The sequence below is a fragment of the Hippopotamus amphibius genome, chromosome 6, assembly GCF_030028045.1.
Source record: "Hippopotamus amphibius kiboko isolate mHipAmp2 chromosome 6, mHipAmp2.hap2, whole genome shotgun sequence".
NCBI lineage: Eukaryota > Metazoa > Chordata > Mammalia > Artiodactyla > Hippopotamidae > Hippopotamus > Hippopotamus amphibius.
Window position 1 is genome coordinate 139368358 of NC_080191.1, and position 72089 is coordinate 139440446.

Consider the following 72089-nt stretch of genomic DNA (forward strand, 5'->3'; position numbering starts at 1 on the left):
ATTAATTTATTTATTTTATTGGCTGTGTTGGGTCTTTTTTCCTGTGTGTGGGCTTTCTTTTAGTTGTGGTGAGTGGGGCCTACTCTTTGTTGTGGTGCGCGGGCTCCTCATTGCCGTGGTTTCTCTTGTTGCGGAGCACAGGCTCTAGGCGTGTGGGCTGCAGTAGTTGCAACACATGGGCTCAATAGTTGTGGCTCACGGGCTCTAAAGCGCAGGCTCAGTAGTTGTGGCACATGGGCTTAGTTGCTCCGTGGCATGTGGGATCTTCCTGGAGCAGGGATCGAACCCGTGTCCCTTGCATTGGCAGGGGGATTCTTAACCACTGCGCCACCTAGGAAGCCCCTTCCACAGACTCTTAAACAGAAAATGGAAATAAGGTCGATGGAAAATAAAGTTTCTTTAAAAAAAAAAAAAAAGCCCACGAATAAGAATAGCCGACCTGAGCTTCAGAAGGGTTGGCAGCCTGGTATGGTGGTGTGTGGACACAGAGTTAGACAAGCTGTTGTTCACGTCCTGGTTCTGCTACTTACTTGCTACAGAACTCCCAGCAAATTACCTAGTTTTTTGGAATATCAGCCTCATCTGTAAACAAGAGCTTCATGAGGGCAGGGGCCATGTCTGTGTTGATTCAGTGCCTAACAAGCCTGGCACTGTGGCACTTGGTGCTAAATCAAACAGGGTATGGAAGGAGTGTATTGAGAAAGAAAAAAGGAACAGCCCCTGACATTCAGAAGCTGGGCTGTACTCACAGGTAGGCCAGCAAAGGAAGGTTAGTTCCTGCAGGAACTGCCAGTGGTTTGCATGGCTGTGTGCTTAGGAATGTGGCAGGTTATGTTGGGGTCAGATCCTGAAGGGTCTTTTTTCTATGCAGAGACATTGTAAATAATCCAGTGCAGAGACCACTGCAGGATTAAAAGCAGGGGAGTGTAACAAATCAAATTTACATTTTGGAAGAATGGATTGGAGTGTGGAAATAAGGAGAAGCAACGGGAGACTACTTAAGTACCCTATGCAAGATATGGAAGGCCTTTTTTGATCACCTTCTGTAAAACTTTTCTTATTCCTTGAAATTTAGGGTGAGAAGACTGAAAAAAAAATATGTTGTGCTTTTCAAATATTTGAAATTCTGTCATAGAAAAAGTGATGAGATTCTTTCTGAGCTGCTCTAGGATCAAGGTATAAACTCATAAGGAAATATTAAGTGCACTACGGGGAAGCATATTACAATAATTAGAGTGGTCTGAAAATAACACAGACTTCTTCACAAATGATTATTTCTTACATTTCTTTCTCTCATCTATTCGACAAATATTAATTGGAGTAGTTAGGGTATGTCAGGTTTTAGGCACATAACCGTGAACAAAATAGACAAAGGCACTGCCCTTGATGGAGGCTGCTCTAATTTCTTTGTGTAATGTGGTACCGTTTATAGATAACTTTTATATAATCATTTAACCAAGAAACAAGCTGCCAATAGGGATATCTGAAAAAAGGATACCTGAAAAGTGAGCTCCGGCCAAGGGAGAACGGGAAGGATTATAAACCAACAGAAGAGCTGTAGAGTCTGTGTGAGTCTCGTGAGCCATAAAAGGAGAGAGCCGGGGAACCCCGAGCCTTCTTGCCCAGATCCTTCCCATGGGTCTGGCCGCCCCGCCCCCCGCCGCTAGCCGGCGCCCTCCCCTTCCTCCGCCCCGACCCGCCGCTGTGACTTGCTTCTCCAGGCCCGCGGGATTTCGAGCTCGTCTCTCGCGAGATCTTCTCCGCACCGGAGTCAGCTGTAGTGGCCGCCGACTAGGCGACTGGAAGTGGTTCTGCTGCGGTTTTTCGGCACTTCTGGGTTTGGTCCAGAGGCGCTACGTAGGTTCTGGGGCCTGAGACCCGGGCTGAAATCGCGCGGGGTCCCTAAGGAGAGAGGGGGACGGGCTCCCTGGGCTCGGGGCGACCTCGGGCCGCGTGCGCGCCGCGTGCGCGCCGCCGGCGGGAGCCCGCGTGAGGTCTCACCCCCGGGGCGCCGGGTCGGGGTTGGGGGGCGGCCTGCTGGCGCGGTGACACCGCCCGCGGACTCCTGCAGTGCGCGTTCGAGGCACGCCCGCGGCAGGGGTGAGGGCGTGGGGTGTCCCGGGCGGCCCCGGCCCTCTCTGGCCCCTCCTCGGGTTCACTGGGGTTGGCGCCCGGGTGACGCCTGAGGTCGGCGCGCAGTGTAGTGTGGCTCGAGGGTCTTGCAGATGGGAACCGCCGGAATTCGCTTCGTTCTGTTATTGAAGAAATTACTTTTTCCAGAGGTTCCAAGCGGAATTGGTTTTTCTCATGTGCTGCTCTATGAGGTTTGGCTGCCTTATTTAGAGAGGCAGAAGAAAGATGAGTAACAGACAAATGTCGTGAATCTCACTATTCGCTCTCTTTTTAAAATCAGGTTATAACAGAAAAATGGAGTACATGACAGAACCCGTCAAGCACACACCTGGACACATGTGAGTTGTGTCCCTTTTCTCCCATCCCCCTTACATTATTTAAAAATGTTAAAGTGAATCTTTGAAACTTACTGTAGGGAAAGCTTTTCTTTTGACGGGGACGGAGATGGGGGGAATTCTTTTGTTTTAAGTGGGAAAAATGAAAGCCTTATTTCCTGAGAAAAACGAGTTCATTTTTCGCTGGAAAGTTTGCTGTAGTAAATTCTGCTTCAAGAGTGTTAAAATATTCACTGTACATTCTTCTAGATTGGCATCAGCCCCTGGCCATATGTGGCTTTTTAAAATTAATTACAGTGTAATAAAATTAAGTATTCATTTCTACTATGCGCATTTCAAGTCCTCCATAGTCACATGTGCCTGGTGGTTACCTTAGTGGATATCAGAGATTCTAGAACTTTTGTTTTGGGTAACAACAATGCTTCTTAAACATTTTGTGTTCTCAGTACACCTAGGGTTATGACACTCCCATCATACTGAATCACTAGACTCTTTACATCCTTTAAAAATTTTTTTCCTCTGGGTAAATGTTTACATTTTGGCAGTCCCTGTGATATATTGAGCTTTAAAAAAACATTTGCCTTTGGTCGCTAAAACTGTTAATGATTACTGTTAGCAGTTATTTAGATTCTCTAAACCAGGGATCCCTGGGCCCCGCCACCGCGCCAGTCGTGGAAAAATTGTCTTCCACAAAACTAGTCCCTGGTGCCAAAAAGGTTGGGGACCACTGCTCTAGACCCTTTGTACATCAGCCATATTTTGAGGCTTTTGGAATTGTGCCCATCCTTTTCTTTTTTCTTTTTTTGCCTCAATAATCCAAGGTTTTTTAATCTACTGCATCTTTGAAGATTGCTCTAAGTCACTTTTTTAAAAAGGGCAGAGATACTATGGTCTAATGAAGGCTTTGGTTTGTTAGTTTTTTTATTTTTTAATTATTTTTTGCTGAAGTATAGTTAATTGTTCAATGCTGTGTTAGTTTCTGGTGTGCAGCAGTGTGACTCAGTTTTATATATATGTATATATATTTTCATATTCTTTTCCATTATGGTTTATTATAGGATATTGAGTATAGTTCCCTGTGCTATACAGTGGGACCTTGTTTATTTTATATGTAGTAGTTTGTATCTGTTAATTCCTGTTTGATAGTTTTTTAATATAACTAGTGCACTAATGAAATCTAATTTGAAAAATATATGCTTTGTTTAAGCTTGTGCTGCGATTGTGGTGTCCCAATTACTCCAAATCCTGCCAATATTTGCGTGGCTTGTCTGCGAAGTAAAGTAGATATCAGCCAAGGCATTCCGAAACAAGTCTCTATATCTTTCTGCAAACAATGCCAAAGGTACGGTGTGGTACTATATTATCCTACTTAAAGTTGAAATTTATGTGTAAGCGAGCCACCAGGATATACAGAAATTACACATACATATAATAAAATGCATGTAATTGAGATTTAAGTTTTTTTTATGTTGGTGTAGCTAGAGATTTTAGAATTTGCAATTTTGTAGGGTACTTTTCTAGTTTTCCCTGCTAATTTGGTAAAGTTAGTGTAATCGTATTTGAATCTGTTCTTTTTCTGTTAAGGGATTAACAGGTTTGATGTATAGAATTAATAGATACAAGTTGATGTTTTTAAGGGTGAGAGCAGATTTTAAAGATATATTAATTACCATGAAGCTTTTATTTTTCCCTTCAATCACTAGAAACCATGTATGATGAAAAGCACCTTATTTTTTAAGTAATTTGGCAGTATGTTTTAAAAATCATATGTATTAATGTTCCCATGTAACTAAAATAACTATGGTTGATGGGAAAAAAGCTCAGCTCAGTATATCATGTCTAGGATGGTCACCATATGTTAGGCCCTGTCCTAAGTCTGATGCTGGCTGGGTTAAAAAACTTAAGGGATTTAAATTTTAATTTAGTCAAGTTTAGTGTAAGATTTTAAATTTTGCAATTTAAAATTAGACAAGGAACTCGAAGTAGATAAATAGTCTGAGCTATTATTGATACATATCTTTAATACTATCAATATTAGGTACTATACCTTTTTGGTGTGTGAGAAATAAGCAATTCTTAAGCATTTTAGATGTACATTATAAACCATTTTAATGCTGTTTTGAGGTGATTTTTTTACCTGTGTTTCAGAGCATAGCTTCAAGGAACTTTTGGGCATTTTGTCATCCTCACTGGAATTCTTATTGGTGCTTGATGTAATAAGACCTTAAATAAGTTATTTCAGATTGACTTTCTCAAACACTCAGAATTTTACCTTTTTAATTAAACTACTGGTCTAATTGAAAGTTTTCTGTAACTGTTAAAATATGTTTGGGTTAAGTGCCTCAGATCAACCTTGAGTATTATTATATCTGGTTAATAATCATTGTTATGTCTGAGTATTCAGATGGGATTTTGTTTTTCTAAGAGATGCTGAGTTTCAATATAGTATCTTTTCTTTCAGATATTTCCAGCCACCAGGAACTTGGGTACAATGTGCATTAGAATCCAGGGAACTTCTTGCTTTGTGTTTGAAAAAAATCAAAGCCCCTCTGAGTAAGGTAGGTCAAATAGCTAAAATCAGTTTTTGTAGGGTTGTGTGTGTTTAATCTCTCATTTTCAGATAATCCTTGTATGAGTAGATTTTCCAAAATAACTATTAAATGCTGTTATTGGTAAGCACACTACTACAAATGTTTTCATCTTTAAAGTTGCGTATGTTCTTTTTTAATGGAAATGAAAATCTTTTTGCTTTAAAAGATTTAGTATAGAATCAAATTTTTTCATTTATTATTTGAGAACTTCTTAATGTGCGGTAATCTTTTCTGAGAATATTTATATAAAATCATCGTTAAATATAATTTTGGAGGCTATAGTATTAGGCTATGGTATTTGGTTTAAAAAAAATTTCCATTACTGCTCTAAAAAGAAAATATTTGTGCCTATTACTTAAAGTCAGTGTATAAACATCTCCAAAAAACAAATAGGGTTTGTTAATCTAGTTAGCCTCTCTACATAACCTTTCAGTTTTCTTTATGCTAAACTTTGTGACATTTCCACCAGGTATGTTTTTAATTGAAATGGACTCTTTGGATTTGAAGGCCTTCAGATTTTCTTAAACTGTGATAAAATTTCATGTAATAGTTCTTTGAAATTCTCCCTTTATCTTCCTTGTTTTTTTCTCCCTGGGATTTGTATTAGTCAAATGTTGGACCTACTAGCTTAAAACTTTGCCTTTTTGCCCTTGTATTGTTTTTAACCTTTTTTTCCCCCAGTGTTCCTGGCAGTTTCCTTTATCTTCCAATTTTTGTATTAAATTTTTTTCAGTAGTAATATTTTAAGTTTAGAGTTTTAATGTTCTTGATGCAGTCTGTTGAATATTTCTGAAGGTTTAATAATATTATATTGTTATTGTTTTTTACTTTCCTTCTATTCCTTGATTTGTCTCAGTTTTCTTTTTTTTCTGGAGTCAGTTTTCTGTCTAATTTGGGCTTTTACTTTCATACTTCAGCCTTTTGTCAAATGTTCATTAATAATTCATTAGCATTCAATAGATGTTTATCAAGTGTCAACTCTGTGCCAGTCTGCTTTTGATGTTAGGGATATGGCAGTGAATGAGAGAGAGAAAAATCCCTGTCTCAGAGACTTTTATTTTAGTTGAAGGGGAGGGTGTGGAGTAGTCAATGAATAAAATAAATAGGTATATTAAAAGGTAGAAATTCTGTGGAGGAAAAAGCCAGGAAGGGGATAAGGACTGTGCAGGGAAGAGTTGCAATTTAAAATAGAGTGGTTATGAGGGAGGCTCAAGAGGAAGGGGCTATATGTATACATATAGCTGATTCACTTTGTTGTACAGCAGAAAGTAACACAACATTGTAAAGCAATTATAATCCAATAAAGATGTTAAAAAATTTTACGAAGAAGAGTGATTATTACTTAAGCTTTCTGAGCCTGTTTCCACATCTACAGGATAAGTCATAATATCTACCTCCTAGAGTTGCTGGAATCAGTAAATTAGTAGTATAACATTCTTAAAACACTGACTAAAATGTTAGCCATTGTTATTATAAATCTGTTTTTTTGTACTGGAATGTAAGCCCCTGAAAGGCATGACAAAATTGTATATCTAATCCTTAGCGTAATAGAATATTCAGTATTTATTGAATGTTACAGGTTAGTTTAGGTAGGTTTGGTTTTAGAGATATGATCCACATTTACTATTTATTCACTTAGTCGCTCAACAGATGTTTCTTGAACTGCTACTAGGTGTCAGGGATCTTGCTAAGTGCTGGGTGAACCAGAGGGAGAAGGTCTCTGCCCTTGGGGAGTTTCGTGGTGGAAACTCATAAAAGAATAAACACAAAAATAAATTTATATAAAAAAAGAAAAGTGGTTAGGGGAGGCCTCACTGATAAGGTGATACTTCAGTAAACATTAAAGGCAGTAAGGGCGGGAGACACTGTCTGGAAGAGAAGAGCATTATAGGTAGACAAAGTAAGGGTAGAAGCCAGAGGCAGGAGCATACCTGTGTGGTTAGAGTGGAGTGGGGAGGGAAAAGTAATTGGGGATGAAGCCTGGGAGGGCATGGAAAGTCAGTAGGTCAGGCCTTGTAGGCCCTTTTGAGGACTGGTTTTTACTCTGAGTATAATGGGTATAGAGGGTATAGGGCAGAACAGTAAGATGAATGGTTTACAGTTTATCAGGTTCGCACTGGCTGTGTTTAGAATAGATTGAGGGGGATGGGCACCTTTAGGAACCAGTTACAGTAATCATGAGAAATGATGATGTTTGGATCAGTAGTAGAGGTAGTGAGAAGTGGATAGATTCTGACTCTTATTTTGAAGGTAGTCAGTAGGATTTACTGATGAAGCTCAATGTAAGTTTATGAGTTGGAAGAGTTAGGGGTGACTTCCGTGGTTCTTGACTTCTGGTTCTTGAGTATGGAGGAGAGAGTTGCTGTTAGTGAAGTAGGAAAGGCTTCAAGAGGAGCAGATCAGGTGGGAGAGATCAAAGCCCATCTCAAAAAGTGGTACTTAGATGTCCATTAGACACAGAAGAAATAGTGGGGAGCTGGATAAATAAGTGAGGGAGTGGTCCATACTGGAAACAATGAGTTTAGGGTGTAGATACTATTTAAAGTTGTGAAATTGGTTGAGATTTCCTAGAGAGTTTAGAGAAAGGGAGACATTTGAGGACTGAATCCTGGGATCCTTTAATGATAAAAGTTTGAGAAGATGAGAAAAAAAATCAGTCATTACTTCCAGTTAGCCTCAGGGAGAGCAGTATATATAATCAGGAGATCTAGAAGGTGAAGGAAATATTCAGGAAAGAGATTGAGAATTTAGGAGGTTTTGTTGTTAGTGAATGTTGAATTCCAGAGGCCACAGTGAAAAGAATGGGGAGGATTTGGGGAGGAGTGTTAGATGGGACAGAAAGGGCATATGTGGAACCATGGGGAGATCAGAGTGGGAGAAGAGAAGGTGACTGAGGTAATGGTAAAGAAGGATAAAGGGCTCAATAAGGTGGATTAGTTCTGGTTGTCTGAGGACAGATAGTTTGGTGAGGCTAAGGAATGGGGAATGCAGATGGAGCCTGAGGGAATAAGAAGCACTTTGTCACCCTCTGTACCTGGTGTGGCTTGTTGACTACTAGGCTTTGCTTTAGGGGAGCCAGTCATAGGAGGGGGGTTTTACTCTGGACTGCTGTATCTACACTGACTTATCTAATTCTCACCAGACAGGCCTTGATAAAATTATTATCTGCCTGCTGATGTCTCCCAGATGTTATCTGCAGCTCAGATTTCTCCATAGAGCTCCTGACCAAATATCTATCTCACTATCCACTGAACAGCTTCACTTGGATATCTTAAGATAAATCCTCTTAAACTTAATTGTCTGAAACCAAATATAGCACATTCCTCCCCATTTAATCTGTTTTTTTTGTGTCAGAAAGATAGTGTTACCTAGATGCCCAAGACTTGACCGTCATTCCAGAATCTTATTTTCTTCCTTCCCATATCTAATTATTATTAAATCCTATAGATTTTATCTCCTAAATAGCTCTTGGCTTGGATCTTTCTGCTATTGTTTCCAGCCCCTCAGTTCAGGTCACCTAAAACTTCTGCCCAAATTATTGAAACAACCTCCATTTTTGTTCTCCCACCCCCTTCCTTTGAACCCCACTTTAGTCACATTGAGGTACATTTAGTTTGTCACATATGGCAAACGTTTTTGGCCTTTGCTGATCAAGCAGTGAGTTACCATTGTGGATTCAGTATTCACTGCATGAGATTCCCTCTAATGAATGTTCATTCTTTTTTTTAAGCCACACATTTATTATGGAGAGAATGATAAAAGTAGAAACCTTTGTTTATGAGATTTCTAGTAGATGTTGAGGTCATCAGGTCTTTGTTTTCTTCTAAAAAGTGTAATTTCCATTCAAAAAACTATACTGTTTTTAGGGGAAAGAGTTTTTTTTCTATGCAAGTATTTTAAGTTTTGCATGAATTACACCAGTTGCATTAATATAGTCATTAGCTTTTCCCTTTATTTGCTGTTTTTGTTGTCATACTGCTGATGATTTTTTTTTTTTTTTAAACTAATGATGTTGGGTAGATTAATCATGGATTCCTTAAGCATCTGTGAAATCTGTTTATTAATGAGTTATTCTTTCATCTTTTTTCTCCTCAGATGGGAACTTATGTTTCTCTTTGTGTTTTATTGAAGGTACGGCTTGTAGATGCAAGCTTTGTTTGGACTGAGCCCCATTCTAAGAGACTTAAAGTTAAACTAACTATTCAGAAAGAGGTAAGCTTTAATTTTCTCAGCATGGTTAAAGTGTAAGTAGTGAAGATGAGGGGCTATTGATAAGTTATATTATGACTTGAACAGCTTAGAAGGAAACAAATACACTCTTAATTTTAACCTTTTGTTTTCTTTTGGATCATCTGCACAAATTATCAGATCACTAGTAAGAGCAGCTATTGTTCAAGATTAGTGGGCTAAGTTAATCTCAGTCTTTTTTTTTTTAATAAACTTATTTGTTTATTTATTTATTGGCTATGTTGGGTCCTCGTTGCTGCACGAGGGCTTTCTCTAGTTGTGGTGAGCGGGGGCTACTCTTTGTTGTGGTGCGCAGGCTCCTCACTGCTATGGCTTCTCTTGTTGTGGAGTATGGGCTCTAGGTGTGTGGGCTTCAGTAGTTGCAGCACATGGGCTCAATAGTTGTGGCACATGGGCATAACTGCTCTGCAGCATGTGGGATCTTCCTGGAGCAGGGATCGAACCCGTGTCCCCTGCATCGGCAGGCGGATTCTTAAGCACTGCACCACCTAGGAAGCCCCTCAGAGTCATTTTTATTTGGAATAAGATTGAGGTGAAAACGTGAGCTGTTAAGGCAGTGCTTCTCAAACTTGGCTGATCATTATAACTCACAGTGACTGAATCAAACTAGATTCAACTTATGTAAGATCCAGGAATCTGTTAAAGCTTCTCAGGTGATTTCTGATGATTGCCTGTGTTTGGGAACAATTAAGTTAAGGAATGTCTTCTGTTTTGAGAGTTTTCTTTGTCTCCTGAGGATGAATTTTATATACACACATGCATATACATGTATATATAGCTATAAAAATTCTTCAGAGAATATCCTTCCAACACTTCAACTAATGGTAAATTTGAAATGTTAATGTAATAAATCCTATGAATTAAATCTATATATCTTTCTTAAAATAGTATAATTTATGACTTTAAATGTAACTCATTTATTGTTGATTTCCTCAGAGCATTTATGGAAAAAGATTTTAAGTTACATATTAAAGGATCTTCTTTTAAGGAAACTATTTATTATTAAACAGAAAGAAAAGTATGAAGGAGTGTGATTGTTTTCTTTGTCAGGTGATGAATGGTGCTATCCTCCAGCAAGTGTTTGTGGTGGATTATGTTGTTCAGCCCCAGATGTGTGGAGACTGCCATAGAGTGGAAGCTAAGGATTTCTGGAAGGCTGTGGTTCAAGTCAGGCAAAAGGTAATGAGAGAAAGATGATGTGTGAATCCTCCATCTTGTATTTTATCTTTGTTGGCTATACATAGCGAGTAAAACCTTCTCCTTTCCCTTCTTTCCAAATCGTTCAGGCACCAGGGATATTCCAGGTCTCTGGGGCATTCACCTTTAGAAACAGATCATTGCCACATATTAGATAATCTTTAAAGATTGCTTTTGTTTTAAAAATCAGTGTGGTATGTCTGTAGATGGCTTTTTTTTTTTTTCTCTTGCATTTCATTTATTAATCTAATAATGCATTCCTGTTTAGACTTTGCACAAAAAAACTTTCTACTATCTGGAACAGTTGATCTTGAAATATGGGATGCACCAGAATACACTTCGTATCAAAGAGATTCATGGTGAGTTAAAATTCAAAACGTTTGAAATGATGTCAGAATTTTATTTCAGCTATCCTAAGGAGTCTTTTATCTTTACTGATAATATCTAGAATAGTACTGTCCAAAAGAACTTTCTGTTAGGAGAAAAAAAATCTTAGTTCTTTATCTGCACTGTCCAACCAGTATAGTAGCTGCTAGCCATATGTAGTTATTGAATATTTGAAATGTGGTTAGTGCAACTGGGGAACTGAATTTTAATTTTTTTTTCTATTTTAATTGAAATTTACACTAAATAGCTACCAGATGAGTAAACCAGTAACTGCATTAATAGAATGTAAAGTGGTATGATAGAAATTCATCAAAAACTTGTTTTATGCAGAGGTCAGTTTCTGATTGAAAGAACATTATTTTTGAGATCTGTAAGTTGTAATATTTTTGTTTTTCATATGCCTAGTGGCATTTGTGATGGATACATTGAATCAAAAGGTTAAACTCAGTAATAATAAACAGTGATATACAAGTGATATAATTAGATTTCTTGAAGATGGAATTTAAAAATATTTGTGTGATTTCATAATGGCTCCTCAGCGCATGTCCTGTCTTAGCACTTACTATTGATGTAGCATACTTTTATATACTAGTTGATGGATGAGTAGTTCTTTAATTAATAATAGAAAACATAAATATTCTTTAGCTAACTCTTAAGTTTCTTGCTAAAAGTTAATATTTTTAGTTGTAGGACATGTACATAATTTTCCTGGTTGCTAAAGTACAGGTTTAGAGATAGCTATTCTTGAAGGAATGACCACATTCTTGTACTACTTATTTTAAAGGTGTGAGTTCCTCTGTTACTTACTGATCCGTTAAGTCATTTATCTCACATATTTTGAGGAAAGTACTTAGAAGTGTGGTTTTGGGTCCTTAAATGGGGAAGAATGAATGCCAGTCATGTCATCTGGAGAAAATCTTTTAAGCTTTATGTCTGATGTGCGTGCATTACTAGTAGACATAAGGTGAACAGTTGAAATCGGTGAAATGTAGGTTACTGAATACTTATTGTGGGTAAGGTACTTTGCTGCCTCTAACATGGTGCCTGGTTATTAGTGGCAATTCATCAGACAAAAATACACCTTTACTCTGAGTAACTTTGTTTTGAGTAACTCTTGGGGGTTAGGAGATCCTAATATTCTAGCAAAGGAAGCAGAAAACTGATTATCTGTCCTCATGGCAGAAGTATCCTCACACAGAGTTTTTTTGTAGCAAAAGACTTGGATACATTCTGGGGCATACTTTTTGCAATCACTTTCAAAATCAAAAATGCTACAAGTTTAACAGTCCTTTTTTTCATCCAGAGAAATTATTCTATTTTTTATCCCCTACTGGCTCTTGGTTTGATGTAAATAAATCTTTTGTTTGCTTGTTTGTTTGTAACTTTATTTTCAAAATCATAACAATTGTAAAAATTTAAACAGAAGTATATATGAATAAAGGACCTCTGTCCCATTTATCCACTTGTTATTCCCAAATGTAGCCCCTTAAAACAAAATATTACAATATGTACTCTGTATATAAATTGTGATAACATTAGTTTCCCCTCATAAGAGACCATCTGTAATATTCTGTGACTTGCCGTCTTAATGTGTTTAGAAACCTTTCCATATCATTGCATGTAATCCCATTTCATTATTTTTAACCAGTATGGTTGTGTATTTGTTAATCAGTATGTTTTAAATTATATAATTGTTTCCTACTAATTGGTTTACAAGCTGCTCTATTTTTTGCTGCTACAAACAGTACTGTAATAAACATCCTTATGTTTGTGCATAGTTAGTGATCTTTCTGCGGAACTGAGTTTAAGAATTGAAATTAGTAGACAAGAGTATGCAAATGTTAAATTTTTATATGTGCTGCTAGATTGTTTTCCAAAATAGTGTCAGTTTACAGCCCCATCACTTGTCAGAATTTCTGTTTTTCCAAACACTTGCCAACATTGCATAAGATTGTATTGGACTTTCTGATTTTTGCTGTTCTAATGAAGGGAATAAAGGCATCTTGTTTTTATTTTCATTTCCTAGATTACTAATGAGGGTTAACATTTTCATATGTATTAGCCATTTATGTTTATCTAATGTGAATTGTCTGGTTTTCATATATCTATTTTTTCCTTATTTATTTTTTCTCTTATTCAGGGTATCAATCTCATTACATGAGTGTATTAGTACATGTAGAGAGAGGAGCATGCATTTGAGTGTGAGCCTGAGAGAGCAGATACTTTCTTACAATGTCTCATGTCTTTTATCATCTAAATTTTTCATTTTTTAGTTATATAGCTATGGCTTATGACTTTCTGTCTTACACAGGAAAGTTTTTTATACTCCCAAGATTATTTTTAAAAAGTAAATTTTTGTTTTGCTTTTGGATCTTTAATCTTACCTGGTAAGAGTTTTTCCCAGAAAGTTAACTTGCATTGTCTCAATACCTACCTACCAAGTAGTCTATCTTTTTCCCACTGATTTGAAGTATCTCCTTTCTTATATATATACTAAATTCCTTTGTACACATAGCTCAGTTCTGGTTTAGTCTGTCTCTGCTTTTATCACAGTATATAAATTATACTTTATAGTGTATACCCCCTTGTTAATTCTTTTGTAGAACTTGGTTGATAGTGAGTAAGAGCATGGATTCTGGAAGCAAATTTTGTCGGTTTGAATTTCTGTCCCACCAGTTTTTTGCTGTGTGACCTTAGGCAAGTTTACTTCTCTGAGCCTCAGTTTTCACATCAGTCGAATAGAGAGTATGATAATAACATTTACCTCATAGGATTATAGTGAGGATTAAATAATTTGTGTAAAGCACTTAGAACTGTGCCTGGTGCATAATCATGTTTTCCATATTTCAGTAATGTATTATAGTTTCCCTCAGCAAGATTTTGAATTTTTCTTGTTTTTTTGGACTATCCTATACTTTTTGTTATTGTGGATGGCAACTTTTTTCATTACGTTTTCTAAGTGATTATTGCTAATATTTTGGAAAACTCTTGATTTTATATGTTGATCTTTCTGAAATTTCTTAATATCACTAATAGTTTACATTATATTCTTGTGTCATATACATGATATTCATGATTTACTAGGTAAATTATTATCTGCATACAATGAGAGTTTTATTTTCTTCCTCTACAGTATTATTCCCTGTTTTTTTCCCCCTTCTTTTTTTCCCTTTGGCCAGGAGTGGAGAATAGCATTGAGTGTGGTAATGTGTCAGGCATTATCATCTTTCTGTGTTTCACCCCTAAATAGAATATTTGTTGAGGGTTCTATTTGATACATATGCGTAGTAGTTATATTTAAACTGTTCTGTCCAACCTTGCTATCAATTATGTTAGTGACATTGAAACAAAGGAGCTTTTCCCTCTTTCTGCATAGTGTTAATCCACATCTTGAAGTTCTGTAAGAACCTTCCCATTAAGCCATCCAGTTTGGTATGAGGAAAGGCGATAAAGGCTTTTCAACTCCTTTTATTAGGATATTAGTCTCTGTTAGGTATTATACTGCTTCTTGAATCAATTTTAATAGCATTTTCCAAGGAAATAATACACCATTTCATCTAGCTTTTCACATACTTGGCATAAAATTAAACATGATATATATATCATAGTGTTAAATCTCATCCATAACTATAGTTATGTCTTCTTTATTGTTGCTAATGTTGTCTTTTTTCATCTCCCTTCTCTTCCTTCTTCTCCCCAGTTGCATCAGATTTGCCAAAGTTTTGTCTATTTATTTTTTTCAGAGTTAGCTTCAGTTTTATCAAAAAAGTCTATTTTCTTAATTTTTTCTTTTTTTTTTCTTTTTTTACTAATTCCTTCTACTTAAATTTTTTTTGTTGAGATAGAATTGTAGAATTGACATAAAACACATTAGCTTCAGGTATGCAACATATTGATTGAATATTTGTGTATATTGCTGAATGATCACCCTATTAATTCTAGTTAACATACATCACCATACATAGTTATACAATTTTTTTCCCTTGTACTTTCTTTAGTTTGTTGGTTTGAATTAATTGAAAGTGTAGTTTATTTTCAATTTCTAATATATAAACTTAAAGTTAATAAATTTTCTTCTTTCATATTGGCTCTGTAGCTGGTACTTACAGCTATCTTTTTCCACTACCTGTTGCATGTTTCTTTTTTCTCAGCAGATATCTCAGCTATTTTATTCTCCTGAGTACATACCTAGGTGTAGAATTGCTGAGTCATATGGTAAATTTATATTTATCTTTTTAAGAAACTGCAAAAGTGTTTCCAAAGTGGCTGAACCATTTTATATTCCTGTCAGCAGTGTTTGAGGCTCCTAGTTTCTACACATCCTTATCAACACTTGCTGTTGTATCTAGAGGATGATGTGAAGTGGTATCTTATTGTGGTTTTATTTTTTTAAATTAATTTATTTATTTTATTGGCTGTGTTGGGTGTTCGTTGCTGCACACGGGCTTTCTCTAGTTGCAGCAAGCAGGGGCTACTTTTTATTGTGGTGCACAGGCTTCTCATTGCTGTGGCCTCTTTTGTTGCGGAGCATGGGCTCTAGGCACATGGGCTTCAGTAGTTGCGGCGCATGGGCTCAATAGTTGTGGCGCACGGGCTTAGTTGCTCCGCGGCATGTGGTATCTTCCTGGGGCAGGGCTCGAACCCGTGTCCCCTGCGTTGGCAGGCAGATTGTTAACCACTGTGCCAACTAGGAAGCCCCTCATTGTGGTTTTAATTTGCATTTCCCTTAATGACTAATGATGTCAGTTGTCCTTTCATGAACTTATTGGCCTTTTCTGTATCTTTTTCGTTGAAATAGCTGTTTAAATATTTTGCCCATTTTTTGATTCAGTTGTTTGTCTTAAATAGTAAGAGTTATTAAAATATACTCTGGATACAGGCTCCTTATCACATATGATTTGTAAATATTTTCTTCTAGTCTATATGTTCACTTACTTAATGGCGTCTTTTTTTTTTTTTAATTACGATTAGAACACTTAATGTGAGATCTACCCTCTCAAATTTCTGAAAGTGTATATAATACATTATAGTTGACTGTAAGTACAATGTTATACAGCAATCTCTAGAGCTTAATCATCTTGCTTAACTGAAACTTTATGCCCATTAACTAGTCACTCCTCATTTCCTCCTCTGGCAACGATCATTCTACTCTTTAATTCTATGAATTTGACTATGTTAGGTACCTCATATAAATGGTGATCATTCAGTAGTATATGCAGATATTCAATTGCAATATATACAAATCAGTATTTGTCTTTTGGTGACTGGCTTATTTCACTTGGCCTAATGCCCTCAAGGTTTGTCCATGTTGTTGCACATTGCAGAATTTCCTTCCTTTTTAAGGTTGAATAATATTCCATTGGAGGTATATATCACATTTTATCTATTCATGTCTTGTGGAAACAACCTAAATGTCCATCATCTTGGCTGTAGTGAATAGTGCCACAATAAACATGGGAGCTCTTGATTTCACTTCTTTTGGATAAATACCTAGAAATAGGATAACTGGATCATATGGTAGTTCTATTGTTAATTTTTTGAAGAACATTTGGATTATCTTCCATAGTGGCTGCCCTGTTTTATATTCTCCATAGTAGTGTACAAGGGCTCCAATATCTTCATATTCTTACCGGAACTTATTGTCTGTTGTATTATTTTTTTTAATAATAGCCATCCTGACAGGTGTGAAGTATAAACTCATTGGGGTTTTGATTTGCATTTCCCTGATGATTAGCAGCATTGAGCTTTTTTCATATACCTGTTTGCCATTTGTACATCTTTGGAGAAATGTCTTGTTCCTCTGCCCATTTCTTAATTGGGTTATTAGTTTTTTTGGTGTTAAGTTGTAGGAATTCCTAATAGATTTTGGAGATTAACCCCCTTTCAGATACATGGTTTGCAAATATTTTCTCCCATTCTGTAGGTTGCCCTTTCACTGTGGTGATTGTTTCTTTTGGTGTGATGAACGTTTTTTTAGTTTGTTGTGGTCACAGTTGTTTGTTTTTTTGTTGGTGTCATCCATGAAATCATTGCCAAGACCAATGTCGTGAAGCTTTTTTTTTGGTATGTTTTCTTCTAAAAGTTCTATAGTCTCAGGTCTTAAATTTGAATCTTTTAAATCCATTTTGAGTTGATTTTTGTATACGGTATAAGACAGGAGTTCAGTTTCATTCTTTTGCATGTAGTTTTCCAGTTTTCCCAATGCCATTTGTTGAAGAGACTATCATTTCCCCACTGTGTTTTCATGGCACACTTACTGAAGTTCAGTTGACCATTTATGTGTGGATTGATTCTGTAGACTTGTCTTTTTTGTCGATAGCATACTGTGTTGATTTCTGTAACTTTGTAATATATTTTGAAATTAGGATGTGTGATGCCTGCATGAAATGGTGTTTTTTGAATTGTGAAACTTTTAAATTTTGAAGTCTCGTTTATCATTTTTTAAATAAGCTTTTGGCGTCATGTTTAAAACTCTTGTCTGATGTCGGAGAGATTTTCTCCTGTTTCTTTCAAATGTTTTATAATTTTAGCTCTTATATTTAGGTCTAATCCTTTTGAGTTAATATTTGTGCATATTGTGAGATGAATTCATCTTTTCCCATGTGGATAGCCTGTTTTCCCAGTGAAAAGACTGTTCTTTTCCCAATGAATTGCCTTGGATCCTCTGTCAAAGATCTGTTGACTATAAACGTAAGGGTTTATTTCTGTATTATCAAGTCTGTTCCATAGGTCTATATAATCTATGCTTAATATACTAGTACCTCACTGTCTTGATTATATAAACTAAAGTTATTGAGTTTTGAAATTGGGAAGTGTAAATTCCTGACAACTTTGGTCACCTTCAAAATTGTTCTGGCTGTTCTAAGTTATTTTAGTTTTATAATTAGCTGAGTTGTTTGGAAGAATATCTCTAAACATTTCTTAGCAGGTTGTTTGCTTTTAGTTATCTCTTTGTTGCTGATTTTTAATGCTACTTACATTGTGATTGGATAACATTGTAGTAATTACTGTTTGGAATTTATTGAAGTTTTTTTTTTTTAATCTTAGTATGTGATTATTCTATGAATTTTTGAAAATAATATTCTTTCTTGGAACTGTGTTCTATATATAAATCAACCTTGATAGTTGGTTTTTCACGTTCTGTGTATCCTTCCTATTTTTGGTCAGTTTGGTCATTTTGGTTTTCATAGTCTTATACTAGTCTCCCACAGTGATTGCACGTGTATTAACATTTGTTAATTTTTTCTTTTTAATAGTTTTTGTTTTCTCTATCTCATTGCTCTGTTATTAGATGCATTCCTGTTGTCTTCTTGGTAGATTGTTCCATTTATTACATAAAATATCCTCTGTTTAATATTTTTCTCTTCCCTTTTGACCTTGAATTTTATTTTGTCTGAAATTTAAGTCATGAATCTTGTTTCGTTTTGTTAGCATTTATCTGATTTGTCTATCCTTTTGTCAAACAAGTCTTTTTTTTTTTGATGCAGAAATTTTATTTTATCTTAAATAGGTAGGATGGAAAGTACAGATATAAAAAACTCTAAAAACTGTTTAATGAAACAGAGCGACCAAACTCAAATGAATGCTATCGAGGGTTAAATATATAGTAAATGTTGCCCACACTGCTGAAAGCTTGGAAAGTGAGGCAAATGAAAGGCTGGACAACCAGAAGAGAGAATTATTTCTAGCCTTCTGTTCTGTGTGGAATTTGCTTCTAAGTAGTCAGGAAGGCAGCAGAAGAGAAGGCTGGCTCCTATCCTCAAGAGGCTTTTGATTAAGTAACTCCCACCCTCCCCCTTCCACCCAGAAGTCACTTAAAAAGACCAGTGAGCAATAAAAACAACTTTTATAAATTAGAGAAGAGCCTGAAATACATTTGAAGTTTAATAAAACCATATACCAGATAGAAGTAAAAGTGAGAAGAAAATTCAAATAATGCAAATAAAATGGGGGCGTGGGAGAGAGAGAGAGAGATATGTCTTAGAAACTTTAAAAGTCTAGGCTATATGGATGAAAACTGAACACAGAATTTTTAAAAAGTGGAATAGTCTTTTTTTAAAAATTTTGACTGCGCTGGGTTTTAGTTGCCACATGTGGGATCTTCGTTGTGGCATGAGGACTTCTTAGTTATGGCATGCATGCAGGATCTAGTTCCCTCAAACAGATCTTAAGTGATACAGTATTCCTAGTGTGCTGTGGCTAGAATATTATAATTTAATTATTTAATATGCATTTAATTTTTGATACACTCATGTTAGTAGAGGAAAATCTTACTTTGCAGTATTTGAATGTGTCTTTTTTTCTTTAAAAGATGGTCTGGATTTCTATTATTCCTCGAAACAACATGCTCAGAAGATGGTAGAATTTCTTCAGTGTACAGTTCCTACTAGGTATGTTCTGAACCTACATGTGATTAAATCTAGGGAACTGGGAAGAAATATTGGTCACATCTATTCTTCAGGCTTAGGCAACTTCTCTTAAAATATTTAAAATTGTAGTAGGAATACTTACATAGCAAGCATTTATTGAATTAGCCACTTTAAGGGAAATATTACTCAAAAAGCATTAAGAATCTCTGGGGAGCTAGACCTCACCCTGTGATAATAAGCACTGTAGTACTGAACCACTGATTCAATGTATGTAAATAAGAGAAAAGAAAAAGGGGGGTAGAGGATTTTGGGGAGAAATTTCATGGAGGAGGAAGGACAGACTTAAGCTCCTAAAATGGGGAAATTTTCAAAAGTAGAATTTGTATTGATAGGTGAGATTAGTGTGAACAATGACTTGGGGTAGGCATTAGTGTGGCTTTTAATGGATATAAAATCTATATGTGGACTAGATTGGTCAAACCAAGGGCATGTTTTGGAGGTTTTCAGTAGATAAAAGTTGAAAATAGGTAGGGTGCAGTCATATTGGTGAAGGGTTTTAAATGAAGTGGATGAAATGAGGCTTCACCATAGCAGGCATCAGGAAGCTGTTTCGGATCGTGAACAGTGATGATTTGATTTGATGAAAATTTATATTCCCTAGGCTATACAAGTAAGGACCTTTGTCTTTTTATTATGATTAACTTTTTCTCTTAACAGATATAAAGCCTCACAGAGACTGATCTCCCAGGATATCCATAGTAACACATACAATTACAAAAGCACTTTTTCTGTGGAAATTGTTCCAATATGCAAGGTACTTTTTCTCATTTAATTAATCCATGTCCTTCTTAATTGGCTTATATGTAATTATTAGATCCTGGTTTCCTTCTGGGATTAGTTAAACATTTAGAATAACTTCCTTCTTAATGATTTCTGACACATTTCAGCCATGTTAAAAAGATGTTTAAAAGTAATCATGCTTAAAATTACAAATTTTTGGTGTACTAATTAAAAGGCCTGGTTGTAGTTTTTAAGGTGTGTATTCCATGAACTTTGCAAATCCTAGTGGACAGATGACAGACAGTTCTATGAATCTTTGAATATAGGAAATTACTTTAAAATAATTATCAGTGAACCACTTTGTGGAATGTGTGCAAACTAGATTTTGGACTGATAAAATTAAACAGTATTGTGGAAAGGAGATCCTAGAATTATTTCTGTGATTTTAAAAATATTATCTGAATAACACTTAAGATGTAGTTTGTCATTTCATTAATTGTACTAAGGTAAAAAACTCTGCTTAAAAAATATAAACGTTATATTTATAATATAAATAATATTTATATTTAAATATAATTATATTTTAAAATATATTTTATAATAAATATAAAATATAAATTAAAATTCAACAAATAGTAATTGAAGATCTATTGTATAAGAAGGCTGTGTATTAAGGTTTATGTAGTAGAGGTCTCCGCTACATAGGAACTTCCATGTCCATGTTTAAATCACTAATAGTGATGTGTCATAATTTATTGTGAGCTTTTTACATAAAGTTGTTATGAAAGTACTTAAGTATATTTCACCTCTTCAAGTCTCACAACAACTGGAGTAAATCATAACATCATTTTGAAGATGAGGAAATTGAAGCTTGGGAAGGTTAAATGACTTGTCCAGAGCTAGTAACTACACAGTGATGAAGCCAGGATTTGTGTCTAGACTCTAAGGATTTAAAGCTGTTATCACTAATTTATGGTGTAGCACAGTACCAGGGATGAAATGATGGCCTAAAACAGACTCAGCAATTTTTTTCTGTAAAGGGCCAGATAGTAAATATTTCAAGCTTTTAGGCTATATAGTTTGTTTTGCAGCTACTCAGTTGTGCTTTTGTTGCACAAAAGTAGCCATAGATAATAGGTAAATGAAGGGCTGAGACTGTGCTCTAGGAAAACTTTATTTACAAAAATTTGACTTGAGGGTCTTGTTTTGCAGACCCCTAGTTTAAAACAGTGAGCATTTTCCTGGCATGAAACTGGGGAAATATGAATCTAGGTGGGAAGGGGATATTTAGGCCTTGTGTATTAAGTGCTTTGAATGATTCATATAGATATCTGGATGAATACACAGTGTAAAGAAGTTTCTTCATTAATCCTAAGAGACTGTTATTTATTAAGTTAAAAGAAAAGAAAAGAAAAAAAGCACTGAACTAGGTACCATTAGGGATGCACAGAATGTCCCTTCAGTGGGGGAGCCTTGTGAATAGATTTTGCTTAAAATATAACCCAGATCCTTTTTATATTTTAATAACAGCTTAAAAATAGATAGCCACATGGGTGGTGATATCTCCTGACGGACACATAGGCATATGTTCTTTTTGGGGGGAGCATTAGATTTTGATTACATATGGTACTTGTAGATAAGGAGGAACATGGGGCTCCTTTGAAATTAATTTTTATGGAGATTAAATGAAGTCACAAATAGATTAGAAAAATCACTCTCCTTCTGGTGTTTGTAATACTTTGCTTAGAATGCACACTATGTTAGCATAGAGTAATAAGCAAGCATTCACACTTCAATAAAATTGAAATAAACTTAATAGCTTGGTGACTAGGATATGGAAAATATTTTCTAAAGCATTTTTATTGAGAAAATACCCTCATCTTAAGAAGGTATAGCTTATTTTCTGTTTAAGATTTGATTCTTTTTTTGGGGTCCTTTGTTAACACATAGAATTAAAAATAACATTTTGGTTTGGGCACATGCACTTGAATCAGGTTTACATTGATGAATATTTATTGGAGACTGTTATTAGGACTTCCTTCACACTAAATGTTAATTCTTATGTCTAGGATAATGTAGTTTGTTTGTCTCCAAAACTGGCACAAAGCCTGGGAAACATGAACCAGATTTGTGTGTGTATTCGAGTAACCAGTGTCATCCATCTCATAGATCCAAATACCCTACAAGGTAAGTTTTAGAAACTAGTTGCCTTGACAGTTCTGTCCAGCAAGCAGTAATAATTTATTAATGTTCTTAATTTTATTTATTTATTTATTTATTGGCTGCATTGGATCTTCATTGCTGCACACAGTCTTTCTCTAGTTGTGACAAGCAGGGGCTACTCTTTGTTGCAGTGCATGGGCTTCTTATTGCTGTGGCTTCTCTTATTGCAGAGCATGGGCTCTAGGCACTCAGGCTTCAGTTGTTGCAGCACGTGCGCTCAGTAGTTGTGGCTTGTGGGCTCTAGAAAGAGCGCAGGCTCAGTAGTTGTGGCACATGGGCTTAGTTGCTCTGCAGCATGTGGAATCTTCCTGGACCAGGGCTTAAACCCATGTCCCCTGCATTGGCAGGCGGATTCTTAACCACTGTGTCACCAGGGAAGTCCCAAGTGTTCTTAATTTTATGACGCATTCTTAGTAATATTGTTTTAAAAACTAGTTAAAATTTTTACTGTACAGTGTTTTAAAACACTGGAATTTTTAAAGCTTTTATTGTTATTCTTGTATTCTTTGTTCGAAGAAAGATTTTTGTGAACTTTAAAATTTTTATTTTATAATTTATTTTTTACTGAAATTGACTTATTTATTTACCTCTTATTTTTTATGACTTTAAGTTCATTGTCAAATTTTAGTGTATAGCATATGTTTTAAAGTTTGGAACATTTGACTTTTTGTAATCTGGTAGTACTTTATTTTAAAAATGAATTTTAACTAATTTTATCATTTTTATACCTAATTTTTAATATTCTCTTTATAAAAATATTTAAAAAAAGACCCCATATTGATAGGTGTCTCTCAGTACTTGGTTGCATCTCCTACTTGATCTTTTTCATATGTTTACTGTAATATAAATTTTCTGTTATAAAACATTGAATTTATTTTGATATTTTTGAAAGTCATTTATTATCCTTATCAACTAGAATTCATCAAAGTTCTGTTTACATTATTGGAATGAACATCTGTCAGGTCGAAATTTATTTCCCATAAACTAAGCACATAAGATGACTGATATGTGTTTGAAATAAAATGTGAGCACATGAAACAGCTATACAACTGATTGAGTCTGAACTTATTTTAAAGGCACCTAGCTCTGTGGTGTTTTGATGATAGTAGCTACTTAAGATATGTTTGACACCTGGTATTTCTCTTTTTCTCTGGGAAGTTTAGAGCTGATTTATAGGAATAAATGATATTCCCTACAGTGTGAATTGCCACTGTGGTTGCTGTTCACCTGATGCTTCTCAGTTCATTATACCAACTTCTTCCTCGTTAACACATTTGATGGCTTTTGAAATACGCCAGTTCTTTTGTTCTTTAATGTTCTGTGTTTATTCTCAGTTGCAGATATTGATGGGAACACTTTCTGGAGTCACCCTTTCAATAGTTTATGCCATCCCAAACAACTAGAGGAGTTTATTGTTATGGAATGCAGCACAGTCCGAGATCTAAAACGCAGTGCAGGTGCTGGAATGATATCAAAAAAGGTAAGTTCCATCCTGCTCACCTCACCCTAACCCCCAACTTATTGTTTTAGTCTCTCTCTCTCTTTTTTTTTCTTTTGTATCTTTTTTTTAATTTGTTGGTAATTCCAAAATGTGGTTTCAAATAAGCTAACACCACATTCAGTTAAAAATGCATTCCGTGTTTGTATGCCCGTTTGCTTTTAATAAAGTGGTCATTGTGGTGAAAACTATCAGACTTAACACTGTCTGGTAAGTTAATTTTTTCTCTTTAATATTGGAAATATTTTTAAAAATATATTATTATGAAAAAGCATTTCCTTTACTTTTGTACAGAAGGGCCAAATGACAAACTTAATCCTCTTTTGCTTTTTAAAAAATTTCAAACATTTTGAATTAAATATATATATATTATCACTAAATACTGAATATTTCAGTGTGGATCTCTAAAACATAGAAGCATTTTCTACATCATCAAAGTATTATCATACATATAAGCTATATAGTTTGCCAAATTTCCTTATTTGTCTCAAAGTGCTTTTTATGGTTTGTTCAGACTATACATTGAATGAGAATACTATACCTCTTAAATATTTAATAATAGCGCCCCCCCCCCTTTCCCCAGTTTATTTTTTTATGATACCAACTTCCTAAGGCAACTAGGGCATTTATCTGGTGGATCTGTCTTATTTTTTCCTCATGCTGTCATTGAACTTGCTGCATAATCTCTCATATTTCCTTTAAACTGGGAAGTGGATCTAAAGTCTTACTTAAATTTAGGTTAATTTTTTGGCAGAACATTTCAAAGGTGAGGCTATGTACCTTTTATGATATATCAAGAGACAAGTAATGTTTGGCTGTTTAACTGATAGCCAGATCTCTCCATTGTAAGTTATTTTTTCCCTTTGTTACTTGCCTACCTGCCTCCCTCCCTCCCTTCCTTCCTTCCTTCCTTTCTGTCAGATTGCCTCAAATGTAGCCAGTAGGAGCCCCTTCAGAATAGTTTCTGTGTCCTTTAAGAAAAAAAATTTTTTTAGTGACTTTTACTTTTTTTAGAGCAGTCTTAGGTTCATAGCAAAATTAAGAGGAGATAAAAGAGTTCCTGTATACCCCTTGCTTCCACAGGTGCATAGTCTCCTCCATTATTAATGCCATTCTCCCACCAAAAGCCTGGTATGTCTGTTACAATTGATGAATCTACATTGACACATTGTAATCACCCAGTGTCCATATTTTACATTACCATTCACTCTTGGTTCTGTACTTTCTATGGACAAATGTATAATGACATGTATCCATCATTATAGTATCAATGCAGGATATTTTCACTGCCCTTAAAATCCTCTGTGCTCTGCCTATTCATCCTTCCCTCCCTCCTGACCTCTGGAGGTCACTAATTTTTTTTATACTGTTTCTATAGTTTTGCCTTTTCCAGAATGGACTCATACAGTCTTTTCATATTGGTTTCTTTCACTTAGTAATGTGCATTTAAGGTTCCTCCATGTCTTTTCATGGTTTAATAGCTCTTTTTTAAAAAATAATATTGTCTTTTTTTAAAAAAAAATTCATTTATTTTATTTTTGGCTGTGTTGGATGTTGTTGCTGCGTGCAGGCTTTCTCTATTTGTGGGGGTGCTGCTCTTCGTTGTGGTGCATGGGCTTCTCATTGTGGTGGCTTCTCTTGTTGCTGAGCATGGGCTCTTGGCGTGCAGACCTCAGTAGTTGTGACTGTGGTCTCTAGAGCACAGGCTCAGTAGTTGTGGTGCACGGGCTTAGTTTCTCTGTGGCATGTGGGATCTTCTGGGACCAGGGCAAACCCATATACCCTACATTGGCAAGCAGATTCTTTTTTTTGTTTGTTTTTAATAAATTTATTTATTTTATTGGCTGTGTTGGGTATTCGTTGCTGCACACGGGCTTTCTCTAGTTGTGGTGAGTAGGGGTACTCTTCGTTGTGGTGCGCGGGCTTCTCATTGCAGTGGCCTCTTGTAGAGCACAGGCTCTAGGCGCATGGGCTTCAGTAGTTGTGGCACATGGGCTCAACAATTGTGGCTCACTGTCTGTAGAGCGCAGGCTCAATAGTTGTGGTGCACGGGCTTAGTTGCTCCACAGCATGTGGTATCTTCCTGGGGCAGGGATCCAACCCACGTCCCCTGCATTGGCAGGCAGGTTCTTACCCACTGTGCCACCTAGGAAGTCCATGGCAAGGAGATTCTTAACCACTGCACCACTGGAGAAGTTCCCAAATAATATTGTCTTGATGTACCACAGTTTACTCATTCACCTACTGAAGGACATATTAGTTGCTTTCAAGTTTTGGCAATTAGCAGTGAAGTTGCTATAAACATTCTTTTGCATATTTTTGTGTGGACATGAGTTTTCAGCTTCTTTAGGCAAATACCAAGGAGCATGATTATTGGATTATTTGCTAAGAGTATGTTTAGTTTTGTAAGAAAGTGGTGGTGTCACTTTGCATTCCCACTGGCAATGTATCAGAGTTCCTGTTGCTCCACATCTTCACCAACATTTGGTGTTGTCAGAATTTTGGATTTGTCAGTGTTTAAGGCCATCCTAATAGGTATATAGTAGTATCTCATTGTCATTTTAAATTGTTTTACCCTGATGACACATGATGAAGAGTATTTTCTCATGCTTATTTGCCATCTGTATGTCTTCTTTGGTTAGGTGTCTGTTAAGGTCTTTGGCCCATTTTTTAATCAGGTTGTTTGCTTTCTTATTTTTGAGTTTTAAGAGTTATTTGTATATTTTGGGTAACAGTTCTTTGTCAGATGTGTTTTTTGCAAATATTTTCTCCCAGTCTTGTTTATCTTCTTATATTCTCTTGACATTGCCTTTCATAGAGCAGAAGTTTCTAATTTTAATGCAGTTCAGATTATCAACTATTCTTTTATGTATCCTGCCTTTGTTGTTGTTTCTGAAAAGTCGCTGGCAAACCCACAGTCAGCTAGATTTTGTCCTTTATTATCTTCTAGTCTTTGCTCCATTGTATTGCCTTTGGTCCCTTGTCAAAGATCAGTTGATTGTATTTACGTGAGTATAATTCCGGGCTCTCTGTTTTGTTCCATTGATCTACAATATTTATTTATTCTTTTGTTAGTACCACACTGTCTTGATTACTGTAGCATTTTAGTAAGTCTTCAAGTTGGGTAGTGTCAGTCCTACAACTTTGTTCTTCAAAATTGTGTTAATTGTTCATAATCTTTTGCCTCTGTGTATAACTTTAAAATTAGTTGTCGATATCCATGAAATAACTTATTGGGATTTTTTAAAAATTGAAACATAGTTGATATACAATAGTTATTTTCAGGTGTAGTAGACAAGTGATTTGATATTTGCATATATTGTGAAATGATCACGAGAAATCTAGTAACCATCTGTCCCCATATAAAGTTATTACAGTATTATTGACTGTATTCCTTATGCTATATATTATGCCTCTGTGGCTTAACTTGTTGGGATTTTGATTGGAATTGCATAAATCTGTAGGTCAAGTTGGGCAGAACTTACATCTTAAGTATTGAGTTTTCTTTTCCATGAACATGGACCATCTCTCTGTTTTAGTTCTTTGATTTCCTTCATCAGAGTTTTGTAGTTTTCTTCATACAGATCTTATATATACTTTGTGAGATCTACACCTATTTCATTTTTTTTTTTGGTGCTAATGTAAATGTTATTTTTAAATTTCAAATTCCACTTTTTTATGTTGGTATATAGGAAAGTGACTTTTGTTTATAACCTTGTATCCCCTCTATTTCTAATTTACTGAGAGTTTTTTTTTTTTATGGGTGTTGGATTTTGTCAAATGCTTTCTTTATCTGTTGATATCATCATGTAATTTTTTTTTCATTTTTAGCCTATTAATGTGGTTGATGGGCTACATTAATTTGATTTTTAAATGTTGAACCAGCCTTGGATACATGGGTTAAATTCCACTTGGTAATGGTATACAGTTCTTTTATGTTTTATTGAGGATTTTTGAATCTATGTTCATGAGAGATTAGTCTGTAGTTTGTAATGTGTTTGGTATTGCTTTTAGGGTAATATTGGCCTTGTAAATGAGTTAGGAAGTATTCCCTCTGCTTCTGCCTTCTGGAAAAGATTCTAGAGGAATGCTATAATTCCTACCTTAAATGTTTGCTAGAATTCTCCAGTGAATCAGTCAGGGCCTGGTGCTTTCTGTTTTGGAAGATTACTAATTATTGACTCAATTTCTTTTATAGATAATAGGTCTATTCCTATGTCCTTTTTGACATGACTTTCATAGTCTTTGAAAGCATCCTTACTTTGTGGGACAACACCACAACATTTAGGTGTTCCAGAATCACATTGTGTATAGTTCCTGCCCTATATCTGGAATCAGGTATTTCTTCAAGGATGTAAATCTGATTTCTTCCACTATGAAATAGTATTTAGAGGACCCCCTCCCCCCACCCCTGGATACTAACCGTGCTCATTTCTCTTGAGGTAATATTGTGTCTTGAGACAAAAATAACTTCTGATAATTTGAGAAAATCAATGGAAATGGAAGAATTACTCTTCATATTTTTACTTAAAATAAAAAATTTAATAATATGATTAAGAGCAAACATTTATCATTTAAACATCGCCACTTCCATTCAGGTATATATAAAACTAGATATATTTTCTTCACTTTCAAAAAATAAATTTAACTAGAATTTAGTCTTTCCCTGGTAATTCACTTTTTTCCCCCAGTTTTTCCCCAAATCTGAGACCTATCTATTATTTCAGTTTCTTCCTCTATCTCCACCTCTTTGAGATTTCTTAGTTAGTACCACACTAATTCTTAGTGTTTTGCTCTTGATCCCATTTTACTTGGGTCTGTTTTTATTAGTAGAAGGTATTGGCATGTGCCATACTTGTTTCAGCCTGGAAGTTTGAAATGTCAGTTAAAATTGCTTGTAAAACTCCATGTTGGAAAGGGACTTTAATGGTTTCCTGCTTGAAAAGTTCAAACTTGAGATGATGTTTCCACGATAAATAACTTAAAAAAAGGTTACACCTCAAAATAATTGACATTAAAAAAATTAATTCGATGAAGGTTTGGGTTCTATTGTGGTAGTGGTGCTGCTGGAGTTGCTATATTATTTTCTCTGAACACTTGTATTTTTTAACCTTATGTGTAAAACAAGGGGTTATTTAAGATATTTTCTGGATTTAAGATTCCTCTACCTTTTTAGTTATTCTTTTTGCTCAGTCTGTGTTGGTCCATCTCCTTATGAAAACATTTATTTTGAAAATTCTACATATGTGTCTTTTTTTAAGGTGACAATGTTAGTGTTTTATAAAAGCCTTGAATAAAATCTTAATAAAGATATTTTATGAATTACATATAAGTCTCTTTCTGTAGTCATAACTCAGTAATTTATTAATTTTGATAGTGTTTCAGAGATCTGGAAAATAAAACAATTTCTGTCTTTAAAATGGAAATCAGAAAACCAAAATCAACATTGTCTTTAACTTTTTTGTGAGATGCTTTTTAAGTTATGCCTAGATTATTGAAGAGTTCATTTTCTTTCCTATTAAGCATACCCTTGGGGAAGTCTGGGTACAGAAAACATCTGAAATGAATACAGATAAACAGTATTTTTGTCGTACTCATTTGGGACATCTTCTGAATCCTGGAGACCTGGTGTTGGGGTTTGTATTATATTATAGTATTTTAAACTACTAACTAGCATTGTAAATTTTCTCTGGGAGCCAGCAAAGCTATCTAAAAGTTGTTTATCCTAAAAAGAATGTAAGAGTTCATAAAGCTTACTTTATTATTGATAACTAAATTAAATTATCGATTGGACAGAAGCCCATAGTTACTCCATTTTGGCCATCATCTTAAAAGAGTCATTTGTTACAAGATTTTGAGTAACTGAACCCTGAAGTTGTATGATTAGATTATGTTTATAATTTTTTTTTTTTTTAAGCAGATAGTTTTTTATTATGCATATGCTGTTGTTAAAATATTTCACTTTGAAAATATGGCGGCTATATATGTAAGGGGTCCTTACAGGCATAAGGTAGTCCATTCTGATGCAGAGCTTATAAGCATGCCTTAAATATTACTTTTGCTCTTAGGGTTTCTGTTCCTTTTACTAGAGAATGAGGGGTGTTTTGTTTTGTTGTTTATAAACTAATTGGAAGCATCTAACTGAATCCTAATGTTAGACTGATATATAAGTCTGTTTTGCTTCTTTTACAAGAGTATATAGTAAGGTGGACAATAATGGATAACATGGGAAACTCAGAGATGGAGTTCATTATTATCTCTACCAGGATCTGTAAAAGCCTGTTCACTGTATAGTACATTGCAAAACTTTTAAAGTGAGAAAGCATATTAAATGTTTGCTCTTAGGAGGAACTGTTAGGTGACCATCTGTAAAATGAAAAGTTAACATGAAAAGTGTAAGTGTTTTTGTCATTAAGTGTTTCATTGTTTTCATTTCAGGTTTGATTTGGCCAACTGTAACTTAAATGATGAGCATGTCAACAAAATGAAATCGGATAGAGTACCAGATGTGGTAAGGCTTTAGATTTTTACCCCCTTTTTCATGTGTTGAAGAGGATTGATGTAACTCTTATGGGTAAGATGCATAAGTTTACGTTTTTGAAAATAAATCAATTTAGAGGTTTCTTTTGAAAATGCAATTAAGGTATAAGAGCAAAACCTTCATTTAATTATTCTTAGTAGATAAAATCCAAGATTTATTGAGTTTTTTGGTTGCTCTTATGATTGGATATTCATTCTGTCAAAATGCTTGATAGTATCTGTAGAGCAAAAATAGATTTGCAGCTAAAAATGATGACCTTTGGAATTTATTCCTATTCATTCTTTTAGGCTCAGCTTATTTCATGTATTGTTAAGAAGGCACAGTTAAAATGATCATTCAGGTTTGAACATAAATATATTGTAGTTGAAAATAATCTTCACAGTATTAAGTCTTAGAAAAAGAATGTTACTTCTGAAAAATCTGTTAAATTCTAACATGAGTTTATAAGAATCATGAGCAACAGTGAATGTGAAAGACCCTAACTCCTGCTTGCTTAACTTAATCTTTTAAAAAAACGTTGATCTCTTTAGCTGTGGGCAAAAAATAAACTCATGGTATAAGAAGGGCTGCCCTCCTCGCTATTAAGTTGTGCTTTTATTAATTACTAAATTAGGAAATAGAAGCATAATTTAGGTGTAAGTCTATCTAGGTATTTTTCAAAAAGGTCATAAGAGAAGATCAGAATGGTCTTACAAGATTTTGTATTGTAAAATTATTTTCTTTTATTCATTCAACACTTTATTAAATTGTTCTAGAATATACAATTGTGAAAATATATATGTAGTTCTATAAGTGCTTATTAGTAGAAATAAAAGGGAGAAGAGTATGGTCCTGCGATAATATTTCAGAATCATTTGTGTGAATGATAGCCGAAAACTGAACTTTGGTGTAAAGGAAGGGAAAAAACCACCAGAAACATGAAATTTTCAGTGTAAAAATTTTTAATTTTCAGTCACTGAAAATTTTCAGTTAGTAAATTTTAACCATTATACAAACAATGGCTAAATGCATTCATAAAATATTAAGTACATTAATAAAAAATGTTAAAAGTTCTCTTGACACTGCTTCTTGATCCCTGTTCCTTTCCCTAAAGGTATAACCACTGTCATCAGTTTGGTGTCTTCCTGGCATTTCCATAACCTTTCATTTTAAAATTTTATTGGATTTTGAGGTCCTGTTACTTAGTTCCCATTTTTTGTAACTTTGCAGATATTTCTCTAACTTTTAGGTGTTAATCAAGAAGAGCTATGACCGTACTAAACGTCAGCGTCGTAGAAACTGGAAACTGAAAGAGCTTGCAAGAGAGAAAGAAAACATGGATACAGATGATGAAAGGTCCCCCTTTCTTTATACTTTATATGTTGTCTGAAAGAAAATCCTTATGATGAATTTGTATGGTTTTTTTTTACCATAAAGAAATAGTCACCACACAGTTGCTTCTTGCGCTCATTATTAATTTTGTGTTCTTATCAATATGTTTGGATTAGTGTGAACAGATATAATGACATTTAACACAGATTTAGTTATTATTTCCTGGGTAATGATCTGACAATTGCAGTGTTATTATAGATTCATTTGAAAATACAATGAGTAAATTACCTTGTGGATATCACAAATAGCAAATGATGTAGTATATGAAGAAAATAGCTCATTGATATCAAATATGCTGTTTTTCAAACAACTTAGAAGAAATGAGGATACTGTGTTCTAGAAAAGTTTATTGGATGATTGGAAAAGTGGCCTTAATGATGACATTAATGACATTGATATCTAAAAAATGTGATATCTAAAAATTGTGTCATGAAACAGCAATATTTCTAAAATATTTCACCTGGCCATACGTTTTTTGGAGGGAAGGGTAAAGTATGAAAGGGTCTTCTCATTGTCTTATATTTAATGTCATATTCAGGTGTGTATTTTTTTAATGACGTAATTCTGGAAGAAAAATTTTAAAACGCTATCAGTATGTAATTAACATCCATGTTTCACCATCAGTATTATTATTATTTTTAAATTAATTAATTTATTGACTGCATTGGGTCTTCGTTGCTGTGCGTGGCTTTCTCTAGTTGCGGCGAGTGAGGGCTACTCTTCATTGTGGTACTTGGGCTTCTCGGTGTGGTGGCTTCTCTTATGGAGCACGGGCTGTGTGTGTGCAGGCTTCAGTAGTTGTGGCACGTGGGCTCAATAGTTGTGGCTTGCAGGCTCTAGAGCGCAGGCTCAGTAGTTGTGGCGGATGGGCTTAGTTGCTCTGTGGCATGTGGAATCTTCCCAGACCAGGACTCAAACCCATGTCCCATGCGTTGGCAGGCGGATTCTTAACCACTGCACCATCAGGGAAGCCCCTGTTATTATTTTTAAAGATTTTAATACTTGGAACACACCTTGTAGTGCTGAAAATGAAGAAAATATTAACTTCATACTTTCTTGGTGAAGGTGGAATACTTAAATGTTTCTTTATCCCTCTACAGGCAATACCAGGATTTCCTTGAAGATCTTGAAGAAGATGAGGCAATTAGAAAAAATGTGAACATTTATAGAGGTTGGTAAATTAGGAGTATTTGATTTAAGTTGTATCTTCTGTAAATAAATATGTTACCTCAATATGAGTATTTTGGTATCTTAAACTTTGATTCCATAAATGACTTTTACTGTGTGGTTTTAAAACTGCTCTAAAAATTTAACACCTCCCCACCCCCCAAAAAAATCCCAAATTTGCACAACAGTAAAACTTATTAAAATATTTATTATACCACAGTTGATGTCATTTGCATACTCACATGATCCCTCAATTTGCTGACCCCTATACAAATAGATAGTTATTCATACATTTATGCAGGTTTAGTCATTCAATGCATATTTAAATGCTGGGTCTGGATATGGTATAAGCACTGCATATATAATATAGCTAAATAATAGTAATGCTGGTGGGGGCAGGTATTTGCAAATTTCCATATTTATATTAATTTGAAATCCTCTTTGTATTTTTCTTAGATTCAGCGATTCCTGTGGAAAGCGACACAGATGATGAAGGAGCACCTCGAATTAGTCTGGCTGAGATGCTTGAAGACCTTCACATTTCCCAGGATGCTACTGGTGAAGAAGGTGAATCGATGATGACATAATGAGATCATGTCGTAGATGGTTTCCACGTCTGTAGGCTCAGGATGTTGGACAAAATAATTTTTGTCTGTTCTGTCTATGCCTTCATACTGAGAGAAGAGAAATTTAGTTTTAAACCTGAATAAATATGACTATTTTGATTGCTCACTCAAAGCACTTTTTGAAAAAGGTTGATGGCTTTGGTGTTTTAGATAAAAAATTATGGAGAATGTAATTATTACTGATATTTAGGCCATTTTATGTATGCGATTTTATCAGCTTGCTTTTTTATGGAACACTAGTATTTTCACATACTATAGCTCTGGGTTTAAAAGCTCACAAGTTGTGATTCCTTGGAGGTTACCTAAATCTTCAAGCACAAAACAAGCTTTTACATTCTTTTTATATTGATTGCTTTAGTAGAAGAGCATATGAAGAATCATTTTTAATATAAACTTGCCATGCACTTAGATCCACTTTAGATCATTTTTATGTCCTTGGGATAGAAAAGTTGGGGTTCAGTTATCATTGGACATTCAGTAGGAAAGTTGTTTTTTATTTGTAATATTTACATCTTCAAAAGCTGTTAAGCTTGGGATTATCTTAATTTTTATTGCTGAAGAACGTATTTAAAATATTTGTAGATTTGTGGCAAACAATATTTAAAGGTTAAATGACAATTTGTACCTTTGTTGTTTAGGCTTGTGCCAGCAGCTTAGTGCAGTAGCTGCTTATGTCATAAAAATGTCTTCTTATCACTTCAAGGATTTTGCTTTTAAAATTTTGGTTTACAAATTGAGAAGAAATTCTCTCTTTGTAAGTTTCTATCATTGAACACATCACCATCAAAAAGAATATTAGAATCCAGCATATAGATGATGAAGTAATAAAAATGATCTTTATGCTTTATAAAACCACGAATCAGATTTGAATGAGGAATGTTTTCCACATCCTTGAAGGAAAAGCATTGGCTTGGGTTTTAAAGTGTTCTGAAAATACAGTATTAAGATGCTATTTCTATAAGCAAGATCAGACTTACTAAGCATGCCAGAACTAAGAGCTAATTCATAAATTCTATATATACCACTAAGTAAGGAAATTGAATAAGTGCTGAATGGAACACTTCCCGTTTTTTAAGATTAGACTCTCAATTCTGGAGTTATGAATAAAGGCCTGTGCTTTCTAAAGTGGATTCTTTCCCGTCTGCATATTTAAAGTTTTTACTTGTGGTCTGTGTTTACCTCTTCTATGTCAGGACTTTAAAAAGCATGAAAATAAAAACGTTCTCCCCCTTTTTTTGTGTCCTTGAAGTCATTATATTGGTGTCATATTTAAATTTCATGCAGTTTTCCAAAGTCGAACTATTGTTATATAAGTACTTGTCATATGATTTTCCCACTGAAAAATGTGATTTCCACTAACCTTATTTAGTCTTACTCGTTTTGATGTTGCGTCTTTATGAGTAATGAAATCTGTTGGTTTAAAGAAGGCTGTGACAAGATGAGGGAATATAGCTAAAAGAAAAGCTGTTAGCCAAGAGTGCGCACAGAGTTATACAGCCTTGATAAATGTACCATTTTAGAGGATAGTTCCCAGGCTTATGGGTCCCAAAAATACTCCGTTGATGTCCCAGAGTTGATAGATTTGAGAATGCTGGTGTTAATCAGAATCACAGGAACCTGAATTTATAACCCAGTTTACAAATATGAATAATTTCTAAGTCAGTATGATTGATTTTTTTTTTTTTAGCCAAATCTACACTCGAAGCTGCTGTTTTATTGGCAAAAGACACTTGATGAGCAAGGAAATGGTTGAGGGGAGAGAGTTACTTGTGTAATTCAGATGTTTAACGGCGTCAAGCTAATTCCTTGCCACTGTAGAACCCAGAATTCCAGGCTTTGTGCTGGGACACACTTCTCTGGTCAGTTCTGAGTAAGTGCTCAGAGTTTTCCCATGTAAGTGTGTTCATGTTGATTCTCATCCTTTAGATAACTTGATCTGTTATTTTTAGCCTAAAGGACCTTTACTTTTTAAAATAATTTATTTTTAGTTTTGACATAATTTCAGACAAAAGTTCCAAAAGAGCTCAGAGAATTCCTGGATATCCTTTACTTGGATTTGCCAAATGTGAACATGACCTTATTTTCTTTATTTCTGTTTAATTTTTTTTTCCTGAGCCATTTAAGAGTAACTCCCAAAATGTTTGTTTTTTCCCCTCCCAAACCAGGAATTTTCTTACATAATCACAGTGCAATGATCAAAATCAGAAAATTAACATTGATACAGTACTGTTATCTAATTGATGGACCACATTGAGATTTTGTAAGTTATCCCAACTATAAAGTCTTTTATAGAAAAGATAAATATCTAAGGTTGTGTATTGCATTGGTCTCTCTTGTTTAGACTTCTTTCGTCTGGACCTGTTCCTGAGTTTTTTTAAATGTAATTGATATTTTTGAAGAGTCCAAACCAGTTGTTTTGTAGAATGACCTCAGTTTAGGCTTGTCAGACTTGCCTCGTGACTAAATTTATGTTCAGCCCTTTTAGCAGGACTACCCCAGACATAATGCTAAATTCTCAATGTATTGCATCAGGAGATGTATGCTGTCGATTAGTCCAGATGTTCCCAAGTTCTTGGGTTATATTAGTTGGTTTTCTGTTTGAAGGGATTACAGGATTTAATCATTTGCAATTATTATTTTAACTTGATTTTTCTTTTTAAATTCATTAACTTATAGGTGGTGACACTTAACACTTTGATTTACAGTTCTTTGAATTTTAACATGTATAGGTTCATGTAATCGCCACTACAATTAAAATACAAAAAAAACCTCTTTCATCCTCCCCAACCCCCCTAAATTCCCATTGTTTTCAAACCCTTCACCCATCCTTAACCCCTGCCAACTTCCAATCCATTTTCTAAAGTTATGGTTTGCTTTTTCAGAAGTATATAAATGAAATCTTACAGTATGTGGCCATTTGAGTCTGGATTTTTTTCACTTAGCATGGTGCACTTGAGTTGCACCTAAGGTGTGGTATATTTCATAAGGTGTGGTATAATATATATTGTTACTTTTTATCTTGAATAATGTTGCATTGTATGGATGTACCACAGCTTAACCATTCGGCACATACGAATTTCCAGGTTTTGATGGGAGTAAAGCTGCTATGAACATTTGTATATAGGTTTCGTTTTACTTGAATAGCTAGGGATGTGATTGTTGGATCCTTATAGTAATTGTATATTTAAATGTTTTCCAAGTGGTTTGTGCGTTTTTGCTTTCGCACCAGCAGTGTATCAACATCTCAGTTACTGTGCAGCCTCACCACCTCTTGATATTGTCATTTTTTTTTTTGAAACCATTGTAGTAGGTGGTTAGTTGTATCCTTTTGTGGTTTTAATTTATATTTTTCTAATGGCTTTTTATGTTGAGCATCTTTTCATATGCTTATTTGTTATCTGTATATCTTCTCTGGTAAATGGCTGTTCAAAGGCTTTGTCTGTTTTTTAAAATCAGATTGTCTTCTTTTGTTAATTTTTTCTTTCGATGCTCACATTGTCCCAGAATTGGCTAGTGGGTGCCCCTTCAGTCTGGCTCCTGTGTCCTTTTGCCAGGTTCTCCTCCATGTATTTGAGTTTGTTCATGGATGCTGATAATGTAATTCTTTGAGCAGGTTTTGAATTTCCCTTGTTCAGAACCTATGTGCAGTCTGCTCTTGGCTTATTTTCATCATGGAGCAATTTTCCAAGAACTAGACCAATTTACTTAAAAATAAGCCAGCCTCAGTTGAGTCATCCTGTAAATTAATCATGAAATGGCATCATAAAAACAAACAAACAGATGTAGGCTATTCATTCTCAGTTTATCAATTCTTTCACATATTAAAATAGCTTGAGCAGTAGGATGGTGAGCCTTGATGAAGGCAAGAAATAGGTTTCAGTATCTCTTTGAACTTAAAAATAGTGTAAGCAGGGTAATCAATTTGATAACATTTTGAAAGAACTGCCTTACTGCCTAGGGAAGAGGTGTGCTTTAGGATGCCTTCTGATAAAACAAGACCTATAATATTTGAAAGTTATTAGAAGTAGGTTTGGCAGTCACTGTGTTTCTGTAGTAATGCTGCTTGTGCAGATGGTCACCGACTTACGATAGTTCAGCTTAGGATTGCTCAACTTTATGATGGTGCGAAAGTAACATGCATTCAGTATAAACCGTATTTCGAATTTTGAATTTTGATCTTTTTTTCTCTCTCTCTCTTTTTTTTTTTTTTTTTTAACCTTTGGCCATGCTGTGCGGCATATAAGATCTTAGTTCCCTGACCAGGGGTTGAACCCATGCCCCCTGCAGTGGAAGCGTGGAGTCCTAACCACTGAACCACCAGGGAAGTCCTTGAATTTCGATCTTTTCCAGGGCTAGGAATATGCAGTATGATACTCTCTTGTGATGTTGCTCAGCGTCAGAAAGCATAGCTCCTAGTCAGACTTGAGGATGAACAGTCATTCTGCACCCATACAACCATTCTGTTTTTCACTTTCAGTACAGTGTTCATTAAGTTACATGAGATGTTCAACACTCTATTATAAAATAGGCTTTGTGTTAGATGCTTTTGTCCAAGTGTAGGCTAATTAAGTATTCTAAGCATATTTAAGCTAGAGTAGGCTCATCTATGATGTTTGGTAGGTTAGGTGTATTTAAATGCATTTTCTTTTTTTTTTAGGAATTTTATTTATTTAATTAATTAATTGGCTGCATTGGGTCTTGGTTGCTGCGTTCAGGCTTTCTCTGGTGGCAAGCGGAGGCTACTCTTCATTGCAGTGTGCGGCTTCTCATTGCAGAACACGGGCTCTAGGCTCAAGGGCTTCAGTAGTTGTGGCATGTGGGCTCAATAGTTGTGGCTCGTGGGCTCTAGAGCACAGGCTTGGTAGTTGTGGCACATAGGCTTAATTGCTCCACGGCATGTGGGATCTTCCCAGACCAGGGATCGAACCTGTGTCCCTTGCATTGGCAGGAAGATTCTTAACCACTGTGCCATGAGGGAAGCCATAAGTGCATTTTCAACCTAACGATATTTTCTATTTATGACAGATTTATCAGGACGTAACCCCATCGTCAAGTCGAGGGGCTGTTTTATCTGGTGGAAGTTTTGTTTTGTCTTTGGTGGAGTTGGCACTGCAGTGGTGCCTGTCACATATTTTTCTCCTAACACAGTTTCACATAAATATGGGTATTTAAAACTCGCTTCATAGTGTTGTTGTGAAGTACTTTAAGATAATATATGGCACTAGTGAACAAATAATTCTAGGTAAGCTGTATTATATAAAAATAAACATATGTTTTGAAGCCAGCTTATCTGCCACCTATTAGCTATGTGGCTTAAAATTTCTGAACCTCTAGTTCCCTATCTTTTAAAAAGGCATAGTAGTGCTCTTTTAAAAAGGAATAGTAATAAAACCCCAGAAAAACAACTAAATGAAGAGGAGATAGGCACCCTTCCAGAAAAAGAATTCAGAATAATGATGGTGAAGATGATACAGGACTTTGAAAAAAGACTGGGTGCAAAGATCATAAAGTTTACCAAAGACCTAGAAGAATTAAAGAGCAAACAAACAGAGATATGCAACACAATAACTGAAATGAAAAATACACTAGAAGGAACCAATAGCAGATTAACTGAGTCAGAAGGGCGAATAAGTGACCTGGAAGACAGAATGGTGGTAATCACTGATGTGGAAAAGCATGAAGAATGAAGAGAAATGAAGACAGCCTAAGAGAACTCTGGGACAATGTTAAATGCAGCAACATTCGCATTATAGGGGTCCCAGAAGGAGAAGAGAGAGAGAAAGGACCTGAGAAAATAGTGGAAGAGATTATAGTTGAAAACTTCCCTAACATGGGAAAGGAAACAGGTACCCAAGTCCAGGCAGTACAGAGAGTCCCAGGCAGGATAAACCCAAGGAGAAACACGCCAAGACATATAGTAGTCAAATTGACAAAAATTAAAGACGAAGAAAAGTTATTAAAAGCAACAAGGGAAAAACAACAAATAACATACAAGGGAACTCCCATCAGGGTAACAGCTGATTTCTCAGCAGAAACTCTGCAAGCCAGAAGGGAGTGCCATGATATATTTTAAGTGATGAAAGGGAAGAACCTACAACCAAGAATACTCTACCCAGCAAGGATCTCATTCAGACTCGATAGAGAAATCAAAAGCTTTACAGACAAGCAACAGCTAAGAGAATTCACCACCAAACCAGCCCTACAGCAAATGCTAAAGGAACTTCTCTAAGCGGGAAACATAAGAGAAGAAAAGGACCTACAGAAACAAAAACCAAACAATTAAGAAAATGGTAATAGGAACATCCATATCGATAATTACCTTGAATGTAAATGGACTAAATGCCCCAACCAAAAGACACAGACTGGCTGAATGGATACAAAAACAAGACTCACATATATGCTGTCTACAAGAGACCCACTTAAGACCTAGGGACACATACAGACGGAAAGTGAGGGGATGGAAAAAGATATTCCATGCAAATGAAAATCAAAAGAAAGCTGGAGTAGCAATACTCAGATAAAATCGACTTTAAAATAAAAAATGTTACAAGAGACAAGAAAGGACATTACATAAAGATCAAGGGATCCATCCAAGAAGAGGAGATAACAATTATAAATATATATGCACCCAATATAGGAGCCCCTCAATACATAAGGCAAATAAATGCTAACAACTATGAAAGAGGAAATGCAAGGCAGAAACAGAGACACAGGTGTAGAGAACAAACACATGGACACCAAGTGGGGAAAGTGGGGAGGGTTGGGGGGGTAATAAATTGGGAGATTGGGATACCAAATTGTACACTCTAAATATATGCTGTTTATTGTCTGTTAACTGTATCTCAATAAACCTTCTTTTAAAAAAAAAGGAATAGTAGTGTTCACAGAGTATTGTAACATTCTTAGCATAATCAGTATGCAACAAGTTGTAATTATTCAATAAATAGTACCTGCTTTTAAAATTTATAATTACAGTTCTAATGTTTAGTATTTAAATAAGTTGAGCAAACAAATCTTGTATGCTTATATGCTTTAGAGCAACATAGGGCTCATTCTAGAAAATGTGTATGGCACAGAGAACTATAAAGACAAAATCATAAATTGCCCATATTTCCAGTGCAGGGAGATTATCACTTAACACTTTGCTATATATTTTTTTTAATAGACTTTAATTTTTAATAGTTTCAGATCTTCAGAAAAAGTGAGAGGGTAGTAAGTGCCCATTTGTATCACAGCCAGCTTCTCCTGTTTTGAACATTTTACATTTTAACATTTTACGTACTTTGGTACACGTAATGAGCCAATATTGATATATTATTATTAGCTAATTCCGTAGTTAATTTCGTTTCCTTAGCTCTTATGTAATGTGCTTGTTCTTTTCTGAGATCCTATGCAGGATACCACATTACATTGGGTTGTTGTGTTTCCTTAGGCTCCTCTTGTGCTTTTGGCAGTGGCAGTTTCTCTGAATTCCTTGTTTTCGATGACCTTAACAGTTTTGAGGAGTCCTGGGCACAGATTTTGTAGGATGCCCCACTACTGACATTTGTCTAATGTTTTTCTCAGAATATGAATGGGGTCATGGGTTATTGGGAGGAAGACCACAGGCAAAGTGCTGTTTTCATGACATGTTATCAAGGCTATATACTGCCAGCATAATTTATCAGTGTTGATGTTGGTCATGGTCACCTGACTGAGATAGTGTTTGTCAGGTGTCTTCACTGTAGGGTTATTCTTGTTTTCCCCCTTTCCACAGTGTACACTTCATAAGGAAGTCACTGTGCATACTCCACACCTAAGAAGTAGTGAGTCATGCTGCGTTTTCTTGAGGGTGGGATATCTACATAAATTATTTTGAATTCTTCTATTTGGGAGATTTGCCTCTTTTCTCTCATTTAGTACCATCCCTCCATATCCATGGGTTCTGCATCCCTGATTTAACCAACCTCAGATGAAAAATATTTGGGGAAAAAAAAGAATGTATATATGTGTATAGCTGAATCACTCTGCTGTACAACAGAAATTAACACAACATTGTAAATCAACTATTCTTCAATTTAAAAAAAATTAAAATATTTGGGAAAAAAGGCCTAGAAGTTCCAAAAAAGCAAAACTGAATTTGCCAAATGCCAGTGACTATGCTGTATTTACAACTATTTACATAGCATTTTCATTGTATTAGGTATTTTAAGTAATCTGGAGATGATTTGAAGTTATACAGCAGGGTGTATGCAATATGCAAATACTGTGCATATAAGGGGCTTGAACATCCTTGGATTTTGGTACCTGTGGGGGGCCCTGGAACTAATCCCCTGCAGATTCTGAGGGACGACTGTACTAGTTTGTCCCATCATTTATTTAGAGCAACATGGATTCATGAATATTTATAATTTGGTTTATTAGCTAATACTGCGTTACTTTGCTGTTTGAATTGTTCTAGCTTTGGTCATTTGAAACTCTTTTGGTTGGCTCCTGTGCTCCTTTGATATAACCCCACTGGAGTTGTGTATGTGGTTTTTCTTTTTTCTTTTCCTCCCCTTCCTCCTTCTCCTTCCCTCTCCCCTCTTCCCCTTCCCCCTTTCCTACTCCCCACCTCTCTCCTCGACTCCCTCCTCCTTCACATTCGCCTTTGCATTTCCTTCGCATTTCCTTATTCTCTGCAGCCATAATTATGGTGCTACAGACTCATTTTGTATATTTACTGCCTTAGAATCAGCCATTTTGCCAAGAAATTCTGGTTCCATTTATTGGAGAATGGTTTTAGAAACTAATATCTAGGCACAAGGTATGCTTGCTGCTACTGGGGTATCATTTCTTTTAGGCCCTCTTAGCTGACAGACTGAAAAAAATGCTTTTATAGTAAACTTTGTACTTATACATATTTATAAGTATTTATATATGTAACCGTCTGTATCTCTATTAAGCTAAACATGAGTTCATACTGTCTCCAACTATTTTTTTCATATTTTTTTAAAAGTTTTTATTTTAATCCTTCCTATAGGAATACAGATTTGAATGAAATACTTTCATTCCATAAATACATTAGCAGCAAAACCTTCCGAACAGAGTCCTCTCTACTCCAGCCCAGAGGTTGTGTCTTAGAGCAAGAGAGCATGTTCCATCAACCGTGAACTTCAAGATGTGTTTGCTTCTTGCTGAAAGCAGAATATGCATAACAGAGACCAGGTGAAAGACAGATGGGTGGATGAATTAAGCTGGGACCCTGAAAACACACGCTCTTGGTGAGCATTTAACCTTCTGCACTTTCCTAATCCTTTGGCATCCACCATGTTTAACTGATGAGGTCCTTCACCACAGACAACAGGGAAGGCCTAACCTTGCAAGTGCTCCGATGTGTCATCTGTCATTCTGAGTTGGCAACATTTTAATGGTATCTTCATCCTTTTCATAGGATAAGCCAGAGAGAAAGGATCATTCCCTCCTTCCTTCTGTGGGCCAGGATACCACTTGGCCACATGTCCCTGTTACCAGGAGACAATGCAGCAGGCATTACTTGGCTTGCTACACCTCCTGATCCCCTTTGTCTGGGTGCTGGAGGCGTCACTGGAGATAGAGACTCTAACAACAACCAGGTCTCTCACCCCAGCTTCCATCAAAGCTGGTTTCTTGGACAGTGGCCCAGACATCTCTCCTTTTCTTCTCTCCGTAGTGCTTGTTGCCTGGCTGCTCCTTTTTTGTCTGCCCTCTAGGTACCTGCTGAAATTTTGGGAAGCAAGATCTACCCTAAATTCCCAGGCAGCCAGGTGAGATTAAGGCAGGTGGTGCTGCAGTCAGAGTAACAAGCTTACACTGTTACATTCCAGTCCACTATGGGGTGAGCTTAAGTCACAAGTCTGCATAAAGACAAAACACCAGAACCATAATCAGGACGACTGTGAATTTGGTTTCAAATTTCAAATCAGTGGGTTGGGAGAAAAATGGAATAATGAAAGAATTTAAATCTGATTTGTTTGGGCAGAGGGCAGCTCTGATTCAAGCATAAATGTATCACCCAGATTATCATGTAATAAAGAATAGATCTTAAAAGTTGACACTTTCTTCCTCATACACCACTTAAAAATAGGGTACAGGCTCTTTCCTCAATCTTTTTAAAAGTGTTTTCATTAGGATTCTCTTCTACAAGTGCTTTATCCATTCCCATTTAGTCTGTTTTGACTTTTGGCTTGAAGAAAATCAGAAACTATTTTATATAAAAACCATTGTAGGGCTTCCTAGGTGGCGCAGTGGTTAAGAATCCGCCTGCCAATGCAGGGAACACGGATTCTATCCAGGAAGATCCCACATGCTGCAGAGCAACGAAGCCCTTGCGCCACAATTGAACCTGTGCTTTAGAGCCCTTGAGCCACAACTATTGAGCCCATGTGCTGCAACTACTGAAGCCCATGTGCCTAGAGCCCGTGCTCCGCAACAAGAGAAGCCGCAGCAATGAGGAGCCCACGCACCACAACGAAGAGTAGCCCCCACTCACGGCAACAAAAGAAAGCCCGCACACAGCAAAAAAGACCCAACACAGCCAATAAAATAAATTAATTAAAAATTAAAAAAAAAAACATTGTAATGGATAACCGGTTATGTGTTTTCCCCTTTTGCATTTCCCATCCAAAATAGTTGGCTACTTTTTCTTTTATTTATGTGTAGAGAGAGATTCATCTGCTGAATACACAGCACTGTTAATCCAACAGTCTTCTGCCCCACAGAGTCGGCTGGCTCTTCCTCCTCTGAGTCGTCATCTTCCTCCTCCTCTTGTGTTGAGGAACTGGAGGTGGGCCTTTTGCGGGTTTTCAGGTGTTGAGTGAGATAATATTTGGTTAGATAAGCCTTTGTACATTTTTCACAGACATAATCCCATTTTCCTTCATGTGACTTGAGATGTTTCTTTAAATGATTTGTTCTCAGGAACAGCTTATCACACTTAGGACACTTGATCTGGTGTTCTTGTGTGTGGATGGGCACGTGCTGCTTGAGGTCCTGCCTCCTCTTGAACAGCTTGTCACAGTAATCACACTTGAGCTGCTTCTAGCCTGTGTGGATAACCATGTGGGACTTCAGGTGAGCCTTTTGGGTGAAAGACTTGTCACACAAAGTACACTTGTAGTTCTGACCTGTGTGTATCTTGAGGTGGGCCCACAGGTTGCTGGGATCACTAAAAGCCTTGCTACAGAAATCACACTTGTGGGGCGTCACACCCATGAGACCCATAAAGTGGTCGTGAAGTTTGGAAGGATAGAGAAAAGCTTGGGGGCACATGGAGCTCTTCCACTTCCTCTCTTTGCTGTGGCTTGGCCCATGGCTGCTGCGGTGGCCCTGGTTAGGAAGATGGTTATGGTTGTGGTTGGTCAGGTGGGCTTTGAACTCTGTGTAGGAATTGCACTCCTTGCCACAGTTACAGAGGTGCACATCTGGGTGTTTGGGAACACCAATTTGCTGAGCATAATCCCGGCTGTAATGAAAAAGCAGTTCATTTTCAGGAGGGATATCTCGTGAGGTTGGATCTCCAACTTTTAATTCATTACCTCATGGATCAGTCTAACTTCCTCCCCTTGTTTATCTGTAAACTCCCACACCAAGAGTAAAAAATAAAACAAAACAAAAAAAACCTGGTCCCCATCACTGCCATTCATTTACTTATTCAATTCTGGTACACATGTATGGCTGTATCAGAATTGTTAAATCTCTGTCCATTCCAACATTATTTATTACAGTATGTACTTATGTGCAGTTCCTTTTGCCTTTAGTCTTATAGACTGTAGTCATTTCCAGAGATACTTAGTGACCTAAATAACTTCCCCCCATCTCCTTCAGTGACGTTTTTATATATTTGTAATATGGTTAGACTCTCTTGTCACAGTCTGCATTTAATCCCCTGGCCTTGTAAATGATTTTAAATTTGCGTAGATTAGATTAAGGTTCATTCTTAGTGCTATAAAGTTATATGAGTTTTGACAAACGGATAATGTCTTGTATTCACCATTACAGTATCATACAGAATAGTTTTACTGCCCTAAAAGTCCCCTGTACTTAATGTATTCATCTTGAACCCCATACCTTTGGCAACCACTAATCATTTTACTATCTCTGTAGTTTAGTCTTTTCCAGAGTGTCGTATAATTGGAGTCATATGATATGTAGCCTTTCATACTGGCTTCTTTCACTTAGCAATATGCCTTTAATGTTATTCTGTCTTTTGTGGCTTGTTAGTGCATTTATTTTTATTGTTGAATAATATTCCGTAATATAGATTTACCATACTTTGTTTATTCATTCACCTGTCAAAAGATACCTTGGTTACTTCCAGCTTTTGGTGATTATGAATAAATCTGCTATAAACTTCTCTATGCTGGTTTTTGTGTTAATAAATTTTGTTTTCAGATCAACTGGATGAATACCTAGGAGCGTGATTGCTGGCTCTTATGGTAACACTATGTTTAGCTTTGGAAGAGACCGCCAAACTGTCTTCCAAAGTGGCTGTGCCAAGGGAACTCTACTCAATGCTCTGTAGTGACGTAAATGGGAAGGAAATCTAAAAAAAGAGTAGACATATGTATATGTATGACTGATTCACTTTGCTGTACAGCAAGAAACTAACACAACATTATAAAGCAACTATACTCCAATAAAAATTAAACAAACAAAACAACAAAGTGGCTGTGCCATTCTACAGTCCCACAAGCAACATACAAGAGTTCCTGTTACTTTGCATCCTTGCCAGCATTTGGTATGGTTAGTGTTTTGGATTTTAGCTGTTCTAATACGTACAAGATAGTATTTCATTGTTGTTTTATTTTGCAATTCCCTGTTGACAAAGGATGATTAGCATCTTTTTGTGTGCTTATTTGCCAACTGCCCATCTTCTATAATGAGGTGTCTGTTCAGATTTTTGCCCCCCCCCTTTTTTTTAATTGAAGTATAGTTGACTTATAATGTGTTAGTTTCAGGGGTACAGCAAAGTGATTTAGTTATACATACATATGTATCTATTTTTTTCTGATTTTTTTCCCTTATAGGTTATTACAAAGTATTGAGTATCGTTCCCTGTGCTATACAGGAGGTCCTTGTTGGTTATCTATTTCTATAGATAGTAGTGTGTGTATATGTTAATCCCAACCTCCTACTTTAGCTCCCCTCTTCCCCTTTGTTAACCATAGTTTGTTTTCTGTACCTGTGGGTCTATTTCTGTTTTGCATATAAGTTCACTTGTATCATTTTTGTTCTAGATTCCACATATAAAGGATACCATATGATATATGTCTTTGTCTGGCAGCCCGTTTTTAAACTGAAGTTTTTTCTCTTCCAGTTTTATTGGGTTTTAATTGACATGCAGCACTATGTAAGTTGATATACAACATGATACACATCATGAAATGAATATCACAATAAGTTTAGTGAATACCTGTGATCTCATATAGATACAGAATTAAAGAAATGGAAAAAAATTTTTTCCATGTTGTGAGAACTTTACTCTCTTAACAACTTTCATATATAGTATACAGCGGTGTTAATTATGTTCTTACTGAATTTTAAGAGTTCTTTGTATATTTTGAATGCAGGTCCTTTATCGGATATGTGTTTTTAAACTGTTTTCTTCGTCCATGGCTTGCCTTTAAAAATATATATGAAAATAATGTATGTAAATGCATTGTTTATATATAATATATATAATTATATATGATTATGTAGAGGTAAGATAATACTGTCTGTATATTTTTGTACCTTCTTTTCTACTTAACATTATTTTATAAACCTTTTCTAAGCCATTAAATATTTTAAACATCTTTAATAATAAAACAATATTCCGCTGGTAGATTGCAGAAATAGCCCCAATTCTTTACTCTTCCCTCTGCCCCTTCCCTTTATCCTGTAATTCACGATAGGACCAAATAATAAACATTTAAGGATTTTCTGGTTGTATGGTCTATGTCACAACTGCTCTGCTGTTGTAGCATGAAATGGCCATAGAAAACATGTAAATGAAAGGAAGTGTCTATATCTAATAAACCTTTATTTAAAAAAACAGGCAGTGTGTCACATTTTGCCTGTAGCCTATAGTTTGTTGATCCCTGACATAACTTTGTAGTGCTCTTCTACTCTTCTCTGGATTTCGGTGATTCTGATGAAGTGGAAGTTCTGACTTTAGGGCTCAGGAGGGCTTGCACCTCTGTCTTAGCTGTGAAGACATGCCTAGTTGAGTGTTAGAGGAAGAGGTACAGGTGGCACAGACTAAGTTGCCCCAGTTGCCCTGTATGAAGCCAGCCAACCCTCAGACTTTTGAACAAGCCCAACTAAGATAAGCAGAACTGCTGAGCCAACCCCCAACTAACCCCAGACATGTGAGCAGTAAACTACATTCCACTGAGGGTTTTTGTTCCTTGCACAGCATTGTTGTGCCATTCGGCAGTTGGTAGACTGATATGCCATTGCTTAATTATCCAGTCTCTAAAGTTGGTTGTTTCCAGGTTTTTTCCTTTTTCCCTTTCTTATAAAAATCTGTCCATTTTGCTCATTATTTTGTTAGTAATGAAATTACTGTCAAAGAGCATGTAAGAATCTTAGGACGCATTACAAAAATCCTTTCTAGAAAGATATGTACCATGTGGTACAATTTTTAGAGGTGTCTCTTTAACAATCTTACTATCCTTGATGATTGACATGTTTTCTCTTTTCATTTAATGTTTTCTGGGCTTAAGTAGGTGAGGCCCAGTCCACAGTGATCTGTTTGCTGAATTGCTGTAGCAGTTATTATCTCTCCTACTTGGTTAGTTTTTATATGCCTCTTGAGTTAACATTACTGTTTTTATATGCATTTATCTTTCTCTCTAACTATACTACGTTTCTCTAAGGCAATGCGGATATAATGCATAGGTCCTCAAATGTGTAGTTACTAGTATGAGCTGATTAAAGTCAGTATTTTGAAAAATGGGTATAGTTTTGTTCTAAACAATTCCTTATGAGTTTGTCCATGAGATAAAAAATTAAGCAGATCTTAATGGCATTAGAGAGGCAGTAAATAGAATTTGTAGGGAGCGTTGTTCATGTTGGTCAAGACTTCATTTTACTTAATAGAAACAAAATCTGCATCTAATTCTAAGCTTGGTAAATTTTATGTGAGTAGCTGTAATTATAATTAGTTAACCACAGAAGTCTGATGTTGTAGAACTAACACAAACTGTTCAGTGTAACACACAGTAAATAGTTTTCTTCCTTCAGGGTACTTTATTGTATATAATAGCATGAATGGTATTTGTAATCGGTCATGTGGACAGAGAAGTACAAATGACCTATGCAGAGAAGGTAGCCTATAATCAGAAGGATAAACTATTGGGCAGTATTCAAGAAGTATAAAATATGTCTGGTAGTTTTCCTGTGTTTACACATTGGATCAGAATGATGTTGAAGTGCTGACTACTTGACAGAGGCTGAGATAATAGAGTGTTCATCTGGATTCTAGAGTGTCAATGTAAATGAATGCTGTGGAAGTCTCTGCGGAGCGTTACGAGACAGATTCTGAATAGTCTGGAATGTGGAATTCCGTGTTTCAGAGAAGATCTTAAAAATATCTGTGCTCTGATTGTATAGTTCCATTTTGGCATTTTGCATTTTTATTTTTATTGGAGAATAGTTGGTTTACAATGTTGTATTAATTTCTGCTCTACAGCAAAGTGAATCAGTTATACATATACATATATCCACTCTTTTTTAGATTCTTTTCCCATAGAGCCCATTACAGAGTATTGAGTAGAGTTCCCTGTGCTATATATATATACAGTAGATGCTTATTAGTTATCTATTTTATATACAGTAGTGTGTATATGCCAGTCCCAATCTCCCAATTTATCTCTCCCTCATTTTCCCCCATGGTAATTATAAGTTTGTTTTCTACATCTGTGACTCTATTTCTGTGGTATTTTGCCTTTTATTTTGTGAGAATACATAGACTCTGGTCCTAGCTAAGTTTGTAATATTGCAAAAAGTTTGTTTGGGGTTGTTCCCCCAATCCCTTACTCTTTGTCTTCCCTAGTCATGTTTGCCATTTCTCTGTTTTCACAGCAAGTGGTCTGGTATTCATAGTAAGAATAATTAAATAGTTATGGAGTAAAGTGTTACTCCTGGGAGTATTTTCATTTTTGTTAGGGACCAAAGGCTTAAGCAAAGGCAAATTTAGATGGAGGAAATTTTTTGGCAGATAGCAAGTCTTCTGAGTGTGGTTGATTGAATTGGTCACAATTCTTAATTCCTCTGTAAGTAACAAATAGCCTTATATTTCCTCAGTCCTCGTGGTGGTAGCTTGTATTTTTTTGCCCCTGAACTTCGGAATTGGCTTTGTGACTTGCTTTGGCAGTGGGGTGTTAGTGAGTATGGTAAGAAGGTAGGATTAAAATGCCTTTACTTATTTGCACTTACGTTCCTGTCTTGCCACCTTCACCATGAGAAGAAATGCCCTGGGTAATCACTGCCTCCTCAGCCTGGCTCAGAGTGGAACATTTGAAACAGTATCGCTCTAAACAACTGTTAAACCCTGAGTGTAAGAATAAATGATTATTGTTAAGCCATTGAGTTTTGGGGTGGTTTCTTATGTAGTATTATTGGCAATAGCTAACTGATAGTCTCCATCTTTAAAATTCATTTCATTGAGTAGTTGTCAATGGATAATACCTTCTCTGATTGTAGAAGTAGGTAATCTCCCTTCTCCCACTCATTAGATAGGTTTAAAGTTAAGATGATAGTGGATATACTCCAGTAGATTCCCTTAAAGCAGCCTGGCTTTTACTGCTTCTTTCACTGTTGTGAGCAGGTACAACAATTTTATTGAGTTCATTCCCATGGATTCTCCTTTCTGACTGTATTATAGCTTTACTGGTTTAAATAATAGTGCCTTGGACAGTTGGGGGAGGCCAAGAAGACCTAGCCCCAATTGTTCCCAACTCTGCTTCAGGCTAGTAGCTTCACTTTTATTTAGATATTTGGTTTTCATGTAAGATTTTGTTAGGAAAAAAAAGTATTTTTTAGAAAATTTAAAAATCGTTGCTTATAAACTTGTACATTCGTACCATGGGATATTATTCTTAGTAAAAAGGAATGAACTGTTGATACACACAACTTGGATGGATCTCAAGGGAATTATGCTTAGTGAAAAGTCAATCTCTAAAGGTTATATGTTGTGTCATTCCATTTATATAACATTCTTGAAACAACAAATTTATAGATAGAGAATGGCTTAGTGATTGCCAGGGCTTAGGGATGGGTGTGTGTGTGGAGGTTGGATGTGGCTAAAACAGGGTAGCACAAGGGAGCTTTTTGATGATGGAACAGTTCTGTGGTTTGATTGTGGTGATGATCACATGAAACTGCACAGGTTATAAAATTGGACAGGCAGACACACACGCACATGCATGTAAAACTGATAAAATCTGAATAAGCTCTGTGGATTGTCTCAGTGTCAGTTTCCCGGTTTTGATCCTGTACTATAGTTATGCGAGATGTTACCATGGTGGCGGGATAGGTGAAGAATGCACAGGACCCCCCTGTACATTTTTTTTGCTATTTCCTGTGAGTATATAATTATTTCAGAATTAAAAGTTGAGAATTAAAGGTATTGCCATAAAAGCTAATATTAGAGGAAAAGAATTTTTCCTATCGTAAATCAAATAAATCATAAGTGATAAATCAAGTGATTTATTTGAAAGAAATTTAACTGAATATTGACACATTTTATTGGCAATTTATTCATGTCTGATAACCTGAGATGTTCTTTAGAGAAAAGTTAACGTGACAGAAGGGAGGGTGCATGTATGTGTGTGTGTGTGTTTATTCAGTTCTGTCTAGTGGAATTTTATAGGAGTCCCACAAAAGAACCCACTGTTATTGCTGATATTAGCAAAAGGGAAGAGAAGGATATTAAGTAAGGGGAAAGAGAAGAGAGGGTCTACATTTCATGAGGCCAAAGCCAACTAACAGAGGACTAATAATTTTTAGTTTTAGCAATCCAGAGAGACCTTTGTGTTAGGAAACTAAAAGCAGTTTTCTTTCTGTTAGGAGTGTTCAGAGCTGTAAACGTTCACAGTAACGTGGTCCTTTGCTGTCAGATATTTGGGAAGTTCCCAGGAGTTGGGTTGAGGTTCACTGGTTTGAGAATAAAGTCATTTAACAGTCTCTAGCTTTGGACTCTAACCTAATTCATCAGTGTCCTATATTATTTTCCCCATTTTTCTGTGATTTGAGAATTTCCAGTGCAAGCAAAAAAATAGAACTGCTTTTTTTTAAAAGAGAATTTTAAAGATTGTGATATGATTTGTCTTAGTACTTCTATTAAAAAAATAATTTATGATGCAAAACAATCTGACATGGGTTACAGGTCTTATATCTTTACCCGATCTGGCACTTCCCACTGACTAAACCATGAAAAGTTGAGCATCAGACCTTTAGTGTGACATATGGAACCATATTTACCCCAAGCATATGAATGAATCTATCAAGAAGGAAGGGAGGTCAATTATATCCTTTATTGTATAACTATTTTTTCATATTTTCCTTTTTCTAAGGTATGAGGATACAAAATAAAAGGCCCACAGGTGGTACTCAGCTGTCTTTACCATTTCTTTTTTTATATGGCATCATGTGGAAATACAGTTTTACTCTACTTATATGCATGCAAAAGGAAGTGTGGAATATAGTTAAGTGCACAGGCTCAACAGCCAGATGTCTGAGTTCAAATCCCAGCTGTGATCCTCAGGCAAATATTTCCCTTCTCTGACTCAATCTCCTTATCTGTAAAATGGGAATTCAATTGTTTAAAATTGTGGTGTCCCATTATTGTGAGGGTAATAGAAATGCAGTATTTTTCAGATGGTCTGTACTGTCTATATTTATAGAAAGGGGCTGGAAGTGCAGAAAGGAAGACAAGTGGGCCTGGAGAAAGAGAAGAGAGGGTCTACATTTCATGTTCTGTCCTCTTCTTTCTTTGATTTTTCTGTCTTGTGTTGATTTGATGAAATGTCTTGTATAATAGCCCTTGTTGGTTTCAGAAGTTAGGAATATCTTCACTCATTTTATTAGTTGTTAAATTTGCAAATTATGTCCTTCATTAAACAAAAGTGTTTAACTTTGTTGTAGTTATAACCCTAAATTCTTTCTCCTTAAGGTTTGTGCTTCTCTGGATCTTGTTCAGGCAGGACCACTGATATCTGTAATTTAGGTTTTCTGAATAAGTAAAAGTCTTCTCACTATAACTGTTGGATGAATTGAAGCAGGTTTAAAAATAGGGACCAACACTGTGCTCTGTTGTTGCCCATTTCATTGCAATTTGCTTTGCAGCATCACTGCAAGTACTTATTTTACATATAATATGATAACTTAACCCATCCATAAATCTGGATAAAGATGAGGTGTGGCCATGTTGCAAGTGATCTGAGTTAGGTTAATAGGAGAACCTCGTAGGAGTGAGTTAATGCATTGGTCCACAAGTTACAGAAACTATAAGATAAAGTATGTTGCAAAATAATAAAATGTATTTTTCTTTATTTTTTTTATTGGAATATAATTGCTTTATACTATTGTACCAGTTTTTGAGGTACACCAAAGTCAATCAGCTGTATTTATACACATATCCCCATATTCCCTCCCTCCCACGACTCCCCCCCACCATCCCTGTCCCGGCCCTCTAAGGCATCATCCATCATTGAGTTGATCTCCCTTTGTTATACAGCAACTTCCCACTGGCTGTCTGTTTTACAATTGGTAGTATATATGTGTCTATTCTACTCTCTCATTTCGTCCCAGCTTCCCCTTCACCCCCCGCCCCCACCCCCAACCTCATGTCCTCCAGTCCATTCTCTGCATCTGCATCCTTATTCTTGTCTTGTCACTGGGTTCATCAGTACCTTTTTTTTTTTTTTTAAGTTAGGGGAGAAAGCCCCAAACTCTTTTTTTCTTCTTCTTTTTTTCTATCTCCCCGCCACCCCACCCCCTCTCTCTTTCCCTCTCAGCTACTTAATTATTATTTTAAATGGAAAAAATAATATTGCCAAACTCTTAAATAATAGAGATTGCCAAACTCTTTTAATTTTAGCTTTAGTTTAAAATGTCCACCAGATGGCACCAGTGCATGATAAGTACTTAATGAAAATCAGAAGCATTATTCTCATACTTATCTTAAAATCTGTTGAAATAAGAATGTATTGACAGTGAAATTAAGGAGATAGTTTTGGCTCCCTATTAAGTAGTCTTCAAGAAGCCCTTTCTGAGGCTCTGAGGTGTCTTCTGTAATTATTTACTAGAGTCTATGTCTTTCACTTAAGGTAGAGATCAGGACATGTTAAGCCTCACTAGGCCATGAATAGTGGGGCTTTTATTTATTTTTCTGGTAATCATTAGGTTATGAGTTAAAGCCAGGTTTGGGAGAAGTGAAACTTAAAATATAGACTTTCTAATTTAAACGTATCTTTCAACGTGCATAAAACCTGCAGGTTGAGAAAATCATGGAAATGAACATTGCATTGCTTTAATTTTATATAGTGAATTGATGAAAAAATAGCCAAGATTATCCACTGAGCTGCAAATACCGTTTCCCTTTGGGAAGTAAGCGTAGAGAAATTTATAGGTTGAAAAATAAATACGAATTAATATATTCAAGGACCATAAAAGTAATTTCCAAGCAACAATCTGTACTCCAAGTATAAAACTTTCATACCATTTATCCTGAATGGTAGTGATGACTCAGGCTCTCTCTCTGGGTCTGAATATCCTAGAAAAGTTTCCATGAGCTCCCTCCCTCTCGTCCTTTGGAGACATATCTTTTCTGTATTACTGATAACACTGAGAGGCCGGTCAAGCATCCGGCTTTCCATCCTGGGAAAACATATCTCTGGAACTACTGCTGTTCACTTGTGGCAGGTACACAATATGTTTTCGCTATTGAATTCACTTTTAATAAATGATCAATACCAATATTTCCCAAAGTGTGATTAGTGAAATGATAGTCTTTCCAGAAGCTACTTGGGAAGTGTTCTGTGGTTAAGCAAACTTTTTTGTCAGTACCACTCACATTATCATGTTAAAGACTCTCTGAAGTCTTTTAGCCATGATTCTCAAAAGAGTGGTACTGCCTCCTAGGAGACATTTTATAAATTATAAGTTTGTGGGAGTGTTCTTGTTTCACCAGTTGGCCCAGATGTCATGGACACTAGAGAGCGTACAGTGGACAGTCTGTCCTGTAAAAGCAAGTGTTGTCCCTTACCCCTGAGACTTACTTTTGTCCTTGTAACTGTAAAATCTGTTTATAATTCAGCTTAGGATCTCATTCTGTTTTACAAAGTATCAATAGTTGTGATTTATAATAGTAGACACTGAATGTCTTAGGAATACAATGACCATGTAAATTAAGGGAAGATGGTATTTTTTATTTGGAGCTTTACCAAGAATTGTTTACTATTTCAGAAAAGGACATCAAAAGCAAACAACACTGGCAGTATTTGAGTCTGATACAGCACAGCTGTGCAGCCTGTGCTTGTAGTTGTTATATTCACCATGATTTTCCATGATTTTCGAACTATCTATGTCTTTTGGTTTAGTCGTTCCTGATTTACATATTAAAATATACATTGTTATTGGTAGTCTTTTTGAAATTACCTTTACGTAGGGCATAACTGTGAATTTTGTTTCAGGATGGTAAAAGAGGTGTTACAAAGATACATGTTTGCAACAAGGGCACAGTGGATCTGAAAGGATTGGGAACCACTATCCCAAGTGGAGAAACCTGGAGAATTTTCTTAATCCGGCATTTAGTAAATTAAATTTGATAATAGAACCTTTATTTTGTGTAACATCTGTTAACTTTAGGAAAGGCTATACTAATGCTATACTAATTGTCATTAATGAAACTTTTTATAGTACTTTATACTTCTCAGAATGCTCTCACATGCCTTATTTCAGCTAATTTTCACAACATCTTATGAGGTGCATAGCATAGGCACTCTTATTCTGTAGATGAAACAGAAGAAGAAAGAATTCAGGTGATTCATTGTAGGTTACTCAGAAGTATGTGGCAGAGCTGGGATGAGAGGCCTGATTCCCAGATCCATGCCCTTTCTTCTATATGTTACAGCTCTGGAAGTTTGCTAATCCTAGCACAGGCTTCTCTCCATTCCTCAGTGCTTCTGTAATCAGGGAATACGTAGGCAAGGAAGAGATTGAACCCTGTGTCAGAGCAGTGCTGGGGCAGGTGAAGCATTCCCCCAGTAAGGGGCTGAGTGTCCAGTCTGAATTGCACCAATTTCTTATTTCCCGATTCCTGCTTTTTGTTGCTTACCTTTCAAGTTCATCACCTTTCTTATATCTCTAGATCAAAAGGGTGATCAAGGAAAGGGAAAGAAAATGAAATGGCAGCTCACTGGTTAAAACTACTAAATGGAGTGTGGAATCTGTGATTTCGCATTGCTTGGTATTACTTTGTTTTCCCATTATCTTTTGTTCTTCCTGGGGCTTGTTGGCATTTGTATAACCAACACTATTTGAGATTACAGGCCTACAGGATGTCTTTATTCTTAAGAGGAAATAATAATAGCAAACAGCATGTACTACAAGTCAGACATTGTTCTAAGTGCCTTATGTAAATGCGTTAATTCATGTAATCCTTTCAAAAACTTTATGAGGTAGGTGATAGTGCTATCTTTGTTCAGATGAGGAAACTGAGGCAAAAAAGGGTTAAATCACGTACTCAAGGTTACACAGCTAGTAAGTGATGGAGAAGGGACAGTACTTTGCCCCAGTCGTACAGTGGCAGAACTGAGATTTGAACCTGGCGAGTCTGGCTTCAGAGAAAAGCTTATGGATTACCAAAGAGGAATAGGCTAGGGTATACTCAAAACATGACAGGTGGAATCTTGTGGTTCTCTTTTAGGATGAGTATTGCAAGAACTTTTATTGAAGACTTAGTTGACTGAAGAAAAATATACAGCCTAAAAAGTTGCAGCTTATATTTTATTCGGAGAACTTACTGAGGACTATAGCCTGGGAGACAGCCTTCTCAGACAGCTCTGAGGAACTATTCTGAAGAGCTAAGGGAGGAGCCAGGATATACAGGAGTTTTTGCTGGAAACAAAACAAAACAAAACAAAACATGTAGTCAAACATCAAAAGATTACTGCTAATCACAAAAAACAGACATCTCAAGTTTATGGTTTTAGTGCCTTCCTATGTATGGGAGGTGCAAGAATCTGGGCTCATTGAAGTTATTGCTTAGATATGCATCTTACCTAGGGCCTATATCCTGTTTTTCTCCATGCCGAATTCCCCCTCAGGGGAGACCAGTTGGAGTGACTGCTTGTGGCTGATGGCTTGATGGCAGGTAATATTTGTTTACTGAAATGGCGGGCAATGTTGTTTGTCTACAACTCATAACCAAGTCTGAGCTTTGTTTTGAAATCTAAAAGGGTGTCATGTTATAAGAGGTCTTAGAAGGAACTTCCTACCTCTAAATCTCTCCATTCAGATGTCAGAGTCTCTTAAATTCTATCCATAAAGTATCAGACCTTTGAGTTTTCTTTGGGTTCAACCGTTAGAAAGATCTATTCTTAAAAGTATAACATTTAACTAATTGACAGGCAAGCATCAGTCACTTAGTAGTTTTTAGCAAAGATACAAAGAGGTGAGGCTAAAGCCTCCTGGCCAGCTTTCTTCTTTCTTTCCTTCCCTGTTTCCTTCTTCTGTCCTTCTTTGGCTTTGTTTATCGCTGCCATCTGAGTAATATCACTGGCAAATATCAACAAAAATAGATTTAAAATGAGGAGCTGGACATTTTTATTTGATGCTTGCTGCCAAGTTTTATTAAGCTATTTTGCTGGACTCTTTGTCCCTCTGTGATTTTGGTGTAAATTTATTACCTATCCAACATGTTTCTTTTCAAGCTTGTGCTAATTAATAATAGAGACCAGAGCTGGAATTCAGACGAGGCAGATCTACAAGTGGATCACTGGATGGGGAAGCTGGTGCATATTCCGTCTTGAGGTGGTGGTGAGCATGTGGGTGACTAGAGGTGAGGTGCGGTGGGACCAGCCTGGGAAAGACTAGGGACCAGTGGGCATGCACCAAGGGAGTGCCTGCTTGCTCAGTGTTGGGCCCTGGGCACTTTCCATACGATGGCAAACAGGTTAAAGAGTTCACTGGCAACCTTCCTGATTCCTGAATTCAGATTTCAAAATAAGAGAATATGTGGAGACTTTAAAAAGTCTCAGTTGTGATGAATTTTTCCCCAGAACTCCTTAGCAGCATGTCTTATCTACCCTGAACATAGTTATCCAAATCGTGATTTTAGGTATTTAAAAGCCTGATACAAAGCTAGTTTTACATTCCTCTTCCTACATTCAAAAGGGAACATGCATCATAAAGAAAAGATAGATGAGGATGATTTTGTTTCAAACGCTACTACGAACCCTTTTCATAAAGTATGTAATAGGTATTAAGAACTTAGGTGCTTTGAATGCTGAACAGTCAGTTACAGAGCAGTTTGTCACCAGAGCAACTCAGATGGAAAGCATCTGACAGATGAAATCTGGAAATGGCTAAATAAAATGAGTGGATCACAGTGGTTTTCCTGGTGGCCACACTTGACCAGGATTAGGAAACCACAGGATTGGGAATCAGCCTTCTTGGGCTTGACTCATGCTTTACTGTGAGACCATGGGAGGTGCAGTTAACCTCTCTGTTAGTGTCTTACCTGCCTACTTCATCACAGATTATGAGCACCATTTACAATGATGAATGGGGAGTATCTTGAAAACTGAAACTTCTGTACCATTTAGGATATTGTCATTACCCATTAATCCTAGTTCAAAATGCAAATAATTTAAATGAAGCTCATTTTTTCTTAGCAAATGGATTGTTTTCTCTGTTATAATATTCTACTGATAACATTTAAGTAACAGAAATATCAGGCAAACAGTAAGTATCAGAGCTGTAGCTGGAGCCCTGATGATGTTTGGGGGAAATATATGAATATCCTAATTCATAGTCTGGAGTGTTTCTTTAGGGTCTTTAAGTCACCTGCATTCAGTGCTGCTTGGGATCTCACTTCCTTTAATTGTATATAACTAGTTTCTTGCTCAGTGAAGTTACTATTTTGTCTTCTAAATAGTCAAGAGAGACAACCTTCTGGCTTTAATACATCCCCACATCATTTTTACTGATCATAGACTTTTTCTTCCCACATGGGCTTCAGTATCTGGGCCCTAGCCTATATCCGATAGATGACTACAGGTAAAAAGGTGTCCCCTATTTTATGTCTACATCCATATGTGCAGACCAGCCTGAGTCTCCAGGGAGGCTCTGTTTTTGGGTGACCTCAGGAGCAGGGGAGATTGCACAGGAGATTCCTGCTTGGGGTGATCACAGAAAGCTAGCTATGGTATTAGAGGCTGAAGTGGTTCTATGCTATCTCTGAGTCCCAGATTTCTCCATCTTGGCTCTGACCCACCTTGTCAGACTTAGATCTGCAGGGCTTGCCCAGAAGAACCCAGAAATCCTCTGAGGGAGCCTTAGAACTGACCAGCATCCTGAGGCATCTTCCAGGCTGAGCTGCATGGACCATTGGCTGATCTTGGGGAGAGCTGTGGTTGTCGTAAGCCTTCTATTTCCAATATATGTCCTCGGGGTTCATTTAGGACATCTCCAATATATCCTAGGCTCTTTGTGATAGAGACTGCTGTCAACAATTAGCTCTGTCTGCCAGAGGGGCACTAGCAGCCCTGAACTCACTCTGCTTTCAGGCTGGGCTGTTTCTCATAGAGTCCTCACTGTGTGGTCAATTTCATTCTTGTCATTATAAGTTCCCCTGAGATACTGCATCCTATTTCAAGGCCCAGCTCAAACGTCACTTTTTTTTTCCCTGTAGGTTCCCAATTTTAATAGAATAAATTACTCCATAAAGTGCTATCTGTTCTCATAGTTCTTTATCTGTAACTCTAGTGAAACTTAACACACAAACATATAAAATGTGTCTGCCTTTATGCTTAAAAGGAGCTGTAAACTTCTTGAGAGAAAAGATTATGGGTAACTCATTTCATCTACTCATATATTTGCGAGGCCGTGCACCATGATTGGAACCATACATGTTTATTGACTTAAATTCCTTTAAAAGACAGTAAGATAGAGATCAAGGACAATATCACTCTTTTCCTAATTATTTCAACAAATTTATTGAGAACCTACTCACATATTAGACACTGGCATGCCCTAAAGAGGCAATTATGAATAAGGCATACATAATTCTTACCTCTAAGGAGCTTGTAGTCTTCTTTACTTTTATGCCTTGGTCTCTCAGTTTATCATTAAATGAGTTGTTGTTTCTGGTGGTGGTGAGCTGAGCCAGACCACTACTTCTTACACAACCAGGACATGGAAAAGTGCTGCTGGTGGTGGTGGTAGAAGCAGCAGGCAGCATGGCAGAATTGTGCCCTCCTGACTATACTCATGGTTTGTAGCATGTCCACCTATCACATAGTGTTGCCCAGTTCTTCCCAAGGGGATGCCAGATAAGCATCTAGCTAATGGCTGGTTTGGTCTGGGAGCGTAGGCTTGATCTCCTACAGTGGGTTGTCAGGATGGATGAGCCAGGGAATAAGGAGGGGATTAAATCAGAAGCCAAGTCCATATCAGATCCAAAGGACAAGCATGGGATGGACAATGGGGGACAATGTTCAAAGTTCAGAGGCGATATTGGACGGGGTGAAGCTGGGAATCGTAGGAACGGAGCTGGAGGTTGAGAGTTAGGTAGTTGATGAATCCAAGAATTTTGTGGTAAAGAAAGCTGGGATGTCCACATTTTTCCATTCTTGAATTGCTCAGCTTGCTGAAAGTTACAGGGCTGGGCTGTTTGGGGAGTGACGTCAGCCATATGGCTGAATAAGACATCCCTCATTTGTGGCCTTCCCCCAACAACAGCAATTTGGCACTCATCCAGGGACAAAAGTGCCCTTGTGGGAGCTATGGGATCCAGCCCCATAGGCCCAGGGATCCAGGGGGAGTCTTGCCCACCCATGTATCGGATAATAGGCAACTGGACCTTGGTCCTAGCTCTGGACCCTGTATGACCTGTGAACTGGCTCCAGCCCCTCTTGGCTACAGTCCAGGAGCCCCTGGAAAACACTGTCTTAGACAGTCATCCATGAGCAAGAGAGCCTTTGTGGAAGTCAAAATTTCCAGTGGAGAAATTCTAGCACACCACTGAAACAAAAACATATGTGTCTGGATGCATTGGAATGGGTAAGAGGAACAGTTTGACTTTACCTGCATCACCCCATCCCCAAGATGGTACTGCTTAGAGTCAAGAGAGGTCTTCTCAGCCTGTGATTTCTCCTGTGGGGGAAAATGAGAGTGTGTGAATGAGCACCTGCTTCCCCAGTTGTGTGGGACACTCTCAAAGAGGCTCATTTCTCTCTCACCCACCCAGAGTACTGAGTTGTGAGCTGCATGACTGGGCAAATGCAGGGGAAGACTGGGAAGGCACCAGATTGGACTCTTGGAGGGCATCAAAGGGACACAGATCCTCCTAACTGTGTCACGGACTCCATCAAGAAGCTTGCCCATGAGCTTCTGGGGGCACCTTGCCAGCAGATCCCCTCAACTGGCCTATAGGCACCCCCAGTGTTCTGTGTTCTTTATCTCCCCCCACCCCCTGCCACTGTGGTGGCTCTCTGTGCATGTCCCCACTCACTGGTGAGCTTGGCAAATGGCTTTTGACCATGTGCAGAAAATTGACCTGAATCTGTGGGCTAGGGAGAACCTACAAACTTGAGTTTTAGTGCCACTTTTGTAAAAACAAAAGGGGGTCTGTCAGTACCCAGTCTGGTTTGCTGCAAAATCAAGAGAAGGGATACAGGCATACCTCATTTTATTGTGCATTGCTTTACTGCACTTTGCAGTTATTGTATTCTTTATGAACTGAAGGTTTGTGGCCAACCTGTGTTCAGCAAGTCTATTGGTACCATTTTTCTAATAACATTTGCTCACTTTGTGTCTCTATGTCACATTTTGGTAATTCTCACAATATTTCAAACTTTTTTATTATAGATAAATATTATATTTGTTATGGTGATCTGTGATCAGTGGTCTTTGATGTTACTATTGTAATTGTTTTGGGGTGCCACAAACTGTGCCCATACAAGGCAGTGAACTTAATCAATCATTGAAATGACAACAAAGGATTTAGAATATTACATATATTACATAAACTTAGTTGATAAAGCAATGGCAGGGTTTGAGAGGATTGATTCCAGTTTTGAAAGAAGTTCTGTTGTGGATAAAATGCTATCAAATAGCACTGCATGCTACAGAGAATCATTTGTAAAAGGAGGAGTCAATGTGGCAATCTTCATTGTTGTCTTATTTTAGGAAATTGCCATAGCCACCCCAGCCTTCAGCAACCACCACCTTGATAAGTCAGAATCCATTAACACTGAGGCAAGAACCTTCACCAGCAAAAAAGTTACGATTTGCTGAAGGTTCAGATGATGGTTAGTATTTTTTAGCAATGAAGTATTTTTTAATTAAGGTATGTACTTTTTTTTTAGACAATGCTATTGGACACTTGCTAGACTACAGTATAGTGTAGACATAACTGTTATATGCACTGGGAAACCAAAAACTTCATGTGACTTGCTTTATTGTGACTTTCACTTTATTGTGGTGGTTTGGAACTGAACCTGCAATATCTCCAAGGTATGTTTATAAATTAGGAATTCTCCCACAAGACCAAGAAACATGGAACAGATATGTTCATAGGAAGCCTCAGAATCACTAGCAGGGCTGATGGTAGGTACCTCTTTCTCAAAGGAAGTTAATAAAGAATAAAGGAAGAGACTGCTACTTCAAATGAGAGGTCAGACAGCACAAAACTTCAAGGACATGAAAAAAATCAAGAAAATAGGACATCACCAAAGGATTATAATTATCTTTCGGTAACTGATCTCAAAGACATGAAAATCTGTACGTTACATGATAAAGGTTTCAAAATAGCTGTTTTAAGGAAACTTAATGAGCTACAAGAAAATACAACAAAATCAGTTCAATACATAAATGAAATAAAAAGTTTAACAGAGAGATAGAAATCATAAAGAAGTGAATAAAAATTCTGGAGCTGAAGAACACAATGATGAAATGAAAAATGAAGTGGAGAGAGCATCAACATCAGAATGGATCAAGCCGAAGGAAAATTCTGTGAGTCACAAGACAGGAACTTTGAAGATATCCAATCAGAGAACAAAGCAAAAAGAATGAAAAAGAATGAAAGAAGCCTATGTGATTTATTGGATACCATGGGAAAAAAATACTTTGTGAATTATTGGAGTTCCAATAGCAAAAGAAGGAGGGAAAAGGGCAGAAAGATTATTTAAGGAAATAACAGTGGAGAACTTCTCAAATTTGGACAGAGATTTGGATATCCAAGTTTATGAATCTCATAGGTCACCAAACTCAACGTTAGCAGATTCTCTCCAAGACACATTATAATAAAACTGTTGAAATTTAAAGACAAAGGGAGAATCTTAAAAGCAGTAAGAGAAAAGAAGCTTGTAAATTACAAGGGAACACCCATAAGGCTATCAGAGGATTTCTCAGTGTAAACCTTACATCAGAAGAGAGTGGAATGATATGTTCAAAGTGCTAAAAGAAAAAACACTGCCAACCAAGAACACTGAATCTGGGAAAGTTATCTTTTAGAAATAAAAGGAGAGATAATGACTTTGCCAGGAAAAGAAAAACTGAGTTCAACACTACTAAAAATACCTTACAAGAACTGCTGAAAGGAGTTCTTCCAGCAGAAATGTAAGGATGCTAATTAATTAGTAACCTAAAAAATATACACACTTTTAAATCATGTAAAAAATAAACTCAAAATAGATTAAAGACTTAAATGTAAGACCTGAAACCATAAAAATCCAGGAAGAAAACAAAGGCAGCAAGCTCTTTGACATCAGTTTTAACAAAATTTTTTTTTTGACATATGTCTCATCAGGCAAGGGCAACAAAAGCAAAAATAAACAAATGGAACTACATCAAGCTAAGAATTTGCACAGTGAAGGAAACCATCAATAAAATGAAAAGGCAACCAACTGAATGAGAGAAGGTAATTGCAAATGATATATATGATAAGGGGTTGATATCCAAAATATATAAAGAGCTTAGACAACTCTGTAAAAAACAAACAACCTGATTAAAAAATGGGCAGAGGAGGGCTTCCTAGGTGGTGCAGTGATTAAGAATCCGCCTGCCAATGCCGGGGACATGGGTTCGATCCCTGCTCCAGGAAGATCCCACATGCCACGGAGCAACTAAGCCTGTGCGCCACAGTTATTGAGCCCATGTGCTGCAACTACTGAAGCCCACACACCTAGAGCCCATGCTCCGCAACAAGAGAAGCCATGGCAATGAGGAGCCCACGCACCACAATGAAGAGTAGCCCCCGCACCACAACGAAGAGTAGCCCCCGCTCACCGCAACTAAAGAAAGCCCGCACACAGCAACAAAGACCCAACACAGCCAATAAATAAATAAATAAATAAATTAATTAAAAAAAAATGGGCAGAGGACCTGAATAGATATTTTCCCAAAGAAGACATGCAAATGGTCAACAGACACATTAAAAAGATGCTCAACATTACTAATCATCAGGGAAATGCAAATCAAAACCATAATGATTTCCCAACAAACAAAAGTGCAAGACCAAATGGTTTCACAGGTGAATTCTACCAAACACTTAAAAAGAGTTAACAGCTATCTTTCTCAAACTATTCCAAAAACTTGCAGAGGAAAGGATGCTTCTAAACTTATTTTACAAGGCCAGCATCACCCAGATATCAAAACTAGACAAAGATACTACAAAAAACATAAAATTATAGGTAGCACTGATGAGCATAGATGCAAAAATTCTCAACAAAATACTGGCAAACTGAAGTCAACAATACATTAAAAGGATCGTAAACCATGATCAAGTGGGATTTATCCCAGGGATGCAAGGATGGTTTAATATTTGCAATCAATAAATGTGATACAGCATATTCACAAATTGAAGAATAAAAATCATATGATTATCTCAATAGATGCAGAAAAACTTTTGAAAAAATTCAAAGTTTTTTATGATAAAAAAATTTTAACAAAGTGGGTATAGAGAGAACATACCTCAACCTCATAAAAGCCATATCTGAGAAACCCACAGCTAACATCATACTCAAAGGTGAAAAGCTGAAAGCATTTCTTCTAAAATCAGTAACAAGACAAAGATTCCACTCCAGCTTCTTCTGTTCAACATAGTATTGGAAATCCTAGTCACAGCAGTCAGATGAGAAAAAGAAAGAAAAAGCATCCAAATTGGAAAGGAATAAATGAAACTGTTTGCAGATGACATGATACTATATATAGAAAATCCTAAAGATGCCATCACAAAGTTATTAGAACTCATCAATGAATTCAGTAAAGTTGTAAGATACAAAATTAATATATGGAAATCTGCTGCATTTCTATGCACTAACAACACTATCATAAAGAGAAATTAAGAGAACAATCCCATTTACAACTGCATCAAAAAGAATAAAATACCTAGTAATAAATCTAACCAAGGAGGTAAAAGCCTATACTCAAAAAACTGTAAAACACTGATGAAAGAAATTGAAGATTACACAAACAAATGGAAAGATAACCCATGCTTCTGGATTGGAAGAATTAATATTGTTAAAATTACCATACTACCCAAGGCAATCTACAGATTCAATGTAATCCCTATCAAAATGGCAATGGCATTTTTCACAGAATTAGAACAAATACTTCTAAAATTTATATGGAAACACAAAAGGCACTGAATAGACAAATCAATCTTGAGGAAGAAGAACAAAGCTGGAGGTATCACCCTCCTTGATTTGAAACTATACTACAAAGCTACAGTAATAGTAAGGAAGCTATCAACAAAATGAAAAGGCAATGGGAGAAGATATTAACAAATGATATATTTGATATTTATCTGAAATATATAAAGAACTCAAACAACTCAATATCAAAAAAAACAAACAACACAATTTAAAAAATGGGCAGACGGACTTCCCTGGTGGCACAGTGGTTAAGAATCTGCCTGCCAATTCAGGGGACATGAGTATGATCCCTGGTCCAGGAAGATCCCACATGCTGCAGAGCAACTAAGCCAGTGCGCCACAACTGTAGAGCCTGTGAGCCACAACTGTTGAGCCCATGTGCCACAACTACTGAAGCTCACATGCCTAGAGCCCGTGCTCCACAAGAGAAGCCACCGCAATGAGAAGCCCACGCACCACAATGAAGAGTAACCCCTGTTCACCACAACTAGAGAAAGCCTGCATGCAGCAACGAAGACCCAATGCAGCCAATAAATAAATAAGTAAATAAATTTTTTTTTGAAAAAGAACTTACAGCACTGGATTAACCAGATTTAAAAGGAAAAAATAGGTTAGAGGATCTGAATAAATATTTTTCCAAAGAAGACATGCAGATGGCCAACAAACACATGAAAAGATGCTCAACATCACTAATCATCAGGGAAATGCAAATCAAAACCACAATGAAATATTACCTCACACCTGTCAGAATTGCTATTATCAGAAAGACAACAAATAACAAGTTTTGGCAAGGAAGGAGAGAAAAGGGAACCCCCTTGTGCACTGTTGGTGGGAATGTAAATTTGTGTAGCCACTATTGGAAAAAGTATTGAGATTCCTCAAAAAATTAAAAATATAACTGCCATATGATCCAGCAATTCCACTCCTGGGTATTTATCTGCAGAAAATGAAAACACTAATTTAAAAAATTATGTGCACCTCTATATTCATTGCAGCATTATTTACAATAGCTTAGACATGGAACCAACCTAAGTTCTCATTGATAGATGAATGGAAAAAAGATGTGGTGTGTGTGTGTGTATATATATATATATATCCATCTGTCTATCAATGAGTGATATTCATATATATATATATATATATATATATATATATATACTCTGCCATAAAAAAGAATTAAATTTTGCCATTTATGACAAGATGGTTGGACATAGAGGATATTATGCTAAGTGAAGTAAGTCAGACAGAAAGACAAATACCATATAATTTCACTCATATGTAGAATCTATAAGACAACACAAATGAACAAACAAAGCAAAACAAAAGACTCATAGAGGGAGTTCCCTGGTTGCCTAGTGTTTAGGATTCTAGGCTTTCACTGCCGTGGCCTGGGTTCAATCCCTGGCATGGCCAAAAAAAAACCTCATAGATACAGAGAACAAACTGGTGGCTGCCAGAGGGAAGCAGGTGGGGAGGAGGGGTGAAGTGGGTGAAGGAGATTAATAGGTACAGACTTCCAGCTATAAAATAATCATAGGCATATAATATACAACATAGAGAATATAGTCAATAATATTATAATAACTCTGTATGGTGACAGATGATACCTAGACTTATCATGGTGATCATTTAAATATCAAATCACTATGTTGTACACCTGAAACTAACATAGTATTGTATGTCAATTATAATTCAATAAAGAAAGAAAGAAAGAAAGAAAGTGTAGAACATACTGGTAAAGTTAAGTGTATAGTCAAATTCAGAATCCTCTAATACCTGTAATTTGGTGGTATGTTAGCCACTTAAGTCTAGTGTAAAGGTTAAAGAACAAGAGTATTAAAAATAGCCATAGCTGCCTTAATTTGTTAACAAATACACAATACAAAAAGAGGTAATTGTGACATCAAAAACAAGGTGGAGGAGTAAAAAGGTGGAGCTTTTATATGTGATTGGAATTAAGTTGCTATCAGCTTTAAATGGATTGTTTTAGCTATAAGATGTTTTATGTAACCCCAAAGCAAAAACCTTTAGTAGATTCACAAAAAATAGAGAGAGGGGAATCAGTATACCACCATGGAAAATCACCAATTCACAAAGTTAGGCAGAAAGAGAGGGAAAAGGGAACAATGGAACTACAAAACACCCAGAGAGCAATTAATAAGCTGTCATTAGTATGCCCTTAACTGTCAATAATTACTCTAAACGTAAATGGATTGAATTCAACAATCAAAGGCAGAGTGGCTGGATGGATTAAAAAACAAGACCCAATTATATGCTGCCTATGAGAGACTTACTTCAGCCTTAAGGACGCACTTAGGCTCAAAATGAAGAGATGGAAAAAAATATTTCTTGCAAGTGAGAAAGAAAAGAAAGCAGGGGTATGCTATACTTATATCAGGCAAAATAGACTTTAAACCAAAAATGGTAACGAGACAAAGAAGCACAGCCTTATTCACAGCCAGCAATCCATGCCATGAAGTTCTCTCTCAATTGGGAGCCTCAGTGAGATCTGTGCTCAGGCCACAATTTACATGACCAAAGGTAAGGACAACAACAGAATGCCCAGAATTGCAGCCTAGTCAGTTAACTTTCTTCTTCTGAAAACTTTATGAAGAATATCTCATGGAAATATTCCTGGCTCTCATACTTCAGCCATGGGAAAGCTAAGAGTACCCCCAAAGTCTTTTGTTTGACCAAAGAGTGATGTTTAGAAATGGCTGCTGCTTCGAGGTTGGCATTCTACCACATGTGGATGACATGAGTTGATCTGCCTTTGGGACTGGGAGAAGTTCCCAGCTTCACCTGGAGCTTGACTCACCTTGTTGCCTTCTGTTGGCCTTTCTGTGGCATGTTTTCCATTCTGCTAGATTGCTCTTCACTGATTGAAAAGATGGCCACTCACCACTTCAGCCTGTGCAGTCATGTATGTCTTAGTCTAAGTGGGAGCTCCATATGTCCTGATGTCTCTCCCCAGGTTCTGCACTTAACACTTGCCTTTGTGTTAGGAAGCATGGAATAAGATATCTCATTAATAACTGGCTTTCCTGTCCTTGCTTTGCTGAAAAGAGGGAACTGGGTAATAAAACCTATGATTTATTTGGACTGGCTCCATTAAGAACCGACAGAGTGATGATTTGATTCCAGTAATGCTTTATTCTTACTTTGCATTTTGACAACTCCATCTAACTGTGTCCCTGCTGGAAGTGACTCTTAGTCACTAATTCTAAACTCACTCCTAGAGTATAAAACAGTACATGTCACCTAAAATCTCAATGGAGTTACCTTTGTCACTATAAAATTTTGTAAACTTTTCAGTCTTTCTCAAATTATTATCAGAGGATTGAAAAGTCCAGACAATTTACAGTTTCACTTTGACTGACTGACTTACCCTTACAGGTATTTCAAAGGGACCCTGCACTTGGTTGTATGGTGATGAATGTATTGGTTAATTTGTTCATCATGGGTTTATTGGGTGTCTGCTCTCTGTCATGCTGTGTTGTAGGTGTTGGTAACAGTGCAGTGAACAAAACAGAAACCAGACCTCATTTAGTGATGGAAAATAGACAAAAAGCAGAGGAAATAAAATAATTGGTTATTTGAACATGAGAAGAGCTCATAAGAAGGAGAGAAATGAATTGGGGAAGATGTAGGCTGCTGGTTTGATGGAGACAAGTAGGGAAAGCATTTCAGTTTTAAATATTGTTGTCTGGAAAGGCCTCACCGAGAAAGTGACATTAGAGCAAAGGTTTGAAGGAGAGAAAGGAGTGAGCCACATATATAATGGGGGGAAGAGTCCCAGGCAGAGGGAGCAGTGGGGGCAGGGGCCCTGAGATAGGAGGTGTCTGTTATATTCCAAGCCAGGCTGATGATAACAGCACACAGACGCGGTACTTCCTGCATGCCCCACACTCTTCTAAAGGCTTTACATCCATTATCTCATTTAGTCCTCCATATTTCCCTAGTCCCTATTTATAGATAAATAAACTGAGCACAATCAGCTTAAATAACTTGCCCAAGATTATTCAGCTAGAAAGTGGTGGAACCCAGGCAGTCTGGCTCCAGAGTCTGTGTGCTCAACCACTCTGCTTTGCTGCCTGCTGTTTAATCCTCTGGAGATGCAGAGGGCACTGCTCATCACGCTGCACTGTGCCACTTTGCTTTCAGGAGGAAGTATTTTCCTGATCTTAATATTGGCATTAGTTGTGCTTGTTTTGAGCCACTGGTTTATCTCAATCTAATGAACACTGGGATCTGTGATGATTACTGATCATGATTTTATGTCAGCCATCAAATACTTACCACTCTTATTTTTTCTTAATTTATGTTGTTATATTTCATCTATCATTGTAAACTACCTTATATCCTTTTAGATATAGGGAAGGATGAATGAATAGAAGTACATTTTAAAAGAAGACTCAAGAGTCCTTAGAAGTTTGGAACTAGGAGTCAAGCAGCTCTGGCTCTGGGAAAAGCCACCCTCCAGCTTGGCCTTGCATGACTAGGATTCCCACTTCTCCATTCTCCTGGCTATGGCCCTTCTCCTTTAGCTCATACGTGGGGTTCCCTCAGGAGCCAACAGAAGGGGACAGAAGCAGACTTCTCTTTGAAACGCCAGCCTGACTACTGCAGTCCATGTGGCATTTAGCAGCATGGACTGAGATCAGACAAACAATTCATACCCTGCCCACCAGCTATCTGGAGTCTGAGACCTCACATCTTCATCTGTAAAATGAAGATAAAAATAGCACCTACCTCCTAGAGTCGTGAGGATTAGGTAGGATAATGTTCACACACAAAGTGCACAGCACAGAGCTGATGAATATAAACACTATGGAAATCTTAGCTGTTATTATCATTAGTTACTCTTCTTTAACTAACAACAAACAAAACAAACCACTGTCTTTAAAAACAAACAAAAAACCCCTGAGCCTGGTTGAAATCTGGCTTTGCACTTTATCCTGTCAAATGCCCTAAGGGGCTCTCTGTGGTACTGATCCCTCACATCTTGGCTCCCAAAATGGATATGGCCTATTGGAAACAGAATAAAACAAGTATGAATAGTGAATAAAACCAATGAGCACAGCCAGGTTCCAACTTACTAAAAGTCTCAGTCGTGCTAAAGATAGGGCTTTGCAGGGATGCCATGAGAAAGAGGACAAGTACCTCTGCTTTCTCGGCCTGTCCTCCTCCCCACAACACCATCCAATTGCTCAAGAATAGTCTAGGCTTCTTACAAAATTGGCATTGACTTTTTTTAGGATTACCTCAAGTTATGCAAGAAAAAAATGATCCTGCAAAAGAAGCTTACAAAGTTCAGTTGAATATATTTTAATGAGTTGTGTTAGAATGAAAGGCTTCTTCAAAAAGCTTATGTGTGTAATAATTTTTTCCCCCCATTCCATAAGAATGTTGAACCCTGACCTTGTAGTGGAATGGCCTGGTATTGTGGAAAAAACATGTGCATTGAACCCGACTCCTGGCTCTGCACTTGGAGGCTGTAGGAAGTTCCATCAAAGCCACAGGGTCCTCATCTGTACAATGGGAATAACACAGACCTCGCAAGGCTGTTGAGAGGATTAAGTGGCATGGCTCCAGGAAAGCTTCTAGCAGGTAACAGACTTTCAATGATGTTAATCTGATTTTTTGAAGCTTTTTCTTCAATTATTTTACTTTCTGCCATATCATTAGAACTGTTTAACTATTCAGGATTTTTATATCCAGTTTATGGTCTATCAAACCCCTTTATTAATAAATCTGCCTCCTGCTGACTTTTAAAATTGCAGTGTAAACTGCCTATCAGCCTGTCAATTATGAGAAATAGCAGATGATTCAAAATCAATATTGCTGAATGCCTTGGTAAAATTGTTTTATGAAAAAGTTTGAAATATAGTTAAAAGGGAGCTTTATGTTTATCTATGGACAGATTTTACAAGTTGAAGTTTTCTAAATTTTAAGGTTTTTTTTTCTATTTTGTGCAATTATCACAAAAGTGTGAAGGTCAGAACAAAATCACTCATGATTCTATTGCTTAGAAATAACCATTATTAACTTATTTTTTCATTTTTATATTCATGGCTCTTTTTTTTTTTTTTAATTTATTTATTTTTTTTTGGGGGGGTACACCAGGTTCAATCATCTGTTCCTACACACATATCCCCGGATTCCCTCCCTTCCCCGACACCCCCCACCTCGAGTCCCCCCCACCCTCCCTGCCCCAGTCCTCTAAGGCATCTTCCATCCTCGAGTTGGACTCCCTTTGTTATACAACAACTTCCCACTGACTATTTTACAGTTGGTAGTATACATATGTCTGTGCTACTCTCTCGCTTCGTCTCAGTTTCCCCTTCACCCCCCGCCCCCTCCCATACCTCGAGTTCTCCAGTCCATTCTCTGTATCTGCATCCTTGTTCTTGTCACTGAGTTCATCAGTACCATTTTTAGATTCCGTCTATGTGAGTTAGCATACAATATTTGTCTTTCTCTTTCTGACTTACTTCACTATGTATGACAGACTGTAGTTCTATCCACCTCATTACATATAGCTCCATCTCATCCCTTTTTATAGCTGAGTAATATTCCATTGTATATATATGCCACATCTTCTGTATCCATTCATTTGTTGATGGGCATTTAGGTTGCTTCCATGTCCTGGCTATTGTAAATAGTGCTGCAATAAACATGATGGTACAAGTTTCTTTTGGGATTATGGTTTTCTTTGGGTATATGCCCAGGAGTGGGATTACTGGATCATATGGTAG

The 72089-nt window shown here is 36.7% G+C and overlaps 1 protein-coding gene across 2 annotated transcripts; it reads left to right on the plus strand.

Moving 5' to 3' along the window:
- Positions 1-1725: 1725 nt before the first annotated feature.
- Positions 1726-34699, plus strand: NMD3 (NMD3 ribosome export adaptor). 2 transcript variants are annotated; one of them, XM_057739042.1, is made up of 16 exons: positions 1726-1857; positions 2414-2471; positions 3676-3810; positions 4930-5026; positions 9191-9271; positions 10358-10486; positions 10773-10863; positions 19203-19281; positions 19978-20074; positions 22110-22227; positions 23598-23743; positions 29285-29397; positions 30200-30272; positions 31531-31637; positions 32774-32844; positions 33297-34699. In XM_057739042.1, the coding sequence occupies exons 2-16, from the start codon at positions 2428-2430 to the stop codon at positions 33425-33427; spliced, it is 1512 nt and encodes a 503-aa protein (XP_057595025.1). In that variant the 5' UTR covers positions 1726-1857; positions 2414-2427; the 3' UTR covers positions 33428-34699. The 2 variants fall into 2 exon arrangements, with proteins under 2 accessions (XP_057595025.1, XP_057595027.1); XM_057739044.1 differs by lacking the exon at positions 1726-1857 and adding an exon at positions 2212-2324.
- Positions 34700-72089: the final 37390 nt, after the last annotated feature.

Excerpts from the sequence above, each read along its gene's own strand:
- NMD3 (XM_057739042.1), top strand. The coding sequence starts at position 2,428 with ATGGAGTACATGACAGAACCCGTCAAGCACACACCTGGACACAT. Across the intron at positions 2,472-3,675 it reads AAGCACACACCTGGACACAT|CTTGTGCTGCGATTGTGGTG; the intron begins GTGAGTTGTGTC and ends GCTTTGTTTAAG. Across the intron at positions 23,744-29,284 it reads CTGGAATGATATCAAAAAAG|CATACCCTTGGGGAAGTCTG; the intron begins GTAAGTTCCATC and ends TTTCCTATTAAG.